General features: G+C 35.3%; 5 protein-coding genes across 8 annotated transcripts; 3 read left to right on the top strand and 2 right to left on the bottom strand.

Moving 5' to 3' along the window:
- Positions 1-14,308: 14,308 nt before the first annotated feature.
- On the bottom strand, positions 14,309-16,355 carry LOC128244682 (octopressin receptor-like). Its single transcript, XM_052962717.1, has one exon. The coding sequence runs from the start codon at positions 15,696-15,698 to the stop codon at positions 14,448-14,450; it is 1,251 nt and encodes a 416-aa protein (XP_052818677.1). The 5' UTR covers positions 15,699-16,355; the 3' UTR covers positions 14,309-14,447.
- A 5,071-nt stretch (positions 16,356-21,426) lies between these two features.
- Positions 21,427-33,778, bottom strand: LOC128243217 (zinc finger E-box-binding homeobox 1-like). 2 transcript variants are annotated; one of them, XM_052960826.1, is made up of 6 exons: positions 33,661-33,778; positions 31,333-31,464; positions 29,077-30,963; positions 28,380-28,463; positions 26,910-27,106; positions 21,427-24,502 (listed from the first exon to the last, which is right to left on the bottom strand). In XM_052960826.1, exons 2-6 carry the CDS (start codon positions 31,457-31,459, stop codon positions 24,227-24,229), a joined length of 2,571 nt encoding a protein of 856 aa, XP_052816786.1. In that variant the 5' UTR covers positions 31,460-31,464; positions 33,661-33,778; the 3' UTR covers positions 21,427-24,226. The 2 variants fall into 2 exon arrangements, with proteins under 2 accessions (XP_052816786.1, XP_052816787.1); XM_052960827.1 differs by lacking the exon at positions 33,661-33,778 and adding an exon at positions 33,394-33,497.
- A 131-nt stretch (positions 33,779-33,909) lies between these two features.
- Positions 33,910-42,097, top strand: LOC128243219 (solute carrier family 52, riboflavin transporter, member 3-B-like). Of its 2 annotated transcripts, XM_052960828.1 has the most exons (4): positions 33,940-34,047; positions 34,484-34,537; positions 38,592-39,765; positions 39,972-42,097. In XM_052960828.1, the coding sequence occupies exons 3-4, from the start codon at positions 38,611-38,613 to the stop codon at positions 40,167-40,169; spliced, it is 1,353 nt and encodes a 450-aa protein (XP_052816788.1). In that variant the 5' UTR covers positions 33,940-34,047; positions 34,484-34,537; positions 38,592-38,610; the 3' UTR covers positions 40,170-42,097. The 2 variants fall into 2 exon arrangements, with proteins under 2 accessions (XP_052816789.1, XP_052816788.1); XM_052960829.1 differs by lacking the exon at positions 34,484-34,537 and having other exon boundaries at positions 33,910-34,047.
- Positions 42,098-48,000: 5,903 nt separating this feature from the next.
- Positions 48,001-49,413, top strand: LOC128244491 (riboflavin transporter 2-like). Its single transcript, XM_052962492.1, has 2 exons — positions 48,001-49,155; positions 49,279-49,413. The coding sequence occupies exons 1-2, from the start codon at positions 48,001-48,003 to the stop codon at positions 49,411-49,413; spliced, it is 1,290 nt and encodes a 429-aa protein (XP_052818452.1).
- On the top strand, positions 49,096-59,874 carry LOC128245044 (solute carrier family 52, riboflavin transporter, member 3-B-like). 2 transcript variants are annotated; one of them, XM_052963254.1, is made up of 3 exons: positions 49,096-49,155; positions 58,151-59,324; positions 59,521-59,874. In XM_052963254.1, exons 2-3 carry the CDS (start codon positions 58,170-58,172, stop codon positions 59,716-59,718), a joined length of 1,353 nt encoding a protein of 450 aa, XP_052819214.1. In that variant the 5' UTR covers positions 49,096-49,155; positions 58,151-58,169; the 3' UTR covers positions 59,719-59,874. The 2 variants fall into 2 exon arrangements, with proteins under 2 accessions (XP_052819214.1, XP_052819213.1); XM_052963253.1 differs by lacking the exon at positions 49,096-49,155 and adding an exon at positions 57,483-57,738.
- The last annotated feature ends 1,074 nt before the right edge of the window (positions 59,875-60,948 follow it).

Below are 60,948 nucleotides of genomic sequence, written 5' to 3' on the forward strand. Positions count from 1 at the left end.
TGTAAAAGGTGATGTGAATGAGTTGTGGGTGTTGGCAACGACATCATTTATGCACAACATCAGTACGTCTCCTGCCCTCCATTTCTCTGTCTACAGCATGAAGCATAATGGTCACATCTACATTGTATACCTTGTCATTATGTGCTGAGCTTCAACCTGAATAGATAAAAGGAAATAAAAAAATAACCTGCGTAATTTACATTTACTGTTCAGAAAGCAGTATATGCAAAACTAAAAGAAGTTATGGTCATATGTACTTTATGGTGTTTGAAAGGGATGAAGGTACACATTTCCTTGGAACGGTTTAAGCTTCAAAATAAGGCGACATGGGTTCGATGCGAAGCCTGTGAGTTTTGTTGGTGGTCACATATCCAGACAAGAGTGCTACATGTATATTGAAGATAAAATGCCTTTTAAGAAATGTATGAAAGATTCCATACCTGAACGATGGTGCCGGAGACACACACCCTTGTTTTCTGTGGTGAATGGCGAGCCACCTGGAGGAGACAATGGCAGCCCCTGAACAATTGCTTGCCCGATGAGCTTTTGCATTTCATGCACACTCAAACAACTGTTACCAGGACTGTTATGTTTTGAGAATGTGAACTGTCTTGTCCTCAGTCTTCCAAATAATGTCTCTTGATGGTAGAGAGCATCCAACTTTTGATTTGCTGAAATTGGTGTCACGATAAACCTTGGCAAGATAAAACCATTGCTATCACCAAATGCCATCTGGGCTGCTGCAGTATACCGCAATATTTTGACTTTCAAATAACTTAGGTATGGCCCACTTGATTTTTTCAAAGGCTTCTTTGATGGAGGGCATCTGCAAATAAGTATTCTACATTTTAATGGTATGGTTTATTAAGGAATTTATTACAATTTATAAGCACATTATTTTTTTATGAAAAATGATGAAACTAAGGTTCATTTTCAGTACAACAACACTGAGCTACAGAAGCATTTACAGCCTCAACCAGTTCTTAAACAAGTAATAAAGTTTCAAGGTGGCAATTTAAAAGATGTTTATTAAAAATGATAGTGAAATAATTAAATTAAAAACCTTACTTTACGTTTATTAATGTTGAGGCGAGTGCTTTATCTAATCACTGGTACAATATGCACACAACCCATTTTGGTCTGGTAATTATAACATTTGGATGTTCACTAGCCCGAGAGAAAATCTTTTAGGTTTTTGTTTTCAGGGTAGTGCTAGTTTCGACCACTGTGTATCTTAATTTGTAATCAAAGTTCAGGCAAGCTTGTCTCCAAAATGTGTATCAAAGAAGTTGACAAAGGGATAGTTCATACAAAATTTTCATCCCTTACAGCCTACTCAAGGTTTTCCATATGTAATACGTCAAATTTATGCAAATAAGACGATGTGTTTTATTTCAGTATATGTACAAGTTTTGTACGAAAAGTGGGTAGTTATTCCGATCAGGATTCCTGGTTAAAGCATATTGCATCACAAAATATAATAAAAACAAGTAATATTACCAAATAATGTTATTTTATATTAGTTCTGTACACAAACAAATAAATATCCAACGAATAATTATAAGTTTGACGTGTTTTCTTTGTTTCATTCTGTCAAAACATGACGATATGATCATATGTACATGAAGGGCACCTGCATGGCTTCATGGCACAATTTTAAAACAATCGGAACATTTTGGCCATGGCCGAGTTGTTACGAATGTATTTATGAGGTCTGTCTCGAAAGCTTGTCGGAGGTGGCTGAGTTATTACGATTGGATCAAGTTGTTCCGTTTGGCATAATTGTTGTCTGTGTTAGTCAACTTTCATTTAATTGGAAAGGTAAAAAATGTGTTTAAATGCATTAAATGCTTGTTTTGTCAAAACATTTTTTTCACTTACATGGTTTAATATGAATATAAACCTTTATGATCAATTTAAACCATAAAATACTTCACTTATTTCAATTTTTATTTTTTTCAAACACACCCGTTTTTGCACAAACCCACCCGTTTTTGCACAAACCCGTTTAGACATTAGGGATTGGAAGAATCCCGTATGACGCACCAGTCAATTGTAACCACGCCACCCCACCCCCTTCCCCAGTCTGTTGATATACAGGGGATGGCCGGGGAAAAAGGCCGTGTTTTTACTTTCCAGGTGGCCCCGCACGGCAGGGTGACTGCGGTGGTTTTGTCTTAGTGCCAAATTAAGCGGAGATTGGGCCTTATATAGATTGTTTGGGGTGCGGGGGTATTTGGCCGGGGTTTTACCATAAGTTCGTCCCCGCAGGACAGGGCTTTTACCCGGGGTTGGCTATACCGAAAGTCCCCGCTATTCCCCGGACCTTGGGGGCCATGGTTACAATTGACTGGTGCATAACACGTCTATTATTTTAGACTAATGTACAAGTTAGCATATCTTACAAAGAACAAAACATTTACTCAATAGTACATAGCACATTCTTGACCTGCTTTCTTCACACGGCAACTTGCCTACTTCCTTTGTTATTGCAGTTAACGTATCTAAATCATGTAATACCGTGTTTAATGGTAATATAAACCGGTCGGCTACATATGTTTTACCAAAAAATGGGTTTATAATAAGCCACCTCATATAATGATACTTACTTTAGACTAAAATACGATTTCATCAGTCTGCTTTCTCAAACGGTTCACAAACATCATAACAATCTGGATGTACGAATACGATTACTACTGAACGAAAATCAAACGACGAACTTAAATTAATTTTGTACAAAATTAACTTTCCATAAACTAGAGCTGACAGATAGATTGAAGAATTATAATCATTTTATCAATTTTATACGATATGTATTCTTAATGACCGTGATAAAATAATAAATAACAAACCTTTTTCGTTCTGAAATTTCGGGGTTAGTTATTAAAGGTCATAAATGATCATGATCGAGGTGAGAAAAGAAGTGCGTATTCATTCATCTTTTTTGAATGCATATGTTACTCCCGAGTTTGAACAAAATTGAAACAGCAGTTGTATGACCAGTTTTCTATTCTGAATAAGATTTCGTCTTTCACTTTCATTACCTATACAATGCGTGTTCAGAATATCAGATATCTCGCTTCGCGTCTGGGACTATTAATAATAGTGTAATCTTACTCCCAGTTCGCGTACATAGAAAATATTTCTGAGTGATGTGACGGTGTATAATGCTGGGTTTAGTTTAGCTGTCGTATTCAGCTTTGAATGCGGGAACCAATTGATGTACGCCTGTCGAAAAGTAGCATGGTACCTATGAACGGTACTTGCAGTACCGTCCAAAACTCACAATCAAGAAACAAGGAAGAACAGCACAAAACTCCACAGACAACACATTGCATACATACTATATAAAAATAGATATGTTTATCAAAGATTGTTAATTATTTTTTGTATACTGCATTATAATAAGCTATGAATGTGCCGCAATAATGCATTTGTTTAAGTAATGTACTGATTCTTTTGAAAGTGTGACAAGTGGCTAGTTAGCCATCATAAAATATGTCTGTTTTTTATGTAAAATTGTATTGTATTTCGAACAGCCAAAACATATATAGGTCTATTTTCATCCGAAAATACTTAAGTTTGGTAACAATGTTCGAAGTTGCTCTCTACTCCACTGTATGAAAGGATTAACACATTGGACACAAGGAATTTTCCATGGACACATTTCTGAAACAATACTGACTCACTGCGAGATTATTATGTTAATCAGGTAAAATCCTTGAATCAATAAAATGCATATCTTTAACAACGTTTTCTGTGTATCTTTATGTGCCTGAGCAAACAAGCATGATAAGAAAAAACGTTGCAATAGACTCGTTGTTAATGAATTGAAATACAATTCAAAAACAAATCGGCTGATGTACGCTGTATAGTTGCATTATTATAATTCAAAACAATATCGAGATTATTATTTTAAAGAAGTCTGCCCTACCCCTTTCACTTCCTGTCACAACGCCACATAAATTATGAAACGGATTCTAATTTCAACAAAGTTGGTGGTTAACCAGCTTCCCCGTGCTCTTTAGAAAAAAGTAATATTACCATAAACGTGGGCTATTTGATTATGTTTTAATGCAGAATGTTCCATTAGATTACAATGTTAGAATGAAATATCACGACTAAATGGTAATGGTATTGTAATTTGCTTCAGCGTTTACATAAAAATTAGCACGATACGACTCGATCATTGAGTTGAACAAACAACACTGGCAATTTTCGAGTACATTGCAGATGAATATTTTTATCCTTTAGACTCACATTGTTCTGATCACTTCTTAACTACAGTAATCTTTGTTAGGTAAAAGGGTACTATTATGCTTCAATCCAACTGGTTACCTTCTCATCTAGACCATTGAATTGTAAAATCATTGAAACAATGAAATACATATCTTTAACAGCGTTTTCGTCGTATCTTTATGTGCCTGAGTTTTTCCCAAATGACTATTTACAACACTCTCGCACATCAAAGTCTGATTCGTCGTGGAACTACGCTGTGCCAACTACATATGCCTACATACCGGCTTCATTCAAGCATGAATAAAAAACGTTGCAATATACTCGTTGGTAATGAATTGAAATTAAAGTCAGAATAAAATCGGCTGATGTACGCTGGATATTTGCATAATTTTATATCAAAGCAATAACGTGATTTTTCTAAAGACCTCTACCCACCTCCCCTTTCAGTTCCTGTTACAACGCCACATGCATTAATAAACGGATTCTAATTTGTAGTGCTTCCGTCAAATCTTCATAATGTTCCGCTTAGATTGTAGTAAATCAACCCTTGCGACGCGTTCTCTTTAGAAAAAAGGTAATATTACCATTAAGGATGGATATTTGAATATGTTTTAAACAGCATGTTCCATTAGAGTACAAGAATAAGAATAAAATATCACACACTCCGAGTATCAAGCTTCAATCCTACTGGTTGCCTTTTAATCAATACCACTTACGTAATTGTTTCACTTATTGATAATGGCGTTTACTCAAGAGAAAGAATGTCATGCAGCATATTAGATGCTTCGGGCGTTTCGTTTTATGACAATGATGACCGATCAACTCCATGCTAAATGAGATATTTACATAAGAAAACAAGCCCAATAATTGTTTAAAGGCGCATCCATCTCGAACAAAGACTTACTAAAGAAGATACACAACGCTAAAAAGAAAACAACATTATACATTTATCAAGATATCGTCAGTTCGAAATAATGGGGCACGAAGTCACCGCCATACTTTTAAAGCGGGTAAGAATGTCATTTATCGTAACCAATGCACGTAGCCTATACCATCTTTATGCACACTACAGTTTCGTCCGGATATCTGCTATACTGTACATAAGTAAAATAGTACGTATTCATTATATTACTGAGTGTGTATTCCACGTGGTATATGATGTCACAAGTGCTAAGACGCGCAGCAGAATTTGGTTATGGTAAATATCTTTAAACCAAGGTAACTTTTTATTTTCTTCATGAAAGGTTTTACAAATCGGCCCTTTCTACGATGCTACGCATCTTAGAACTTGTGACGCATTCATACACCACGTGGTATTTACACTTTATTAGAAGATTTATAAATGATCTAGTATATTTGCATATATATTTATGTACTTTCGACACAGATTTGTAAATGTTAGATATTATATGATATTGACTGTCTTCCTTAATTATGGAAATAGAATTGCATACCACTTATATTTCTCATTTAATGTTTAACTGCATTTTAAAAGCATCATAATGTTTATGAAACGCCAGGGACAACCCACTAGCTAAATAATAAACTAGTCTTGTTTAGTCGCACAAAGATCAAAGGGAAAATAGCAGACAATTTAACAAAATTTGAAAAACTGCAGAGACAAGATAAGCACCACTAACTCGCTTATTTAGATATGTTATGCTAATTAATGCAGACAGCAGTCAATGAAACACTACTATATTGTAAATGGTAATTGGACTCTTAAATTTGTGGAATTAATGTTGTTGTTGTTGTTGTTGTTTTAATAATAGGATGAGCCTTTGGAAACCCCAACAATTGGCGTTATAGCAATCTACTGATTACATGTTTTTGAAACAGAACTAACTCGGAAGTCCCCTTGTTAACATTTCGCCCAAAAAGAGAAAATTCATATTTTTTTCTTAATAGGTAACGATATCAAGTTACAAAGTGGTAATACTTAATTGGCCGTCGTAACCTATTTAGCTTGGCTCGATAATGGGACAGTCATGTGGAAGGAATCTTTTTTTACATGAAACTATACCGTACCTGGGCGCAGGGTTTCATGTTTTTATACCCTATGCTTTATGTCAATTCAAGTACTTTTGGTTAAGAATATTTTCTTATAACTTAATCTTAATTTAGTTTTCAGGTACAAAACTTTGCAATTGAACAATTTTCATTTGAACGGGGTGTTAAGAGGTTGAGCATCTTTAACAAAGAATTAGATTATCAAAGATTTGTTGCAATTCCATTTGTACTTACAAAGAAAAGTATATCAACAATATGAATTTGCTTTTGAGCCTTAAGACTATTCCATCATAGTGAGGTTTGTTATCATATATTTTGGAATAAGATTCAATTCTGATTTTGATTACTTAAATACACTTTTTGGTTTAAAAATACGTATTTCTTGAAATAGGACCAATCACCAAAATTAAGTCACAATATGTTGTTGTTTCGAAACAGTTAAAAAATTGGCATCTTAAACTATTCCTATTCTTGTAGCACTTTAATGTTAAAAACAATTGCATTTAAAAGTAAAGTATATAAAAAAATCACACAATTTCCAAAGCTCTTAAAAGACCTGAAAGTATGAAGGAGTTAAAATCTGGAAAATACGACACATCTCCGGGGACACCTGTCTTATACATCCTAGTGACAAGTGCCTGTAAAATCCAATAGGATACATGTCTTAAACATCCATTAGGACATCTGACTGAAGCATTCCCGAAGACACCTGCCCGATGCATCCATGGCAATACCTATCAGAACCATCAATGAAGACAACCGTCTGAAACATCCATTTAGACACCTGTCTGAAAAATCCCAGGGGATATCTATCTGAAACATCCATTTAGACACCTATCGTCTGCAACATCCCCGGGAACACCTATCTAAAACATTCCCGAAGACACCTGTATGAAACAGTATTGATCATCCGTCGTAACATTCCATTATTGCAGCAGGTAGATGTAAATCGAGATCCCCTGTGCGCTCTCAAACGAGTGTGTAATATCACCATATCAGTGTGATATTTTAAGGCTTTAAAATAAAATTTGTCCCATTAGACTTCAATACTCAGATGGCAATATTTACAAAATTATGTAATAAATTACCAGATGTACTATTGTGGCTTGCCAAATAGGTCGGACAAACATTGTACGACCTTGCCTATGTCAACTATAGACTTGCACTAGATTTATAATGGATTTAGGGTATTACAGTTCGATATATATGTATTTGTGGACAAAAAAAGGAGTATCATGAAGTTTGTTAGAACAATAGAAGGTATGCTGTAAATGATAATACCCCAATATATTTTGATACCCTTTTCTTCGAAAAATCAACAAATGTGTCAAGTTAAGAAATGAATCAGAATAGTGATGAATAACATTTTTATATGACAAACATATTTAAAGGGCATGTTTTCGAAGGGGATTGGGGTCCTACATTAGAGTATAGAAACAACTTGCAACTTAGGATATTGTTAAATAAGTATATATCATAACTGTTTAAATTCAAAGAAGATGAACCATCCATGCCATTATTTAATACATTTTTCTACTAAGGTAGGTAATAAACTAATGCTGTCCGTTTGCAGTGTTGATTTTATTAATGTTGTATCCAGGCCAACACATAGATGGCCTCCTGTGAAAAAGAATCAGTTTGAAAAAAAAAAACAAAAACAAAAAACAATTAGTTTATAACAACAGATTAGGCGCACTTACACTTTGCTGGCTTATGTTTAATACATTTGAAGCAATATCTGAATAATTACCGACATTCACGTTCATTTACCATGTTTTAAAATCAGCACATATCTGGGATTAATCAAGTTATTGCTATTAATGTATACAGTTCCTATTTCATAATAAAGGCACATTTGGGGGGAATAAAGCTAATCAGTCCATGAACTCAACCTTATTAACTGTTAATATATCGTTTTTCAAATTGTGTTGGAATCTTTAAACAATGTATTCGAACACTTTCTCTTAAAGTATAGAAAACTGTTGTACAAACAACAGACATGATATACAGAAAAACACTCTTCAATAACACCTACATTAGAAAATGGAATAAGAAAACAACAAAAGATAAAGACGATGGTAACTTCTTCAAGGTTAACTTCGTTCTATAAAACATATTATTTGACTACAAATTTAAGTATTTAGATAAATAGGAAAAAAACAAAAAGCATTGTACATCATTTCTTCGACTAAACATTATGCATTTGTTCAGTTTGAAGAAGGATACACTTAAAGTTATTTCGAGCAGTGTAATATCATTTGATGGGAAATAATGTAGATAGTCGTACAGAAAGACGACGGTCATACAGCAGTATTGCTATTCCATTACTATAATATCCTCTTCCAACGTCGTTTGGATGACATCAGTGATAATATGTTTTGCTAGTACACATAGGTCTTTGAATCATTTTCATCTTGCTTAGTCTAGTCACTTAATCTAACATTAAAACATAGTATACGTCGATAATGATCTAGAGAGTTCATGCACCTCGAAATTTTATTTAACGAGAAGTGAATTTCAGTGTAGAAACCAGCCTGAATGTGCGTGAAATAAACAATACGCCATGATTGATTTATGATCAAAGATAAACGTATGTTTGTCTTGTTTCTATTCTGAGACTTATGTTGGCACCATCATATCTACGTTTTTGTTGCCGTTATTTCTGTCGTTTTACTAATAACGTGTTTATAATGTTGCACTCGTAGTTTGTTAACAAGTGAATGATTTATTGACATGATTGATTGTATTTTTGTTAATAGAAAACATGCATTGTGTTTCAGGATTCAAACGATAAATTGAATTTTAAATTTATATTGAAACGTAATTGTACTTCCATAGACCATACCAATTGTTATGTTAGTACAAAAACATATCTAGCAATCCTGAAAAAAACAAACGACTCCGAAAATAAAACGATTACTAAATCAGTTATATCCTATGTTTAATATAGACACTAGAGCTGCGTTAGTCCTTTCCTAACTATTCGCAATTGTAATATAGATTTCTATTGCAAAATGAGTTCAGAAAAAACTTGATTTAAGTGCCATTTAACGGAGTTTATGTTTAAACTTTTGGCTATTGAGCTTATTTCTGTAGTTTATCACATACATATTGAGCATGGGAATCACACAGAATGCATCATTTTCTGAAATCAAATACCAAGTATACAAATGCATAGTATGAAGTATGTTGTGTTCTGTGCAGCTTTTTTGAAATAAGAATGACCGGAACATGCTTAATAAAAAGGCACTGTGTCCGACTTTTACGGTAGCCAAACATTAAGACCAGGATAGCATTGAAGTATTTGTAAACCAGATTTATTGCGATAGACTATACGCGCTGTATCTTTGTTCCCATGGAAATTCTAAAAATAAAACAACTTTCAATTAAGGTTGAATTAGTTGGTCGAAATTGTTTACTTTGCAGAATTCATTTATGTTTTAAAGTTTGCTCATTTTCATTGTACAGAAACCAATGTCTGAACATATACAGAAATTGCATGTTGATAGTAACCAAAACTAAACATCATACATGTATAAAACATGTTATGTTGTTTAGTATGGTAGTTATATACCAATAATATGTAAGTTATTTTTCTGTCTAATCGAGAAATGCGTGCACATGATGAAGCCGGTAACTAGGCCTGCAGAGTAATCGGCAGCACTGCGTGCATAGGGTCGGGTTTTTTCTGTCCGGACCGTAAATACGGTGTGTGTTATTATTGCATACTTTATTTTACACATTTGTGTAAAAATAATTCATTTGTATACATTTCGCAAAAACGCGTAATAATTTGTTTACTGACGTTATGACGCGTTGTAATTTAGAATTTAGGTTCAATTCTGACATCAAACAGTTCCGCTAAAATCGCTTTTTCAATATTTATTTATTTGTATTTGTTATGACAATCTATCGAACTGTCAAAAATACTTTTAATGAACTATACAATGAAAGAAAAAAGTAATGGCTAATGCTGAGTTTTAAGTACTGATTTCTACCAAGGAAATGGGATCGAGTGCAAATCTATAAGCTGTTATCTTTCGTCGAAATCGCGCTGAAAGAAAATGGTATGAACTTAATGTATTATCGATCCTTGAAGGAAGGAGTTTTATAGTAGACTGTGTATGTTGATATAAGTCTATAGTTAGATAGAGTGTGAAGCTGGAATTGCGAATATGGTGTAAAGAACTAGTCTTCGGAGATGTTTACCATCTTAGACATCTCCAACTATGCCTTTATTATTCTGGCCTCTGGTTGACGAGCATGACGATGATTTTTATTTTTCAGTGGCCCTCGTAATATTTTATATGCATGTGTACTGAGTACTTACATTTCACAATCAACGCCAAGAAGATTTACTTTTCTCAATTAGTGATCATAGGACATTGCAACCTATCACTTAATTATCAATTTGGCATCGATATTCCTATCAAGACTGCGGAGGAAGCCATTCAAAGAGAACGTGGGAGGAATGTAACACTATAACAACAAAATCGCTACACATTAAGTTGTTACAGTAGACAGATTAAACATTACCGCGAATTCTACTTTGTCCGTAATGTGGGTAACTGTAAACGATCGAATTAATTTCTGAAAATTTTAATTGTTGTCTGAGATTTATTATTTTGTTATTGCAACTCTCTACTGAATGCAAGTGTTTTATGTTTAAATGAAAATGTGTATATCGTTGAAAATGGCGATACCATTTTACAGACATTGTTAAGTTCGTATTTGTATTAACGACAGTGACTGTCTTTTCTGAATGTGTCCAACTTTAAAGGAAAACACAACTAACAGTTAGGTACCACAACGGTAATGGCTGCACATGGTACATATACTCTTATTTTTGTACCTATTTTATAACATCAGGACTATCATAAATACGATTAAGCTTATAGGTATTCTCGTGCGAATATCTGTAATATATGCAGTGTACTTAAGCGCTAAATACCGGTATAGATTACATGATCAATTCTTCCATCGTTTTGTAATAAAAGGTTGATCCCTCCTTTCTTAGATACCTTCAGTAGGTCTTCTGTTTAAAGCTGATATTAATTTGTTTTATATGATATTATCAAGAGTTTTTTTTGCTGCTCACTATTCACATAAAATTGCAGGTTGCTACACTGAAGACATGCAAGCGCCTCTTGAATTAGCAAAGATATTGTTTGTCCATCAAGTTAAATAAGTAATAGTTAGACGACATGAAGTGAATTCTTAAAGGTTATGATTAATGATTAAAAATTGTCGGAGTTATGTTATCTAATTGACTTAGAATTCAACCTCATTGGCTGATATATTGTCATTGCAGAATCTGACGCAATGAGTGTTTGTCGGATGAGTGGCAGTAAACAGCCGCGAAAGGTAAAATCCTTAATGACTAAGTCTAGTACTTAATGATTGGCTATCTGCAAATTTATTGGCTGTAAATGTAGGTTGTATTCTAATAAGGGTAAGGTCATCAGACATGTCTCACAATGTAAGGCCATACCAAATCGTTTCTATGTTAAGCGTCCGCGGACTGATCGATGTTTGACTTCCCGATCGAAAAAGCAACAACATATTTTATATATGTAATTATCACTCTTGTCTAATTTCTTTTACTATAATTCTGACGACAGAACACAAGTGCAGATAAAATGGTTCATACGCTGTAATAATATACTTGGTATTTTATTTCAGAAAACATTGTATTCTGTATGATTCATATTATCAACACACTTAGATACAGTTATTAATGTATTTGAAACAAAATTGAAGTGTAAATCTATATTATAATTGAGAATGATCCAGATTGGGCGAAGGAGGCTCTGGAGTTTATATTCTACATAAGATACCACTCATTTAGTGATCGTTATTGTTCACGATAGCTAGATAGATCTTCGTACAACGGTGTATGCTAAACATAAAACACAATTTGGTATGGCTTATTGTTGTATATTCCATTGTTGTCTTATGTACACTTTGGCAAATTTTTAAGCTGCCCCTTACGAATTTGGTACTCAAGTGCAGGATTTCCTCAACACTTCATATGAAATTTATACATTTTATACATCCAACAACGACAAGCTTACTGCAGAAAAATATCAGAAGAAGAAGAGAGGATAATTCTAAAACTCCTGCATCACTTTAAAAAATTAAATTCGCGAAATGGCACCAATCTATATTCTTGCGCAAAAGCTTAAACTGTGACCATAACTCAAGAACCGTTTTAGATATTCATATGAAACTAGCAAATGACAAAACGTATAGGATAAGGGTTAGGGCTTAGGGTCCGGGCCCACTACAATGGCTGACACAAATCGTCGCGTTATGTCCAAGTCAACTGCGGCAAAAACAAAACAAGTGAAAAGTGTGTCCATCAATACTTAGATAGCATAAGGAGTTTGATAAATACTAATTTATAACTATGTTAGTGTTATCGAGTTCTTTTTAATCTCAATTATGTTTTGTTTAGAGTTGTGTTCAAAGTATGAAAACTTAGTGTTCTCCCACACTGGCCTAATGTTTCTCAGAGAACGTGTCGATCAAAAACTGTGGTCAACATTTCAAACAACAAAAGTTTAGAGCAATTATAATTTAAATCTAAAAATCTTTGAGGCCTATGTTACAGCTGAACTTGTTAAAGGGGCTGTCTCACGTATGATAAAATAGCGTAAAAAAAAAGAAAATTGTCGAAAACTGACATAAACTTGGCATCGATGTGTACAATGCATTGAAACTTACTAACTGAAGTACCACATAGTTTACAATTTATTTAAGTTTAGCAGTTATTTCGATTTTTCCATTAAAAAAGATTACTGGGTATGCCTACCAGGTAAAATTCATTCCTTATGCGTGATTGGCTAGTCGATGTTATCACGTGATATTACCGAGGTAGGTGTATAGCTTAAGTATGTCACCCGATTATAATAAGCCTTTGTAGCTCAGTGAGTAAAGCGCAGGACTTCGATTTGGGGGACTTGGGTTCGAACCCGGTCTCCGACACATTTATTTTTTATTTTATTATTTTGGTACTTTTTTACAATTATGAGATCAAAGCGTAACACATTCTATTAGATAATTGTCCTGAGATTCGTTACAGAAAAAACTTTTTTTGGTGCCAATCTGTGACACAGTCCCTTTAAAGACCAACGATCAATTTTATAACACTGGTTAATTCTTTGGTTTCGTAAATACTAGCCTAAATGGTTATTAATTGGTCTATTAAATAATTATTATGAACAAAAGAAATAATTTAAATGTGCAAAGTAGGCAAACGATAACATTTGGACAATATGGAAAGGATTTATACAATTGGATGCAGAAACAATTGTTTTGACCAAATTAAAATTTCAAATCCAATACTTCAAAGTGTTTCAGCTATTGTGTTCAAATGGGAATATAATGCAATATGATGTCACTTAGGCTAAAACTAGAAATCATTCGAGTTTCACATCATATTCACTTTTTATAAAACATCTTTTGAGATAGTAATTGGACCTAGTAAAAGATATAACAAAATTATCACTCAATTAAGAATTGATTTTTTTTTCGTTTGCATTCATGCGATTTTGAAGATCTTGAATGCCCAGATCAAAATGGCAATTCCTTAAGTCGCCATAGCGATTTTTGGAGGAATTGCAGGGCATACAAAATCTCATTTTGTGAATGCCCCCGAAATGAATTTCTATCCTCGTATGTACATGTTTCCTTATAAAATATTTTATTTTTATTTTACAATTGACGCTATTAAGTCGTTTAGGTAGAAGCGATGTATTAGGAATAGTAGTAGTATCCATTATTGGAGATCAAATGTTGAAATAATTTTTTATTAAAACAGTTTATGATGCTTTATATTTGTAAAACATTTCATGTGAAGCTATTAATATATACTCGTAAATAGCTGCAAAGGTTCCTTTTTGGCATCCGCCATTGTTGACGTTATATTTTCCCTACTTTTCTTGTTTTATATCTGTTTTCCATCTACCACAATTTATAACTATTAAATAGGGTTTTATCCACAATTATTTCAAAGAAAAAACAACAATTTTGTCTGTTAGCCTAGAAAGACGTAAGTTATTTATTTACACACATAAGATTTTCATCGTTATTACGAAGAAGATTTATTAGATTTCTAAAAAAAAGTTGAAAACATTATTAAATTAAAAAAGCAACTACATAATTTTCTCGTTGAAAGATGAAACTTAGATATCATATTACACATTTGTGCTCCTAGTATGAATATTGAAGCCACAGGTCAAAAGCTTTTTAAGCTCGTTTTTGAATTTCAAATCCATGGCAGCATAGATAAAAGGATTTACTAGATTGTTTATAAGAAACGAAAAAAACAAAACTTGGTAGAAATTGTCTGTTGGTAAGGTATTTTCTCTTTCCTTTGAAGTAAACATGCTCCACAGCTGCAGGCTAAGATGAGGTAAATAGCTGACGACGAATGCGACAGTAACAAATGTTAACATTTTAGTCACACGCAATGTCTTCCGTCCAGATTTTGACGACAAACGCCGAAATAATTTACTGGCCCACTTCGATGATCTGTCCCGCAAGTTATTTCTGATTCCAGTACCCCTTGCGACTTTAACACTGTCACGTGACGTCACACTTACTTGACCACGTGACATTCGGTGATTTCGCTCCTTGCTTAGGGAGTTGACATCCTGCTGATATGTGGAATCGGAATCGTTTACGTCGTCCTCGCTTTGAGGAACCGAATCTTCCGACTTCACATTGCACTTTTCAGATGCCCTCATTCGCTTTGCTATGCTATCTGTACCCATTCTGGATACGGTTCTTGCTATGCGAATATAACATACTGCCATAATGGCCGTTGACAAAAAGGCAAGAGCAAGCAGATATATGTTGAACGCTTTTGGCCAGAATGTTTCACTAAAATAGTCGGTAACAAAACACTTTGTGCCAGTGACATTTTTATATCCTGTCGGAATAGTTTTGTTCCCATAGAGCACTAATGCAGGGCTGGCGGAGATGGTTGAAATTACTAAAACCACAACATATATCGCCTTCTTTGCCATAGGGATACTGAACTGTGACTCTAGTGGCGTACATATCTTTCTACTTCGTTCAATTGCAATAAGAACCAACGTCAAGCTCGAGGCTACACACGTATAGTACAGTATGAATCTGAATATTTTACAGGTGGCAACGTCATGGTAATTAAATGCGAAGAATGACTCCGCGATTGCCCATGGTGCACCGACCGCACAAGCGAAAAAGTCATAGATGGCAAGAGTTATTATGAAACATCTATGCGTTGATGGATTGAATCTAAAGTAAAATATTAGCAAGACGAAGATGTTGCCTACCACTCCAACTACCATCAGAATGCACAGGTACACTATAGAGCCAACGAGGGTCGAAGCCTTCTCCAAACTAAGGTCGGCTTCCGTCCAGTTTCTAGCCTCGTCCACATGAGAGAGAGGTGAATACATCTCTGTCAGGTATAGTGAGCTATTGGCCGTCTGACAGACCTTCAGTTACATTCATTAAAACTTATTTCCTTCCTTGGTGCAACATATATCCACGTTGTCATATTGATAAACTTTACCACCTCATTCATGTCAAGGACAATCATATTTGATAAAACTAATTCATCCCATAAATTCCATGAGAAAAGATCATCTCCAGGAATGTTTTAAAACACTTTTCATTGATTTTAAACATTATTAATCTGATACAAAATCAAACGTCTGTTATTTCAGTTTAACGACAAGACTAACCTCACAGCGTTTCAGGGACATAATATGGCTTAGTAAAACAGGAAATAAACAGTCAAATAATTGACATTCGATCTCCCTACTTACTGCGATAGTCATCTAATATCCTTGCACGATTTGGTTTTATCATACTTATACTCCAACATAGTAGTTTTTGTTTTAAAATGTAAAATTTAGAATGCTGCACGAGTTCCATAAAATGATATTCAAATAGCTGCATTTACATTTATAATGAGAAAGTGTTCGATAATACACAAAGTCCGATTCAATTATCTAAATGAAATATTCATATACTGAATGTTGAACATCTGCACAATCCTTGAGCAGTATCGCCAATAATGACGTCGCCGTGCCACTATCTCACAGACGACTTGCCAGACTATCTGCGGCAGTGCCAGAGAAACTCCTATAAATACTCCTCAGCTTGAAACGTCTTGGAGGGTGGAGCTTGCAGCTAGTTTGGAACACGGTTGTTTAAAAAGGAAAATTGCCGAGTTTCTTCGAAAGAAATAATTGGTGATGATAAAGTCATCGACAAATTTTGGAACCGTTTTCACGTTGTACATACTAACATTTTAGCTATTTGTTTTAGTAGCATTAGTATAATTTATGGGAGCGATAGATTATTTCACGTCAATTCACGTACTCGCGTAAAGGCAGCTACGCTCCTGGCAAGACCTTAGGATGGAAATTAGAGGTTTTTAAACAAAACTATATTCTGATCTATAACCAGTCTGAAATCTTAGCACCCCCATTTTTGGTTAATCAGTAAACCAAGTCCAACTACTGAGATAGGAAATACCAGATTGTCCGTAAGGCAATATTCTACGGAAAAAAATGATAAGCAATTCTAGTTAACATTCATACATAACATTTATTCAGCATTAAACGTTTACATCATTCATAGCCAACATAAATTATATAACTTTGTCGTAAAAAGCAAAGACATGGTCAATAAAGAGATATTGCATTATTATAAACATATTTGTAACAATGGTTTTAGTTATCACATCTTATTAATTTTGTGATCGTAATATAACTGCAAAGTACATAAATTTACTAATATTTCGTAAAGTTATTTTTGAATCTAGTGACATCATAGTTATAAACTTTTGTTTTGTAGGCCAATGGCAAAAATAAGGTTTACAGTAGCATTTCCTTAAATTATTATATTATGGACAACTAGAAGAAAATGATATTCGTTTTCAATGACATTTATGTTGCAATAAGTACACATTCTATCTGCCCTCGGTATATTATGATGTCTACCCGTTTCAATCAATAAATCGTGATAGGAAACACAAAATGTTTTAAGTGCTATTCTAAATTTGTTCGTTTGTATTGCATCTAGGTAATTTTCTTGCTTAAGTTCATTTGTATACCAACAGTATGTTTCTAATCAATTGATTCGTTAATATATGTATTCCACGATTGTTTAAATATATCAATAATTATTTCCTTTATTAATTGGATGGGGATTTTTTTGTATATCTTGAGTGTACCTTATCTCAGACATTCCGAGTTCATCTAATATAGTTGTTACGAGGGAAGCCCAATTTAATCCGTTATAGTTATTATTGTTATCGATATCGTCCTTTAACATTGTATAAGTACGCTTGGAATAATAATAATCCTTATTTTACGTTCTACTATCATCGGATGTCAGCCTAATTCTCCATATGCAGATAAATTGATACTTATTCTGACATCAAGAATTTTCGTCATACATTTGCAATGATCAGTTAGTTTAAGGCTATTCGTATTTGCCTAAATAACACCACATTGTATTCAATATCATCAGAACACAATAACTGAACATCTTTTTCTTCATAATTGTATATATGTAGTAAAGACATGCGAAATACGACAATGTACCAATGACTAAGGAGTTTTCAATAAAAGTAAGTCTGCTCAAAATAAATCTATTATCCTAATAAGTATTAACGAGTGCACTTGTGTATCTTCCGCAATAGAACAATAGAACAATCATTCACCGTCATTCACCACAATATTAAATAGTCATACACTGTCGTAATGATGAAATGGCCAGCAACCTGTTATATACTTCAGGAAATCGACACCAACCCCGAAATAAGTTGTTCAAGTGTTGGTAATGTTTGAGATGCATTGAACTACAGTCATTATTAAAATCCAGGCTACACGAGTACTTGAACAGCCGGATGACCTTACAGTTATTATTACTGCCGTTTTAATTCAAAATCAAATAATAGCTGCTTAATTTGCAATTTCCTGTAAATATCGCGCTACAAAACCACCTCTTCAAAAAATAATTAAAAATCAACTTATATCTGCTTAAAGGAGCAGGCATGCCGTAAAAAGCTATTCTGAAAGTATTTTAGAAATGAGAGCTCAAGAAATGCAGGTTATTAAAAGACGATGAAAGAATTGATCATATAACATATAACGGCAATTCGGGGGGTTAAGTACACCCGCTGGTTCTAAAGATTTTCGGAGCTTCAGTGGCCGAAGTGCGACATATACCTTTGTTCTTAATCGCCATTTTGAGAATCTTGATGCAATGAAAGATGAATAAAACAAAGAAACATATATAAATTACACACATTGCCGTTGGTGTATGGCATGCACGACTGTTGTTTCTAAAGGTGCTGCGATTGCCTTTCATGTTTGACACATTTACAAATAGGTTGTAATTACCTTCAATGCAAACCAAATCCTATTGATGTCTCTGTGAAACAACCATTTAAGTGATGCATTTACTCTAATCGACTGACAAAACACTTGCATCCAGTAGCGGGTAAATGCAACAACAGAAGAATTAATCTCAGACCACAATAACATTAATCAATCACAGTGCTGAAAGCACTGATGGACTAGGGCTTCACTAAGGGACAAGCTGACAAGTAGTAGAACCTTGAATGGTGTTTGTCTCATTAGCAATGGTGGTATACTTCATATGCTGGTATATGGCTAGAAAACGGGGGCCACAGGCCCCCAAAATCGACAGGTACGTACGACGGTCGTAGAGGATCTGCGTTTGCCGCAGGGTTACCCAAGGGCGTATCACTTTCGTTTATAGGCTGTAGGTTACGCCATAGGTTTGAGGTGCGGAGATATAACTTTATTTTCCACGTTCGCCGTAGCCATGGTAACACAAGGGTCGCGCACGGCTCCCGTACGCCATCCGCAAGCTCATCGCACGCCATTCGTATGACACCCGTGGCAAGGCGTGAAGCAAATATATTTGTATCTTGCGTCTGCCTTAAAATTGGTCACAAACCTACGTCATCACTTCAAAGGCCGTACGGCAACGGTATTTTTTCTGTCTCTACACATTAAAGGTACGCCGTGCGGCTGTCCTAACTGTGACTGCTACAGTATGCTACTGCAACTAATACTGTTGCGGCCCTATAATTGCTATTTGCCGTAGACATTTAGAACATACGGCCGCCGCGGCAAATGTGACTGAGGTATAAGGAACCCAGAGAGAAAACTCAGTCCAATAGAGTATATTACATGTACCCGGAAGCGGAAAGGTATTGACCGAAATTGTTGAAGTGGTCTGAAAAGTGCAGTTTCCAGGCGTAAGAAATTTAAAATGAAATGCATTATTTTTGCTTGATATTTTTATTCATTCAAAAAAATTTTTTGGGACAAATGCAACATTAATGGTGCTTAATTCCGCCCATTTTGGCAGTATTACCGGATATTTCATTTGTCCAAGACACCGATATGGTTTGTATTAGCGAGGTTTGAGCATATTGGTGAATAGAGACGAGAGAGCAATTTGATACATATTGCAACACAATTGTCAACAACATGGAGATAGCACCTGAAAACGAAATGGAAATACAAAAGCATACTTTTATGTTATTCCTATAACTATGGGTATCACAAACTCATCAATCAGTCATGTCAATGATTACAGTGCCAAACAGACAGTCATGTCAATGATTACAGTGCCAAACAGACAGTCATGTCAATGATTACAGTGCCAAACAGACAGTCATGTCAATGGTTACAGTACCAAACAGACAGTCATGTCAATGGTTACAGTACCAAACAGACAGTCATGTCAATGATTACAGTGCCAAACAGACAGTCATGTCAATGATTACAGTGCCAAACAGACAGTCATGTCAATGATTACAGTGCCAAACAGACAGTCATGTCAATGGTTACAGTACCAAACAGACAGTCATGTCAATGATTACAGTGCCAAACAGACAGTCATGTCAATGATTACAGTGCCAAACAGACAGTCATGTCAATGATTACAGTGCCAAACAGACAGTCATGTCAATGATTACAGTGCCAAACAGACTCATACTAATATCATAGATAACATGTATTCTGATTTTTTTCAAGCCAAGTTATTTCCAGATATGAATGTAACGAATCGACTATCTTTAAATGAGAAAATCAATCAACATTCCCAAGAATTCGGGCTACGAAGGAATACCCAGGAGCATAACAAATGGGTGTTTTTGGTAAACCATGATTGGATTTCTGTCACTGCAATGCTCTTCATAATGACGTACGGTACGCGGATATAACGCCTTGTTATCTAAACAGTTCAACACATGCTACCAATAAAGCCATGGTCCGTCTGGTATATTTCAGTCCCCTTAGGCAGGAAGTGCAAATGGTGATCCTTGTACAACTTTGACCTGATGCCCGCCTTTCGTTGTTCATTATTTTATTTTTTCAATGACTTCTCCTCTAAAACGGCATGGCATTTTCACCGATTCATTGCATGAGACTTCCTTGATTTGAGCTTTCGCAACTTTATTAATATGGGTCCGATTTAATCAAATCATGGCCACCAGAACTAAATAATCGGATGTAAGCCTTAGAACATGCATTAATTTCGCCTTAGACCCCGTGTTCAATGTACCTTTTAATTATTTTAGTTATAGTCAAATATAAAGTACGCAAAAAGGTATGTGTTTGGTCGTGTCTGTTTCTGTGAGTTTTTTTTAAAGGAGACGATGAGCTGCGTAAGACTTAATTACAAATGAGGGCAAATAGCAGGTATGTGTCTAAAATGCGAATGATGAGTATAGCTGTTTCACGGTGTATTATTTAGTCACGCATGGTAGAATTTGCAAGAACTTGGTACATATGTATTCCTCACCGGCGGGACGTGTCGCGTGCAAGACCAAGACCTCTAGCTGGAAAGACAATGTCACACCTTGATTTTATAGCATCCAGTTTATCTGCATTTGTTCTACCTGTAACCTCTTCATTGTTGAGTGAATTTTGAAAACAGGCTCAAATGTCCATCACATTGAGACATTGTGCATTGGATCCAGGTCCCTCCATGTCGTTTCCTGAACACATGTACAGTTTATGTATTGCAGTATGAACATTTGGCAACGAAAGCCAGGTTCTACTTACATGGTCGAAATCACTTACAGGCGAGCCTACAAGTTTTTGTTTGCAAGTATAAAAAGAAAACGGAAACAGTAACCAATGTATTTAATGATGAATCACGTGATTTATTTCTACAGCATAATGACGCAGATTTGGCACCGACACACATTCATTTGTCAATATTTAAAACACCAAACAATAAATTAACAATTCATGATATTATGTTGTGAAAATGTGAAATATATGTTGTCAATGAAGAGAAAGCATTGACATGTCATGTAGGCATGTGGGAAAGATAATAACATGTAATGTAAGAATTACTATGGAAACAGGATGAAAGAAATTTGGTTTTTATAATCTCAAATAAGATTAAGAAGATTTATGGTCGAATTACCATCATTGTTTTTAATAAATAGTAAATCAAGTGACACGATTGAAATATGTTTAAAGCCCACCTAAAATTTATTATAAAAAATATGAAATACAAGATTTTCTCTGATCTTAAAAGGTAACATTTTACTGAAAAACGTGAAAAGCAAGTTTAAGGCGAATTCACCTTTAACCTGATACTGAACATAATTAAAAATTATCCTCTTCTAGAATTACGCTTTTTTATTACCATAAGAGTCAGATAACGATTTAAATGGGAGATTGCCAATTATCATCACCAAACATCAAAGGAACCTCTTTAGGTTCAAGTTAATTTAATTAACAAACGCTGGACTGAACTTTGAGGCAACACAACATTTCCCAGAACATCAAATTAAGAAACTATTTTCAAACAAAAAGGCAGTCACTGAGAATTTGCCCACAAATTTCCATCATGATTGAGCAATCAATACTCAAGATATCTTCTACACAAGATATATATACCAACTGGGTGTTTTTAATGTTGAAGAAACCTGACTCTGAAGTAACAGCTAGCTGTGGCCATTTATCCAAATATAAAACTTGACCGAGAAGTTATGCCTTTGTCACCAAGTTTCATAATAATTTATTAATCAATACTTAAATTATTCTCTGCACAAGACCACTAAATGTAAAAGGGGCATAACTCTTGTGGCGTCTCTTTAACGTGGTGTTGCTGATACCACAACCGTGGCTAAATAAGCTATATTTATATCGCCTTTTAAGTAACAAAAGATCTGCAAATTGGAAAAGACATCTTTTGGAAACTTGCATCATTTTTTCTTGTATAGATTACCATGATCTTGACCAACTATGTCATCAATGTATATTATATATTAAAGGTTATCTGCTGATGGTGACTAATGTGCATACTAAGTTTGAAGACTACAACAATACATTCAAAAGTTATTGAAAAGAAACGATTTTAACGATCAAAATTTAAACAATACTTATTAAGTTGATCAAGACCAAAATTTGCATTAGAAAAATATCGAGTTATGCAACCTAATTGAGTGATGGCCATGAACAAACCTATGAAGTATTAAGTCCTTTGAATGAATGGTAAAACTCATAGGTGCCCTTAAATTTAAACCAAACTTTCCTACTTGAACAAGGACCATAACGTTTTAGGTTAACATGAAGTTATGTAACCTACATGTATATTGTAATTGTATGATGGCCGTCAACAAGTGTGTGAAGTACTGAATGAAGGTTATTAATGAATCCCAAAGTGCCATAAAAATTTGATCAGACACAATGTCCCCTAAAACTTTAACCTAGGCTCCAAAGTCAATCAGGGGCCATAATTTGTAATTAGGAGTTATGCTACCTAATAGTGTGATGGGCCTGAACAATTGATTGAAGTATGAAGGTTATTGGAATTATAAGTGAAAATGCCAACATGCCCTAAAACATTAACCAAATGAGAAGTATAGACCTCCTTATTCATCAAAAAGTCAAGATAAAAAGTAATTACAGTATTAATATGCAGCTAGTAAAAGTATATCCTTTTTCCAATGATTGTGAACAAATGTCCATTAAACAGGCTCGAAAATAAAAGTTACTCAATCAGCAAAACTTTACCAATGCAAATGACAAATACAAAGGACTGATTTAAATAATACAATGAAAACTACAGGGACATGCAAAGTAGTCAAAAACCAAAAAATAAACCGATTACCCTGTTTGGGGGCACAAGGCAAGAACCCAAAGAACAATGAATTAATACATGCCTTTAAATAATGTTCTCAAAAGAGGAAACGGACTACAGTTGATAATACATATAAAAGACTTAACAAAGGTAAAAAATATTATTCGTAAGCAAAATAAAGTAAGTTACGTTTGCATAAGTAGGAGATCAAATTCATACAATTAACCACAACCAACAATCATCGGCAGTTTAAGTCAGACGTACCTCTATCAGATAAAACAAGGGTAACATAGTGATTTGAAATGTTGTTATGTTTAATCTCTTATAGACCAATAATAATAATCCACTTACATGGATATTGAATAACAAAGTATACAGAAGCATAAGTTTCTTAATATATAATTATATCTTATGTATGAATTTAAGTGAGTAGTCATAAATCTGGCCCCAACATCTCGAAAAATCTCGAAGAGCATAACATGTTGAATTATCTCATTTCATTTAGCTGAATCCCTTATTTAATCTTGATTTTACTTATAAAAATAAGTTTAACATGATTTTCATGATTATAATTTTCCTTTCGTCAAACAACTCTTAAGAATGTAAATATTACACAAATCATCCCAAAGCAAAGCTTATGAGGATAGTTTAATTCTTTAATGTTTAGCACAATTTGGGCCTGAAGTGTGCCAAAAAAACACAAGTCATCAACCCATAAAACAATAATAAATTAAAAAGACAATGCACCAATACCTACCGTAAATAAAAATAATAAATAATAACAAATCTGTCAAGAACAAACTTAATATCTTAAATTTGCATTCTGTTATCAACTGGTTAAATTTTGACTGTCAGAATCGGATGTTTCTGGTATAGATATCACATATCCAATATCAGCATTCTCATCAGTCTTCTTTGATGTCATTTCCTCCTGAATCTCATCTTCACTGTGATTGGCTGCCAGGTCCTCCAATGTAGGCATGTGACACAAAATTTGTCTCTGATTGGTTGGTTTATTAGAAAAGCAGTCTAGCTGAGACGCAGGTAAGGTGACATTGGGTTGGTTTGGGCTGGTCTGTATGCTTGGAGCAGATTTTGATGGGGCCTGCAATATTAATCTTCATATACAACTTTTGGTATACAAAAAATAATACATATATAAAAAATATCAATTGTCAACAGCAAGCACCAATTGACATGCAAATTGCAAGAAACATGGATAAAATGCTTTTTCCGAGCACGATTATTGGGATTTATAATATTAACCTAAACAATGAGGAGAGGACAGTTCTTTTTTGCAGCAGATAGACCTTGAGCTATGAAGCAGAGAGACTTCCAAAAAGAACATTTATTAAACTTACAGTCATAATGATTCTATATATAAAATTCTGCAAAGGAGAAACGAAAAATGTCCATTTTATGCCTTTTTTAGTGAAATGCAAAATCAGGTCAGAATTATATTAGTTAAGCATGAATTTTCATGAATAGCAACCACTACCATAACAGCTGACAATTCAAAGATTTCTTGATGTATTATAATCCAAACGTGGAATCATATTTGAATCATTAATTATAAATAAAAACAAGAGGCCCATGAGGGCCTATGCTCTACTGGCATGGCTCTTGTGGTCATTTTCAATTCAGAGCATGTATGTATGGGTAATAGGCAACAAATATATATAGTTCATGTTTTGTGTTTGGGTTGGCTGAAAGCGTTGCGTGTTCAACATCTGAGGACAGAAAGTGTTGTAAGAAGATTAGTTGTATGAACTATTTTAATATGTGCCAAGTAAAGGTCATCTGAGGAAAAAAAAAATTTGCTTTCAAAACTGAACTCATGGTCAAAATTTAACTGCTGTAGCTTCAAAATTAAGAAAGCAGGTCAAAAGGTCACAGCCGAGGTCATCCCAGGACAACATTGATATTTGTTTGCAAAACTCAACACATGGTACAAATTTTATTGCTGTAGCTTCAAAAATAAGAAAGTAGGTCAAGAGGTCACACACAAGGTCAACAAAGTACAAAATAATTACTTGTTCACAAAACAGTGCACATGGTCCAAATTTCATTGCTGTAGCTTCAACAATAAAAAAAGTAGGTCAAAATGTCACAGTCGTCATCTGAGGACAACATTGGTGCTCATTTGCACAACTGTACATGTGGTCCAAATTTCATTGTTGTAGCTTCAAAAATAAGAAAGTAGGTCAAAAAGTCACAGTCAAGGTCATCCGAGGACCACATTGATGCTGGTTTGAAATACTGTACACATGGTCCAATTTTCATTGCTGCAGTTTTAAAAATAAGAAAGAAGGTCAAAAAGTCACAGTCAAGGTCATCCAAGGACAACCTTGATGCTCGTTTGCAAAACTGTACTCATGGTCCAAATTTCATTGCTGCAGTTTTAAAAATAAGAAAGTAGGTCAAAAGGTCACAGGCAAGGTCATCGGAGGACAACATTGATGCTGGTTTGCAAAACTGTACACATGGTCCAAATTTCATTGCTGTAGCTGTAAAAATAAAAAAGTAGGTCAAAAGGTCAAAGTTAAGGTCATCTGAGGACAACATTGATGCTCGTTTGCAAAACTGTACACATGGTCCAAATTTCATTGCTGTACCTTTAAAATAAAAAAGTAGGTAAAAAGGTGTTGGACTAGCTTTGGCCCCAAGGGCATAATTTCAACTGTTTTGCTTGACAGTCATCATATGCTGCTCCATAACAAATATCAGAGGTATGAGCCTTGTGGTTTGAAACATGGAGATTTTGAAATTATATCTTAAATAAGTCTCTAGGAAACTTTTGACCCTCGGGGCAGGGCCAGTTTTGACCCCAGGGGCATAATTTGAACCATGGTAGCGTACCACTAAATTATGCCATATTCAAAATAGCAAGGGTCTACCTAGGTGTTTCAGACAAAAAGATTTTCAAACATTTCCCAATTTAAGTATACCAAACCTGTGAACTCGAAGGTGTGGCCAGTAATGACCCCAGGGGCAAAATTTGAACATACATTCACAAGCAATTGTTTACATGGATGCACGAATGACAGACACTTCTGGTCTTTGGCCAATAGAGCTAAAAATGGCCTTTGGCCAATAGAGCTAAAAATCAACCAACCCCTTTAAACTGTAATTTTGATCTCTTTCAACAAGGGCAAGGGAGAGTATGACACAAAACCAACTTTACAGCCAAAAAAACAAGTTGTCTCCCTTTAATCCGAGACTTGACTTTACATGTAGACTTGGCTAAAAATAGCACTTTTTTTAATACTTTCAAGGGCCATAATCTAGGCATGCATGTCCGGATCTGGCTGGTTTTCGAAAGGAACAGAGCTCTGATGGATATCTAAATACTGTACGAGTTTCATCAAGATAAAATCAAAACTGAAGACTGTATCATGACACAAGCAATTGTTTACAGAAGCACTGACGCACAGACGCACATATAACGTACACATTACCATCACATAAGCTCTTCTGGCCTTTGGCCAGTAGAGCTAAGAACAGCTACTTGCCTTGCCAGCAGAGGAAGCCACTGATTGGTCAGAATGTTCAGTCACATGACCTCGAAGCTGCTGCTCCTGGGTAAACTGTTTGTGGCAGGAGGTACACGAGAACATGCGGCCGCCATGGTGACGCTTCAGGTGGATCTTCAGGGTAGAGTTCTGGGCCGTTGCGTACTCACAGTATGTGCACTTGAATGGTTTCTCACCTGGAGGCAGAAATATAAGCATGTACCACTCGTTGATCCAGGGGGTGCATCTGGTGCGTGCCCCCTAAATCCTCATATGCCCCCTCTAACATCAAATCTTAGATCCGTCCAAGTGTACTGGGTAAATAATATTCTGAATCAGTAGTTTCACTATGCATTTTTTCCAGTGATTTTTATTATTCCTCAGTTTGATCTACTTATGTTGTTTTCCCACTAATAAATATTCTTTGAACACAGAATGTTCAATGTCAGGAAACTATGTGCAAAGTTTCATGAAAATTAATAAACTGTTTTCAGAGGAGCCATCATTAAAAGGTTTCCTTTAATTTGAAACAAGAGCCATAAATTGCATAAAAGTATAACCTATATTAACAGCCAATGCTTAATGATAAGAATTGCAGACACAACTAAACAGACATTATGCCATAATTTAGTCCCCTCCATCCTGAAAATACATTCTAATTCAAGTTATATAGAATATATAGACTAAAATTTGAATGACTTATAAGGGCTCACTCTGCCCTTCTTATTAAATAAGGCCATACCTGATATGTTTTTAATAATTCAACAAAATATGCAAGAATGAACCAACTTGCTTTTATAAGCAGGTATGTTGACTGTGAAGGGATATTTTAAGTTCCAGTATGATATGGCTTACTGGTACTTTCTAAGTCAAACAAGGGCCCGTGTTTCATAAAATCATGCAAGAGTTATGCAACACGATGAATTTAGTAGGTATGTTGACTGTGATGTTTTGTTTTAAATTTCAATTAAGACATTGAGGGGGTGGTGAGATAGGGATCCAATGCTACATGCATGTACAAATGAAACAAGCATTTCTTAGACAAGCAAGGGTTATGATTTGCATCATATGCAAGGTAAAGATGACTAACTTGATTTTTAGTTGGTTGGATGACAGGAAGCTTTGATAATCAATCAAATACATGATATGGAGACATATACACTCACTTGCAAACATCAACCAAAATCTATAGGACAAATAAGACAAAGAGGCCATTATTTGCATTATATTCAACCGAGAGCTGTATTTCAATACACTAATCAGTCTGATAAGATATGACCTTCATAGTAAATTGCACGCAAAACTTTGACCAAGATGTGAAGCCAACAATGATGCCGACGCAAGGGTGAGGAGATTAGGTCTCCTTTTTCTAGTCGAGCAAAAAACTGATGGTTCTCACTAAGTGATCCCAATATGTACTCTCTACCATACTTGTTTCAATGTATGTTACTCGTGTTGTGTTACACATACCAGTATGTATCCTGATGTGGACTTTGAGGTGAGATCTCTCCACAGTGGAATAGCTACACTCCCCACACTTGAATGGCTTGATACCTGAAACAGGAACAGCACAATCTATAGTAACTCATGCTTCGCAGTGTCTTAAATATCTCATCCAAGTTACTATCTTAAATTTTGTATTTGAACAAGGAAGAACCCCACTTTCAAGTAGCTGAACAGATAACAGTGGCATAGCTAGAGCCAACTAATTAGGTAGGCCTGTATAATTGTTACAAAGTTTCAACTGAATGTCTTGAGTTATCACCTAAGTACATGAAATAACTTTACATTTTTGTAATTGAACAAGAGCGAACCCCATATACATGTAGCTGAGCAAATAGCAGTAGCATAGCTAGATCAAACTAAATGGGTATGCCAGAGTGCTTGTAACATGTGTGTACAAGTTTCAACTGAATGTCTTGAGTTATGGCAAAGCTGCCAACAAATCTAAGACATTGGCAGTACATATACCTCAATATTTTTTTCTCAAAATGAGACAAACAAAAAATAAACAGTAGGGGAGATTGTGAACATGCCTGGTCTTAGTGTGCTGAAGTGGATGATTGTCAAGCTTATACCTAAGAATTTATTATGCTATAATATACTGATCACCAGTGATTACACATTGTTTTTTTTGTTCTTATGTTTCCTTGAGCCCCGTACTGACCTGTGTGTTTACTCATGTGTTTCTTAAGGTGTATGCGCTGGTTGAAGCCCATGGTACATTTTTCACACTTGAATGGCTTCAAGACCTCTGTATTGTCACTCTTTTCATTTTCTGCCTTTAACCTCTGTGCCTTCCTGGCCAAAATTGTGGAACGAATCATTTCTCTAGTGCCTGGCTTTGTCCCATGACTGGTGGTAACATTTGTGTAGATATTTGATGCATCTGTGATTACAATTTGAGAACCAGCAGACTGGTCCTTGACAAATCGCTGGGTTGGGAGTGTAGAACTATAGTTGACCCTTTTAAATGGCAGTGTGGAAGTAGGTTGAGAGACTAGTGTGGGTATCTTGTAGGTGAAAGGTATAGAAAATACTGACCCAGGCTTTAACATCAATGACCTTGGTTTATTGGTCCCTGATGAATTTGTCTGAAGAGTCGAACTTTCGACACAGCTTGTTGAACAAGTCACAGACTGAGGGTAATTACTGGAGCTGACATCTGTGTTACTTTGACTGTCACTAGTAATGAAATTGTCAGGCTTTAAATCTATATAGATTGTGCTGCTTGACTGTTGTGGTCGATTCATCATAGAAGCAGAAGCTCTGGCGGCATTGCAAGCCTTACTCCTGTACAGCAGTTTCCTACTGGCATAGCGGCTCGAGCCCCAGGCAAACGGCATGTGCTTCTGTTCCATGTGGAGCTTACGTTTCTTTGGCACAACTGCATTACAACACTTCTGAAGATTCTCATGCGAGCCAGGAATGATCGTTACTCCACATCCTTGGTTACTACAGCACCCCTGGTCAGACCTTGCATCCATTTGCTCATCAGTTTCGTCACTTTCAGCTGACACAGAGGAGTTTATCTCAGAAGGACCAGCACCACTGTCAAAATGAGTTGATGCATTCTTGGCATCATCATGCAGTTTAAGCTCCATGTTTGTTTTAAATGTTGGGCTAGTTTCAGTGGATAGCAGTGGCTCAGTTGTGGCAAGTTTAAATGGTACCTGAAGACTACTTAGCTGAATTTTTGGTGTACTAAATGAGGGTTTTGGCTGAATTGGAACAAGTTGTGATTTCTGTACTTCTTTTGTGGCTAGATCTTTGGACAGACACACTTTCTTGGAAAGAAAGGTATTTATCACGTTTGAGGTGTTTAATGTTGTTGGCTGACTTAAATTTCCTGCCTGACTCATCAAGTTTGAGGACTTGAACAGGGTTGGTTGATTTTTATATCCCATCTGACTAACCAGGTAAGTCTTATTATCTAAAGATGATGATGTTTGACTCAACTTTGGCACAATTGTTATTTGCTGCAATGACAATTTCTGTGAATTTGAGTCAGTAAATGTTTGAATAGAAGAAGTGTGTGAAGAACATGATATTACCAATGTTGGTTTGCTTTGTGTAACAGCCATATCATTGTGTGGCACAATATTTTCAACAGAGGTGTCTGACATGGGTGTCGCAGACTTGATCACCATTGATGGTATTTCAGTGGAGATTTTTCTCAGTGTGGAATTATCTACCAATACTAAATTTAATTTTGAGCATTTCACCTCAGTTACATTCTTCGGCACCACAGCAGATGTTTCATTGCTGGAAGATGGGAATAGCACCTGTGTTTCAGTAGAATTCCCAGTCACTGGAACGTTGTCTAAAACAGCACTGTCACAAATCTTGAGTTTAAGTTTATCTCTTTCAAGAACACCTGTGTCCGTCTCAATGTCCTCTATAGCCCTACGATTTGAATTCACATCTCTAGTGGCTGTGAATATTGACTTAGAGGCATTTTCCAGAAAGATTTTTAGATTGTGAGTGATCTGAGCATGAACCAGCAAAGCCCAGGCTGTCATGAAACCCTGTGGGCAGTAGTTACACTGCAGTTCTGAAGAAGAAAAAAACAACACATACACAAAAATAAAAATAAAGCACAATTTGTATATTTTTTATTCTTATCATCATTCCCACTGTCAATAACCAATATTCATCAAAATGGAATTAAAAGAAGGGTAAGAGAAATATTAAGTAGAATAATTGTGTATTGATAACTACAAATATCACATATCACCATTATACAAATTAAAATTATCCATTTTATTAAAATTAAAGTGGAGCTATTTATCAATGAAAAATAGCCTTTTCTCAAATAATGTTCCTTCAAGTTCGGCACATCATATTTATTTGCAAAACATACATGTATACCATCTTTAAAGTTTAGGCACTCAGTTGCTTATACTTAGTAATAAACCAGTACCTGACTGGCCGTTTTCCTGGTCAACTTCATCATCACAGTCAAGTTTCTTGTGCTGGATGAAAGTTGTGATTTGTTGCAGTGGAAACTCCCGTAAACATGAGCCACATGTCAAATAATCTGTAGCCATTTTTCCTGAAAAAGATGTTAACAACACATTTAAAAAAATAATATGAAGTTTCAAATTTTATAGGTAACAGGTTAACACTATGGCCTTTCAGATTAATGCAACAAACTTATTTTTCTAAGCAAATTGACCAGCTCAGAGATTGTAAGAAATTTAAAAGTAGAAAGTACTTGAGAGATAGATCTCAGCAGTGTACCCACACATATATACAGTACAAAATACAATCCTTATCTTTATGGTTAGGACATGTATATAATTAAATTATATCATTATAAAGGTGTGATTTTAATAGATAGATAGATTAAGTTATATATTTTATAATACAAAATATATAATTTGATTAATTTGAATATAGAATTAACTTAACATGAACATTATGAACTTATGATCAATACTCTGGGATCGAATTTAACTTATTTTGCCACTAACAATTTTTTGCTAGTGCCATTTTTTTCAACTAGCAAAATGGTGGCTTCCAGACCACTAGTAGTTATTTAAAGGCTGTTTTACTTGCTGTAAGTTGCCAAATTAATCAGTTGTTTTGTTGTTGCATTATGTACAACTGTTTACCAAGTGCACTGAGATAAGAAATAATTATAAACCTTTACAGTTTGTTTTCAAATCGTACATAGACTGTTTTCAAATCGTACATAGACTAAGTCATATACCCAGCTGGGCTAACTAAGCTTCTGGTTACTCAAGTCTTGAATCCTTTGTAGTAAGTGACTACACGCCTCCCCATCTAAGATTATACTTTCAAAATGTAAAGTGGGGAGGAGTGTTACAGTCACTATTAGCCATTCAAGGCGTCTGAGTAACCAGGTAAGTCCAGTTGGGTAGAGGACCAGACTTGCAAGCAGGGATTCATAGGCTCAAATCCTACACAGAGATGATGTGTTTCTTTTGAAAGTAACTATGTACATTATTTTTTATTTTGTATTCTTTTGTGTTCAGGCTTTAATATCAATGACCTTGGTTTATTGGTCCCTGAAGAACTTAATTGTCTGAAGAGTCAAACTTCCAACACAGCTTGTTGAACAAGTCACAGACTGAGGGTAATTACTGGAGCTGAAATCTGTGTTTAATACTTTGACTATAACTAGAAATGAAATTGTCAGGCTTTAAATTTATAAAGATTGTGCTGCTTGACTGTTGTGGTTGATTCATCATAGAAGCAGAAGCTCTGGCGGCATTGCAAGCCTTACTCCTGTACAGCAGTTAAAAAAAAAAATCAAAATTGTGTTTAGTGTAGTATTTAACATTTGAAGTGCAAAGTTATTTTGCACAAAACAAGCATTAAATGCATTAAAACGCATGATTTACCTTTCCAATAAAAGTAAACTTGACTGACACAGACAACAATTATGCCAAGCCGAACAACTAGACCCAATAGCTCTGCCGCCTCAGACATTAGCTTGGAGATTGACCTCGTAAATACAATTGTAACAACTCGGTCATGGCCGAAGTGTTCCAATTATTGTAAAACTGTGAACTGCAGCCTTGCAGGTGCCCTTCATGTATATATCATTACGTTTTGACAAAATGAAATGAAGAAAAACCAATCAAACTCCTAATTATTCTTTTCATATTTATTTTTTTATGTACAGAACTAATATAAAATAGCATTATCTGGTAATATAGACGCAATTTGCTTTAACCCAGAATCCCGATCGGAATATCTACCCAATTTTGGTACAAAACATGTTGTACGTGAAGGATTTGCCACGTCAAAAATCTTCAAAAAAATCTGTCAACATACAAAATTAAGTGGACTAGTGACCGTTAAATTTGATCCCTATTATTTCATAGAAAGATAAATTTATATATTTTAAAGTACATCCATTTCAAAACCCAAATGCCCATGCAGCTTGCTTTCTGGCTTAAATCAATTCAACTTAAATGAAAAGAAGAAAAAAAATGAGACTTAAATTACATACATAAATAGTTTTTAAGCCCTGGTGTAAGTCATATATACTCCATTGTCGTCTGAATGCATACATGTAATAAGCCGCAATATGTTTGCCAAGTCGTCACTAATGAGTGCAAATGGCACAATTTCTGTGAGTTGTGCCGAGTGCAAAATCATGCAAGACGAAACTGATCGTTTAAAAACAAATTGCGTCAGCAACCATTTTACTATGCGATAATAATATTTTCTTTATGAAATTAAAGAGGGGTATATGAGGTTACATTCAGAAACTTACTTCACAAATACACTCGGTGATATTGTTATTTTTGTCTGAAATTCATACATTTGTTTATCCGGAAGTGAGCGATATGTCAGAGACGATTTTATTTCTAGTTGTCATAACAGCAAAATGAGCAGGAAATAGATAATATAGCACACTCTGTTAAAATCATTGATTATTTGGGGCTATATTCATTCAAAATAGATTGTAGATTTGATAAAGAAACACTCAATTCGATTTATAAAGAGAATCGATATTTTAAAATATTTTTTTTATAAATTTGACACAAACTACCGGCGGTGTCGATGTAAACATTGCAATAGACAAATAACCCTATCAACATGTGAGAAGGGCAAATCTCATTTCATAAGACCATCAATGTTATTAAACATTTGTTAACTGGTAAGTCGTTGAAGGTGTTCAAAATTAGTTTTCATGAATACTTTGATTGATGGATTGATTGATTGATTAATAAGCCATGTCAGAGTACAATTTATTATTTGTATAGTTAATCTGTTAATCCCTAGAGCCCAGAAACATTGTTGATTAAAGTTTCATTGTTACTATAAACGTTGTTTTATAAGTAACTTTCATTTATCTTTGCATAGATATATGCAACTACTCTATTATATTCTCTATTATAATTATATATACATGTATATATATATATATATATATATATATATATATATATATATATATATATATATATATATATATATATATATATATACATATATATATATATATATATATATATATATATATATAACCATATAGTTCATATGATAAACATGCATGCTAAAATGATTTTATATTTACAAATGCACTACTGCAGGTGCGGTCATCGGAAACCATTACTTTCGGTGTATAATTATATTTTAATGTACAGGTATGTTTTTAATTGATGAAGTGTTCCACTGTTAAAGACTAATAAGTTCATGTTCTACATTGCACCACAGACCTATCCATGATTGCACTACTCTATGCATGGCAGCTTTATTTAATGTGATATTCATGTATCTACTTCTCATCATCATGTAGTTGTTTTGTTATTTCTATGTCTACCTTTATAAAAGTTGACTAATTAATGATGACTTCAAGTCAATTATAGCAAAGACCTTTTTTTACAAGAACAAAAATTAGTTTCCTTTTTTATATATTTGTTTTGTTTTTAAGCTTCACTATTTGAAGAATAAGGAGTTTGAACTATACTTCACAACTCACAAGCTTGGTTAAGGTTTTGTATGTAAGCACACTTAACTCAATATCTCTGCAAATATATCATATCATGTATTGCATAAGGAAAGTATTCCCTACCGTGGAAATTATGGCCCTGTATTATTCAACTTTCAGATTTTGCATGTGAGCCTGCATAAGTCAATATTTACAGCAAGTTGTATTTCACTTCTTACTGAATGTTTTGGATTGCAATTTTACACAAATGCATGCATGTGTACGTGGGTGGGTGCCTATGTGTGTGACATGATTCATAGTAATGCTTGGATATTATTAATTTGTTAATGAACTGTTAAAGGGGTTTAAGACTTAACAACACATACCCAGCAACTTCTCAAAAAGTCTTACGAGTTCCAGGAACTCAATTCCTTATCACAGATTTTTCATTAAGAAAGGGAGGATGCTTACAAGTATGTTTGTTGCTAAATACAACCTTTTTAATTTATTCAAAAAGTAAGTTATATAATAAAACATATATATACAAAACATGCAAAGTAACATTTAGAGGTCATAAAAGTTTTAATATGTATTGAAAAAAAGAGAAAGAAAATAGACATGCAAGTATATCAAATATTGTCAAGGTAAACGTAATATTAAAGTAGTGTTTTAATATCATTTTTTTAAAAAATGTAGTTACAGTAGTAAAAAGGTTCTAAAATTGTCCAGTGACACTTTTTCTATCTGATAAGTTTGTGTTATTATAAATGACCAGAGCCAGTCTAAGGCTATTATTATAAACCCTGGCACTGTTGGAACTAGTGTTTTTCTTTTACAAAGAAAAGTGTTGTTGTTGTTGTTTATTTAATTCTAGGAACAATACTTTAAACCACAAATTATTATTTCCAGACCCTAGCAAAACAAACATACTATCTATGACAATATTTGGATCAATGGAATACACTTTTTGTAAAATATGCTGTAGCAAATGATTTTGTTGGTAGTATTCTGTGAACTATTTTTGTTTGTAACCATTGAATATATGAGTTCCTTGTGCAAAATAAACATGTTCAACTGTTGTATATAAATCCGTGAAGGTCATGTTTTACCAAAATGGGATATAAATAACAACATGGATTATAACAAAAAGCAAAGTCAACGTCTCTTTAACACAATGATCTTTTTCTTCATATATGAATATATTGCAGAATTAAGTCCATTGTAATGTAAAAAGTTCATTTTTTTGCCAACAATCATTTCTAAAGCACCCAGACCATACATGTTACCATTAAAATTGAATAAGTCTTTTACACAGTTAACCCCTTATTAAATGAGGCATGTGTCAATACTTAATTCCATTTATAAAGTTATGGTTATAGAATAAAGCCATACGCAAGTTTCCATTTATAAAGTTAAGGTTATGGAATAAAGGCATATGCAATTTTCCATTTTTAAAGTTATGGTTATAGAGTAAAGGCATATGCAAAAACTGTTTTACCTGGTCTTTACATATCTTAATTATATATATATAGCATATATACTGTTATATTTCCAAAAGATATTTGACAATTTTTGGCAAATATTTTCACCAAATATTTTACCACAATTAAACATTTTAACCACATAAAATAAGCTAGCCATCAATTTGAAACATTTACTTTCATTATGTATTATATAATTTTTTAATCAATTTTATTTCCAAACTATACATATAACTCGTAACATCTATCATATTTATACCACCTTCTGTAGAGTATCTCACAAATACTGTACTTTTTATTTTAGGTTTTCTATTCAATACAAAGTCAGAGAATTAATCATAGAGTTGTTTCATAAAAGCATTTGATGAATTAGGTAGGCTAATAAATAAGTGTGTAAACAGTGGTAATAAAATTAACTTTACGAAAGTAAGCCTTCCAATAGGTCTTGATTTTGTTTTTTTTCCAATATAGAATGCTATTCTTCACTTTCAACAGTTCTCCTCGAAGTTCTATTCACACATTTTGAAAAGATCTACATCAAAATGTACACCAAGTCGTTTTATTCTAGTATCACTCAATGACAATTTGAAATTTGATTTAATGGATCTGGCAGAATATTTAAAGTTACAATCCAAACTAACTTCGTCTTATCAAAATTTACTTTTAGACCTGATAGTTGTGGAAATCTATGTAACTCCTTTATGACATTTTCACTGTTTTCTCTATTCCATCTGTACCATAAAGATGTATCGTCTGCAAATTGTGAAATCTTGTATCTCCCCCATAGATACATATATCTTTTATATCTCTACAATGTCTCATATTAATATCAAGGATTTATGCACATACTATAAATAAATATAGAGAAATTGGATCTCCCTGTCTACAACCTCTACCTATCTTAAACAAATCTGACAAGTATCCATTTAATTGAACAGCAATTTAAGTATTATATAGAAAACTTCTAATCCAACTTTTAAACGTATCACCAAACTTAAACAATGCCAAAGTTTTCTTAATTAAATCAAACGATATAGAATCAAACGCCTTTTCAAAGTCAATCAACGTAATAAGTAAAGGAATTTTTTATCATCACACCAACTCATTACATCATTAAAATAATCTAATATTTCACTTATTTTCCGATCATTAACAAATTCAGTGTGGTCTTTAGAAACTTAAAACATCTTAAACAGTTTTCAACTTAATTTGCTTTGCTACCTGATGCCATCTTTTAAATCACGTAAAGCAAAGTAATAGGTCTCCAATTTTGAAGAAATGTTAAGGTTTATTTTCCTTTGGTATACACACAATCGTACCTAACTGTTTATTTCTAGAAAATTAATTACACTTAAAGGCATGGTTTATTGCTCTTACAACAAAATTGCCAATATTCTTCAAAATTCTGTAAATCACGGAACTTTACCATTTTCAGATATTTTAGGGTACATGATACTCCATCATATGCCAGAACGCTCTCTAAGGATCATATCAGATAAAAAAAAATATATTACAAACACAATTAACTAGTTCTTCTTGCAGATCAGAATCAGCAGATTTCCTTTCACTATAAAGATTTTCATAAAATTTGTAATGCTCTCACAATTTCATCTTGTTCGTTTATAAGTGAACCATCACCTCTTTCAATATATGGTATATGTTTATCATTAATAGTTTCCTTTTCTAAATTGCAAAACTATGCGAGGTAGCCTTCTCGCCATTTTCTATCCAGTCTGCTCCTGATTTAATTGAAAAGTCTTTAAGCTTATTGCTTCTAAATTCATTTAACTCCGTCTCTAAATCTGCTTATTGTTCTTTACTTTCTTCCGCCAAATTACTTTGTAATTTTAAAATTACATTTAGCAATAGTTCTTCTTTATTTCTCTTTTAGACATGTAACGAGTAAAATACAACCTGCAGTGCTGGACTCGTTATAACTATCTCAATGATTATTTCGTTAAATGCAACTCAAGTCATGAAACACACTAACATCTAAAAATCATCGAAAAAAGATACTCTGATATAAGCGAGAACTATGGAACAATGTTAGAGAGAAGTGTCATTTTAATAAAATAAGAAGCATGTGTTTATGAACTAAAAGGGATGTATACAGTTCATTTAATGTGACAATAATAAGGACGGATTATTTCGGAACAAGTGACATTAACAGCATTTATTTTCTAGTACATAATATATATACAATGTATATGTATTTCGTCGGGATACGTGATTGTTTATCTTGATGACTGTGTATTGTGTCCTCTTAAACTGATTTCTTTCTGTTTCCAGTACCAGTTGATCGTAGGAAATGGCTTCCAAATGTTGTGATAACGTGTCTCTGCTGGTCTGCATCATCATTATCCTTTTTGGTATGGGCTCTTGGATCGCCATAAACGGGATCTGGGTGGAGCTGCCCCTCCTCGTGGACCAACTTCCAGAAGGCTGGAACCTCCCCTCTTACATGGCCGTCGTCATCCAGATCGCCAACATCGGGCCCATAACCTACACACTCACTAAACTCTGCTGCCCGAACAGAAATTTTCAGAGACCCGTCGTGTACGCGATGGTGATTATTGGATCTGCTGCGTCTTTATTGCTGGCGTTCTTTTGGACGCGGACGTCCGTCGTTGGCGGCGTGGAGCACAGCACGGCCCTGCTTGTGTTGATGTTCTTTCTATCCCTGGTTGACTGTACGTCGTCAGTTGTGTTTTTACCCTTCATGAATGTATTCAAACCGGAGTATATGACGTCATATTATGTTGGAGAGGGATTTAGCGGGCTCATTCCAAGTTTGGTGGCATTAGGACAAGGTGTTGGTGCCGTTGAATGTGTAAACCAGAGCTTAACAAATACGACTACAAATATCACAGAATTTAGCACAGTTGCAGTTTATTTAGAGCCAAATTTTCCAGTGAAAGATTTCTTTCTGTTTGTATTTTCAATGATGGTGACGTGTGGAATAGCTTTTGTGTTATTAAACTATTTGCCTTTCTGCAAAAGTGAATATACAGATCGAACATTCAATAGTTCACATTCATATGATCTCTGTGATGAATTAAAAATGTCAAGTACCCAGAAGTTCGTTAGTGAAACACACGAAGACGAAGAACCAGAACAAAGTGTTGAGCACCATGCAACGGTCATAAAGTTATCAAAGTGTTCTTACCTTTACCTTCTAATTGTTATTGCGTGGACGAATGCACTAACGAACGGGGTTCTTCCATCCATCCAAACATACGCCTGCTTGCCGTACGGTTCAGAATCATACCACCTTGCAGTCACACTCTCCCAGATCGCCAACCCTGCCTCCTGCTGTCTTGCCTTTTTCCTCCCCGTGACGTCCGGTACAGTTCTGAGCGCGGTCACACTTACCGGAAGTGCGGTGTCCGCCTACATTCTCGCCCTCGCTGTGTACAGTCCAATTCCGCCGCTCGTCGATTCAGCTGCAGGACCAGTGTTAGCGGTAGGTATATATGATAAATTCACTTACATGTATAAAGATAGATAGTTGTGTCGTACTTATTGATGATGTACTGTTTAATAAAAATGAAAACTGTCTAGATAATGATAATTCATTACCATCATACAAATAGACTTAGTATCAAATATTTCATTATTGGCGTACGTATATTTCAGAGAAATAATAACGAGTTTTTGTCGTGTTTCCAGGTTGCATCATTTGTGGTTGTGTTCTTCCTGTTCACGTTCGCCAAAGTCTCCATAGCGACGATATTCCGTCACGCGGGCGGGCGCGGGCTGCTGTGGTGCGGGGCCGTCACTCAACTAGGGTCTGCCCTTGGGGCCGCCGCCATGTTTGTTGTTGTGAACGTCTACCAAGCGTTTGTGCAGAAATACCCATGTACGTGACAGTGACATAAGCTCAAACATTCCGACTACTTAGTTAGATTATGATCAAAATGTGTACAATTACTTCATGCTACACGCCAGCTAGTTAAAAAAGCGTGCATTTTATGTTAACCGGTCCGCAATCGTGTGTGCATTATGTTAACTAGTCTGATAATTTAATTGTTATTTACATTTAAATCATAGATAAGTGGTATGCTTCCTAATTCAATATGTCATTGTCTTTGCTTTCACCACTCTGTTTTTAGTTATATACATACATTAATATTTATAATGCTAAACTTATCAATATTGCTACCATCTTAATTTACCATCTACAAATAGTATTGTTAAAGTACATGAAGTGGAATTGGCAATTAAAATCCTATGAAATTTGACCTACATCTGAAATTCTCTGATATCATATTGGTAATAAATCATAATATGTTTTACTTGTATCACTGACGGTTTCTTTATTAATTGCAATGAAAGTTTCATATTTATTTTACAAGTGTTAGGCATTATAGCTGAGATGAAAATATGATAATAGTCACTTGTGTTTGCTGTACTGGACTTTATATTTCTTCCAGAAGTGATGTCAGAAATCCTACAACGCTTTATATCCTGTTTGCGTTTGCAATAAACTATATATATATTTTAGAATACCAATAATTAATATCCGATGAAGGTCAATATCTTATGTCAGAAATCTTATTTTTGGAATTCTGTCTATTAAGTTACAAGATATCATTACTGTTTATTGCATAATATTTGCTGTTGTTTTTTATAGTTGTACTTTTGTTTCACGTTTAAAGCTTATTTGTTTAGGTAATGTTCATTTTTTTAGATCTGTATTTAACGAATCTCACTGTGTGTTCGCCTCGTTTAAGGATCTCCCTTACAGATATGTTTTTGGCGACTAGGGAGTTATTTGAATTACTTTTATGATGAAAAACAAGCAGCAACTAGCAGAAACTCATTATAGCTACAATAATGAGCGGTCAGGGATACTTTTTTTTTTTTTATTATTTTGACATTTATCACGCATCGCTGTAACCGAATCTACCATAGTCATAAACTCGCCAAAGGACTCGTTGATGGGCATTTAGGTGGACAAATACTAAAACGACCATACTAAAATGTAAATAGCAGCCTTAAATAGTTCGATTTCCATTAGCTACTGGCGCTTTTCGGCAAAATAGCGCATTGTTCTGTCACTAAACGATTCTCATCAATTGAGCTTTACTTTGATATTATGTTATTGAAACAAGCATTATGTTCACATTTCATGTTTTGTCACATTTCTAAACAATTAATATCATTTGAGCTTTACTTTGATGTTATGTTATTGAAACAAGCATTACGTTCACTTTTCATGTTTTGTCACATTTCTTAGCAATTCTCATCAATTGAGCTTTACTTTGATGTTATGTTATTGATACAAGCATTATTTGCACATTTCATGTTTTGTCACATTTCTAAGCAATTCTCATCAATTGAGCTTGACTTTGATGTTGTGTTAATGAAACAAGGATTATGTTCACATTTCATATTCTGCAAGAAGTGTCAAAATCTGTGAAGGTGTTAATAATGTTGATGTTGTTGAGTTTATAAAGGTCTGCCCATAATGGCAGCATTTTGGCTTGACCGTGATAATGTATTCAGTTTTTTGTCTGATATATTGTAACAGTTTCGTGGTCATCGTGACCAGTGCAAGATAGTTTTAAATATTATTGTATGTGAATGATAGTTTAGTTTCCAATGCAAACTCTGTCAGATATAAGTAGCCCGGTTCTATATTATTAGTTTTTTTAAATGAAACTTTGTTGTTTTCGTGTATGCAAGGTTTAATATTTACTTAAATTGTAATACAGATGCTATAGTTACTTTACGTGTAATTCATATTTATTTTCAAATGTTAGCTATCTTTGCGAATAAAAATAGTAGATGTTTATCTTTCTTGTTTAGTGCTTCAGCCATGATTTGAAAAGGGCAGGGTCCTAGGTCAGAAAGGACAATATTGATGTGCATTAAATGAGCCTAAAGTGTCAATGTTCAGTTCATATTATGAATGTGTTGTAATCTTCAATACTTACAGTTTGTTATGAGATCTTTAGCTGTTATCGTTACTTTAGTGTCAAAATTATGCATATTTATTAATCTTTATACTTTTCTGAAAATTTCTCGACAATATCTCCAATAACTATCAAATATAGCTCTAAATTGTTAGAGAAATCAGGGTGTATGAACTTGATAAAATCATCATCATAGGCGGCTATGTCAAACAAAAGGGCACAGCAGGGTATGGTAAAAAGGTGGCAGGGTGGCGGAAAAGGGCAACAGGGCACGCCTCCCTGGTATTTAGACCTTGCTGTAGCACTTCTTGTTGTTGTTTTCCTCATTGAGTAAATAACTACTTATTGAACTTAAGGTACGCGTTCATGACTTAACCTCAACCTCCTTTCAAACCGGAAGCACAGTAAGGAATTATTTACTGTTGACTGTCTACAAAGTGTTCTCAATACCTCCGCCGTAAGGCTCCCACCTTTACAAGTGAATACGGTGTCGTGTCGTTTTTCGGACGTAAACGTTTAGAAATTCGCGGACCGTTTAACCGAAACGATCATGTGATTGAATAGCGCGCGAATTATTTCCAGTATTCTCCGTGTCGTGTGAAGTTACATTTGGAGCAATGACGGATTCGTCAGGCAAACGATTGACCGTACTTCCAGCTTATTTCTGCACATGTTCTATAGCTGTTTCGATTTTTCTGGTGTTTGAAAATTATCATTTAGTTATGTTATTTTAAGTAAGATTCACTTATTATTTTTTTCTAAATTCAGTTGAAGCAAAATGACAGTGGAACAAAAATTGAATTCACACCTATTACTGAGAAAAATTTGCCGCCCTTCAAATCCCTGGTTCACAGAAAATCTTCTCCGTCTGGAAAAAACGACAGGCAAAGCAGAACGCTTGTGAAAGAAACATTAACAGCCACATCTCTATGAAACATTCAAACTAGCTCGGAAAAAATACGATGATGAACTGAAACATGAGAAAAGATTACCTCTAAGTGAGAAAGTTTTAAATGCGGTGATTCAAAAAAGCTCTATAAGTTCGTATCTGAGATAACGGGCACAAAATCTGAAAACCCGATGCCAATTGGAGATATTGATAGTGTAGTAGCAGAATGGTTTGCTGACCATTTTATGTTTAGACTAAGTGTTCATGTTAATGAAAATGACTTCTTCCAAAAAATTAATCTGCAAATAGACGTCATCATCCGTGTGAGTCAGCTTTGTTAAGTCTTGTGAATGACTTGTTGGATGCTATGGAGAAACAAGAAGTAACGGCACTGATTGCAATCGATCTCAGCGCCGCCTTTGATACTGTGGACCATGACATTCTCCCTGATGTGTTAAACAAGCAGTATGGTGTTTGTGGGTCAGCACTGGAATGGATCAACTCCTATTTACGACCTAGGAGTTGCCGTGTTAGTGTAAATACAACCCTGTAATCAACACGCCATCTACATTGTAGCGTTCCACAAGGCAGCTGTTTAGGACCGCTCTACCTAATTTTTGCTGGGACATTGTTTGATGTAATTCCACCATCTATTTCACTCTATGGCTTTGCAGATGACCACACTGCGAACAAACGTTTTAAACCAACATTTTCAATATCTGAAACTCAAGCAATACATGAACTAGAAAAGTGTGTTGTTACAATCAACAATTGCATGAACGAAATTAACTTAAAATGAATACATCAAAAACTGTTCGGTAGTAGGCAACACCTTCATAAGTGTAACACAAAATCAATTTGCATAACAGGAGATGAAGTCAAATCAGGAAGCTGTATCAGATATCTTGGAGCATTTCTTGACGAAACATTAAAATTTAAAGAACATGTAAAACAAAAAAAGTCGAACTGCCATGCTTAATTATTTCAGAATCAAAAGTATTCGTAAATATCTCACCAGAGAAGCTGCAGACATTTTTGTGTTGTCAGTAGTCATTTCTCATCTTGACTATTATATTAATGCATTTCTCTATGGAATCTCACCTACCAAATTGCAGCGTATTCAAAATATGTGTGCCAAACTAGTTTATAATCGCAAGAAATGTGACAGCTCCTAACAAGCTCTCTGTGACCTGCATTTGGTTCCAATCAAAGTCAGAATTACATTCAAAGTATACAACTGCTCTGTTGGTAATTCTCCAGACTACCTTTCTAACAAAACAGACCCCAACACGTAACTTACGATCGTCCCATCCTGTTAGCGGGTGTTATGTAGTGCCATTCAATAAGAGGAGAACTTTTAGTGACAGAAGGTTTCATAACCGTAGGACCAAAATTGTGGAATGAGTTGCCTCTAAGTATCAGAAACTGTAGGAACTTTTAAGAAGAACTTGAAAACATATTACTTTCGAGACTTTTATGCATTATTTTAGAGATTGTAGTGGCTGTGATAATAACGAAAGTGAATCAAAGAACTGAATTTAATTTTACCTTGTATCACAGTAAGTGCATCATTTGTCTTAAATAATGTTTACATGTTCTTAAGTCATAAATGCAATATTTTATAACGTACCTGCACCATTATGAATTTTATAAAATGATTTTTTAGGACTTAGAAATTTATTGGAATTTATTCAGATTGCTTCTTACCTTTTAACTGATAACAGATTTTAAGCAGTATAATGTACATTGTTTCTATTAATTTGCTTTTACATTTTGTACAACGCCATTGGATATGTATTTATGTAAAAGTAGGCGTTTTATCAAAGTAAAATGTTTCATGTTTCAAAGGGAATGAACAGTTTTGATTGGTATATAGTTAAGTCAGTGAGCCTTCGAGGTGCACTTATAAGAAGTTATATAAATACAAAATTCTGGATACTGACATCTAAAAGCTTTCCTTAAAAATAACTGTCTGTGAAAACACATGAAATGTGATAGCTAAGTGCAAACTATAGAACAAGTTGTAACATGATATGTGTTCAGTTATTTATATTGTCAATATAGAGATTTGTATCCCTCTTGTAAGCCCCTCGTAATATCCAGTTATATGTCGTATATGCTTCTAACGGCAGTCTTTAGTAAACTTTTGATAGAAAACAAGCGAAGGACTCTGTCTTTTCCCCAAAAATTAGTTTCTAAATTTACCAACCTTCAGAATAAAACCCTACAAAAAGCAATTCAAATTTACAAAATCAAAAAATATTATAATAATTTCAACTCATCTTTGCTCGTATTTTTAGGCAAAGAGAAGAAAGGTCGACCAATAATCGCTTAATCGCAGCCTCGCTCTAGGATTGGCCTTAATTAAATATACAATATTAAGTACTACTACAGGAAACTCATTTATCATCATTTCTCAAAACTTTAAATAGGGATTTATTGACTGAGTTTCAAAAAACAACTTATAACATAATTGTTATTCAAATGACAATTTATGCGCATGTTATGTCTACTGCTTTCCTACATACACTCATGGCCTTGTTTGATTGAGTGTCTGATTACCTCGCGATATTGTCAGCGTGTTCGATGGTGTTTTCAAGGGTGGAAAATTTTGTGAAATATTCGCCAAGATAAAATCATAATTCATTACCAAGTAAGTGTCTTAATTGTTCTATTAATTTGTTTATCATGGACATATTGCATCATCGATTTTCTTTTATAATTCAAACTTTGTTGGGAAAGTAGATTGGGTAACGTGGTACTAATAAGCACGTGGCAAAGTGCCATACCCATATGGCAACGCTCTCTCATCAATTATCAAATAGGCAAAAATATACCCAGGCTTCAAAACAATGATAGGTGAACAGTAAAAAGTACTATTATTCTAAAACGTTTTTAAAGGGAAGTTGCCACTGTATACCATTTATCTGTCGAGATGTCCATTTTCAACAGTCCATAACTTCGCCCAATAAATTTGGACATTTATCAAAAAAATGAACACCTTAACCCAGCATTTATGCCACTCTTAACCTGATATGCATAAAACATGCAATTCCACAAAATTCGTATCTGTACGAATATGTTTCATTGGATTGCACTCCTCCAAAGTTGGACTTCACCTCAATTTCCGTCTATTTTTCAATAAGTTGTTTATAACTGCGTCAATTTTTAATCAATTTGACAATAAGAGGATAAACTCTCCATCATGCATAATCCTATATGTGAACAAAAAAAGTTGTCAAAAATGAATGAGTTATAAGTGGACTTCCACTGAATTCCTGGTTTAGCACGCACCGAAATTTTGCAAATGTTTTAAACATGAAAAGCTCCATGACGCATGTGTTGGTGTCCTGCTCTATAAATGGCGATATAATTGCATTGCGTGGCTATATTATATTTTTATATTATATATATGCCACTAATTGCCACAATAGAGAACAAGGAAGCGCTACCGTTTTGCACATTGATCACACATTCACAGTAGTTTGATGGTAATGAACATCTCCTTTGATGTCATAGGATCTGTAAAAATAGTGACATTTAACCAAGAGTATTTACTTTTCTCTCCAGAAACACCAATTGTTCATCTATGGATATTATTGTTTGTTATGAACTTTTGAAGGGGTTTAAGATGACACTCTTATTCAAAATCAATACATACACATGTATACCAGACACGATTTTTGACTGGTAAACCTCTAACTACTTACTAAATAATGTTTTTAAGAAAACTATTGATTTCTGATAACAAGATTGTAACCGTGTATTTAATAGGTGAAATCGCAAAACAATAATGGATTGGTGAGTGCTTAAGGATCCGCACCCTTCTTTCAAATCAAACTCTATCCGCTATAAGAACCATTGTTTTTGATATTTATCCATCCTTTTTGGTATAGTTGAATAATCGTATTAATTGTGGAAAATCATTTTGGGAGTAAGAGTGCATCAGACTAGTCAACACTTACCCAGCAGCTACTCAAGAAGTCTTACGAACTCCTAATCACAGAATTGTCTTTAAAAATGGAGGATTCTTACTAGCATAGTTCATTGCTAAATAAACATGCAGTGCTAGAGTGGGTAGTATTAACTCGATGGATATTTCGTTAAATGCAATACACACGTGTTCAAAACAAGTCATGAAACATACTAGCATCTAAAAATCATTGAAACACATATTCTGATAAAAGCGAGAACTGTGGATCAGCTTTTGCAAGTCTAATTTAAAAAAGACGAATACAATATATGTTAATGAACTAAAAGGAATGTATAAAGTTCTGTAACGCGGAAGTGCGTTCGTAGTACGTTGATGTACAATGTACTAGCTTATATGCTAATTGGCATATGCAGGTCTCCGTGTGGCTGAAGAATATACTGTATATTAAGATTGGTGGACCCCTTAAGCGTTGAGCATGCTTTTCTCTGAAGGGATCTGTTGGCCTTGTTGATAATGTACAGAGCAAATGGTGGCAGCGGTGAGACGAAGATAACTGCCGGAGTTGCATTACCCACGAGTTTCCCAGGCCTAGTCTTCTCGCAGGGGAAAGTTATATAACGTTCCGCTGTAGGCTGTGCAGTCATAGTACGTTGATGTACTTGGTTGGTAATATGCAAATTAGCATGACCCAGTCTCCGTGTAGATGGAGAATAAACTATAAATAAAGAACAGTCGGGGGTTGAGCACGCCTTTCTCTCGGGATCGATTGGCCTTGTTGGCCTAGCACGTTACATTTCAGTTAATGTGACACTAATAAGGACGACTGGTTTGGCACAAGTAAAATGGACAGTAATTTATTTGTTTCACGTTTGATATATATGTAATTGCTTATCTAGAAGACTATGTATTGAGTCATCTTGAATTCTTTCTATTTTTAGTTCCCGTTGATTGACGAAAATGGCTTCCAAGTGTTGTGATAACGTGTCCCTGCTGGTCTGCCTAATCATTATCATGTTTGGTATGGGCTCCTTGATCGCTCTCAATGGGATCTGGGTGGAGCTGCCCCTCCTCGTGGACCAACTTCCGGAGGGCTGGAACCTCCCCTCGTACATGGCCGCAGTCATCCAGATCTCCAATACCGGGCCCTTAACCTACACACTCACTAAAGCCTGCTGCCCGAGCAGAAATTTTCAGAGACCGGTCGTGTACGCGATGATGATTATTGGATCTACTGCGTCTTTATTGCTGGCGTTCTTTTGGACGCGGACGTCCGTCATTGGTGGCTTGGAGCACAGCACGGCCCTGCTTGTGTTGATGTTCTTTCTATCTTTCGTTGACTGTACGTCGTCAGTCGTGTTTTTACCCTTCATGAATGTATTCAAACCGGAGTATATGGCGTCATATTATGTCGGAGAAGGGTTTAGCGGGCTCATTCCAAGTTTGGTGGCATTAGGACAAGGTGTTGGTGACGTTGAATGTGTAAACCAGAGCTTCACAAATACGACTACAAATGTCACAAAATTTAGCACAGGCGCAGTATATTTGGAACCAAATTTTCTAGTGAAATATTTCTTTCTGTTTGTATTTTCAAAGATGGTGACGTGTGGAATAGCGTTCGTGTTACTAAACAACTTGCCTCTCTGCAAAAGGGAATATGCAGATCGAGAATCCAAAAGTTCACATTCATATGATCTCTATGAAGAAATAAACATGGTAAGGACTCAGAAGTTCGTTAGTGAAACATACGAAAACGAAGAACCAGAACCAAGTGTTGAGCACCATGCAACGGTCATAAAGTTATCAAAGTGTTCTTACCTTACACTTCTAATTGTTATTGCGTGGACGAATGCACTGACGAACGGGGTTCTTCCGTCCATCCAAACATACGCCTGCTTGCCGTACGGTTCAGAATCATACCACCTAGCGGTTACACTCTCCCAGATCGCCAACCCTGCCGCCTGCTTTCTTGCCTTGTTTATCCTTGTCGTTTCCGGTACAGTCCTAGGCGCGGTCACACTTACCGAAAGTGCGGTGTCCACCTACATTCTCGCCCTCGCTGTGTACAGTCCAGCTCCGCCGCTCGTCGATTCAGCTGCAGGACCAGTATTAGCGGTATGTGTATATAAAATTTATCTCAAATACATGTATAAAATAGATACATGTAGTTGTGTCGTGCATAATAATGATGCACTGTTTAATAAAAAAGTAATTAATTTTTATAATGAAAACTGTAAGATAACGACGGTATTCCGTCACGCGGGCGGTCGCGGGCTGCTGTGGTGCGAAGCCGTCACTCAACTAGGGTCTGTACTCGGGGCCGCCGCCATGTTTGTTGTTGTGAACATCTACCAAGGGTTTATGCAGAAGTAGCGATGCACGTGACAGTGGCATAAGCTCAACCATTCCAACCACGCAGTTATGTTTATATGATCAAAAAGTGTACAATTACTTCATGCTATTTACCGGCTAGTTGAAAAGCGTGCGTATTATGTAAACGAGTCCGCAATCGTATGTGCATTATGACTTATTGTAAACTAGTCTGATATTTTAAACGTTATTTACATTTAACAGGTAAGTGGTATGCTTTTTAATTCAATATGTTATGTCGTAACATCCATCTGTCTGTTTTTAGTTATAAACATACATTAATATCTAAAATGCTTAACATATTGCTACCATCTTAATTTACCATTTACAAATATTATTGTTAAAAAACATGAAGTGCAATAGGTAATTTAAGTCCTTATGAAATTTGACCTACAGGTTAATTCTCCGATTTGTTTAACTTTGAAATTCGCTGATATCATGTTGGTTATATCATGTTGGTAATAATTTATCATTGACGATTTCTTTTAATTATAATATTAGAAAAGTTTCGTATTTATCTATCTTTTTTACCAGAAAAAATGTCAGAAATTGTTCAGTGCTCCAGCCAGGATTTGAAAGGGCATGGTGCTAGGTTAGAAGGGGCAGTTTTGATCCGCATTGAATGAGCCAATTGGACATTTGCAATTCATTTTGTGCATGTGTTGTAGCTTTTAATATCTATAGTTTGTTATGAATTCCTTAGCTGTAATAGTTACTTATAGTGTCAAAATTAGGTATATTTATGTGTTTACTTTTCTGAATATTTTCTTTACAATATGTCCAATAACTATCAAATACGATAGCTCCAAATTGTTAGAGAAACCAGGTTGTATGCACTTGATAAAATAATCATCATAGGCGGTTATATGTCAAAGAAAAGGGCACAGCAGGGCATAGTTAATATGAAGGACATATAAAAAAATAGATAGAAGGGTGCCGGAAAAGGGCAGCAGGGCACTTCCTACCCCGCCCCACTGTTTATACCCACCTGAAGCACTGCTTGTTTTTGTTTTTCCTCAATGAGTAAATAACTACATGATTGATTTCAAGGTACGCGTACTTTAACATAACATCAACCTCGCTTCAAATCGGAAGCACAGTAAGGATATATTTACCGCCGACTGTCTACAAATTGTCCTCAAAACATCCTGCAAGGCTCCCACGTTTACACGGGTAAACGGCGTCGTGTAGCTTTTCGGCCGTAAGCCTTTAGAAATTCGTAGACCGTATAACAGAAACGATCAGAAATATTGAAGGCACATTCTGCTAATTTCTGCGCACGTTCTGTAGCTGTTATTCTAGTGTTTGAAGATAAACATTTAGTTACGTTATTTTAAGTTAGATTGTGTGTAAATTCCGTTTGTAACATGCTGATTTATGATAATTTGCTTTGTTACAGAAATTAGATAGCAAATTCATATTTTTACAATTGTTTAACATTATTCCATTGAGACGACACCCTGATAGAAACAGAAAATCATGACGTCACAACATGTGTGCATACGGCATAAACATGAATGAACAATCAGGGTATTAATTTGTTTTCGGCGATTGCTGTTTAACCACAGTTTTGACCAAAATGTTTAAAACAAATTATTTAGAATATTGTATATTATGAATAATGCTCAGAAAATAAAGGAAATAAACCGTTTTGATTGGTTTATAATTAAGTCGGTGAGCCTACGAGAGGCACTAATAAGATAAAGTTTTGAATTTATTTTTTTCTGGATACTGACTTCTATTGGCTTTCCTTAAGAAATATCTGTCTGTAAACTCACATGAAATGTTATGTTTAACTGCAAACTTTTAAATTATTTTTAAAACATCATACAGTTATTTATCGCCAATAGAGACTTATAACCCTTTGCGAGCCATTCGTTATCTCCAGTTATGTGAGGTATGCTTCTAAATCTTTGATTTGTTATCAATAGGAAAAAGCGACGGACCTTGTTTTTTTTCACCCCAAAATTAGGCTCTACAATTTTCAGAAGAATTTACCAACAAAAAGCAATATATTTTTACCAAATCCGAAACAAAATCAAACAATTTCAACTCCACTGTGTTCTTTTTTGAAAACAAAAATAAGATAGATCGGTCAATAACAAACTACCTCGCAGCCTCGTTCTTAGGATTGACCCTATACCTAAATACCACACTGGAAAAACCAGACCAGTTCAGGACCTCTTCGTTCAGGTTCAACTGTGAATCAATAGTGTCTACATTTAAACAGAAGAAGGGGGATATGAAACTGTAAATTCACTCAAAAACAAAATTAAATGAATCTTATAATCATGACACAATATAGTTTATAGATTTATTTCAACATAGATAATGGATAAATGAAAGAAATATGTCACTGATAAGTATTCACTTTTCTCACATTAATGAGCATTTATCCATTATTTTCATGTGTACAAGGTTGTTCAAATATTTGCTTTAACTACAAAAGGTACTATATATTGAGATGAAAATTGGAATATACCATGCCATCGTAATTACGCACATGTTTAGCAAAAAAAGAATGACTATGCCATTCACATTATTGAGGAATACAAACTGTAAAATATATTTCTTTTTCGACCTCAGCAATACTTAAAACATGTTTGATACATTATATTCAAATGACACTAAATGCACATGTTAAGTTCATACTGCTTTCTCACACACTTTTCATGACCTTGTTTGAAATTGATCGCATTTTATCTGTTTTAAAGATATTTCTTGTTAATGGATTAAATAGCGCAGATTTATGAGATACTGTTAAACAGAATCAAATGGGTGCCTGTTACCTCGCAATATTGTCAGCGTGTTCTATGGTATTTTTAAAAGTGAATAATTTTGTGAAATATTCACCAAGATGAATTCATAATACCAAGTAAGTGTCTTAATTGTTATATTCATATGTTTATCAGTGACATATTGCACAGTTGATGTTCTTTTATCATTTAAACTTCGTTAGTTGATCGGGTTGAATGTACTATTATTCTAAAACGTTTTTAAATGAAGCCAACTTGCCTTTCCTATATCTGCCGAAACTACCTTATTTCAAGAGCCCAAAGCTTTGTCCAATCTCAACCAAACTCAACAATTTTGGACTTTTATTGGAGAATATCAATTTATAAGAAAATGTACACCTTTACCAAACAGTAATGCCACTTAAAACCCGAGATGCATAAAACATGCAAATCCAAACCTTCTATATCTGTCTGATTATGTTTAAGTGGGTTTCACTTCTCCAAAATTGGATTTCAATTCGATTTCCGTCTATTTTTCGTCATTTTTTCATCAATTTGAAAACTTTAAATAAACTCTACATGAAGCATATTTAAATATGTGTACAGTAAAAAAACATAGTTGTCAAAGATAAATGATTTATGAGTGGATTTCACCTCTCATGTTGGTTTCACGTGAAATCCACTGAATTTCTGTTTCGCCATGCACCAAAATTTTGCAAATGTTTTGAACCTGAAAAGCTTCACGGCAAATGCGTAGGTGTCCTGCCCTTGCAGTGGCGATACAACAGCATTGCGTGGCTATATCATATCATATACTTAAGAAAGATCAATTCATTTATTTTAAAGTACATCCATCTATTAACCAAAATACCCAGATGGCTTTCTGGTCTATATCATGTCACGAGTTACAAAAAAGCGCCACTGTTTACATATGGATTCCTCATCCACAGTCGCTTGATGGAAATGGACACCTGCGTTGGTGCCCTATGACGTAAAAAATACTGGCATTTAACCTAAAATGTTTTAAAACAGTCTCTTCAGATTTATTAAAGAGGTCACTCCTACCAACGCTCTAGCGTAAAATAACTATGAATTACTGCAATTAAACAATGTCAGGAAATTTCGAAATGCTTAGATATCAGATATTTAATAAATAGATTTTAATGAATTCTGGTGTCGCATATTCTGCCATCAAAGATAAGTAAACTTCGTGTGAAAAAACACACACTTGTGTTTTTGGATGTATTTAACATAGAACAATTAATTGAATATTTTGATGATTGATTTAATTGTTTTGATAAAAACCTAAGAAAACAGTATGTTTGTTCTTTTAATTGAATTTAATCAAGACTATCCTCATCCTGGGTACTAAATGAAGACAATGAACTTCCCCAGTTCTGAAGCTTTTTATTTTGTTGTGTGCAACTATAGCAAGTTTTAGTCTCCTCAGAAACTCTTATAGACGCAATCACAGAGACTTGAATGTATGTTTCAGATCCCAGCAGCTACCCCTGGCTTACTTTAAATAGTTGCCTGTGACCTCAGCATGGTAAAATCTGTCTTGATCCTGAAAATGAAAACATACAACATTTTTTGGGGCTGCTTATCACATCATACAACTATTTACCATGATTTGTCGACGATATTTCAACTTTTTATAAAATAAAAAAATCCAATTATATAACCCTAGTGGATTTTTTGACTGCTCCCAACAGGCAACCTGGAAGAGCAGTAGAGAAGTCGTGTTATAAGTGCACAGATACAAATCATAGACCAAATGAATGTCCATATAAGGACTGTGTTTGCTACAATTGTTCAAAAACAGGACATGTGAAAAAAAAACTTTGTGGAGGACGATGACGATGATGAAGTGTACACCATGTATAACATTGGTTATCAGACAAAGCCATATAAGGTTAAATCGAACCTTAACTCTACAACTGTGTCATTTGAGCTAGACACAGGTGCTTTAGCAACGACAGTTAATCGGAAGACCTGGGAAAGGTTGAAAGGATCTTCATCTATTAAAAAATACTCTGAGAAGTATTTAACAATCCTGGGGAAATGCGACGTCAACGTAAAATACAAGGACAAGAACGTCGTATTGCCGACCATTGTGGTGAATAATGGTTGGCCAAATCTTCTTGGAAAAAACTGGCTTGAAAAAATAAAGCTTGACTGGGGAGAAAATAATATTGGTAAAAGTCAGTGGGGCAACTGATGACAATAATTTGAATGCGATTTTGAACAAATAAGGTAACGTATTCAATGAAGGATTAGGAAAAATAACTGGCGCGAAGGCAAAAAAACTACAGTGACGTGGATGCCAAACCAAAGTACTTCAAAGCACGACCAGTACCGTATGCTATCAAAGAAGGCTTGTAGAAATAGCTTGAACGTAAAAAAACAACGAAGAAATAATAACCACTGTAGAGTTTTCTGAATGGGCAGCGCCGATTGTACCGATTGTCAAAGGTGGCAAATCAGTCAAGATATGTGGTTATTATAAAGTAACAATAAATCAGTTTTCAAAGTCGGTTAATTATCCATTTCCCAAAATTACAGATTTGTATGCTACGTTGAATGGCGGAAAACAGTTTTTAAAATTGGACATGTCCCAAGCGTACATGCAATTGGAACTTGAAGAAGAATCTAAGAAATATGTCTCCATTAATACGCACACAGGCTTATTTGTGTACATTCAACGTACCATGGAAAATATGCTACAGGGACTGCCGCATGTTATTGTTAGAGTTGATGACATTTTAGTCACAGGACGTACACGCAGAGAACATTAACAAAATTTGGAATGTGTGTAAGAACGGTTACAGAGGCATGGTTTCAAGCTGAACCGAAACAATTGTGTCTGCTTAGCAAACGAGGTTATATATCTGAGACACAAGCTCCCATAAAAAGGGAATTGCACCACTACCAGAACGGGTAAAGGCTTTACAGGAAATGCCAGCAACCAACAACAAGAAGCAGCTACAAAGTTATCTAAAAATTAACTTTTATCATATGTTTCTCAAGAACATATCACATATTTTGACGCCGTTACATGCGTTACTCGTGAAAGGGACAGCATGGCATTGGGGTGAGAACGAAAATCAGGCATTTCTACAATCAAAGAAGCTCTTGGCATCTTCAGATTTGTTACTTCATTTTGACCCTGAACAGCTACAGTTTGCCTGTGACGCATCGCCGTATGGAATTGCAGCGGTTTTGTGACACAATATAGAAGACGGTTCCGAAAGGCCGATTGTCTATGATTCTAGAACTCTATCAGGTGCAGAGAAAGACTATTTAGTTCTTAAAAAGGAGGCATTAGCATTGGTTTTTGGAGTGAAAAGGTTTCACCAATATTTGTATGCTTTTGGACCGTAAAACACTACTGGGTTTACTGAAGGAAAACAAACAAATTCCAACAACGACAGCCGCAAGAATACAGCGATGGGCATTGACATTGGCAGGTTACGAGTATGTTTTGCAATACAAGGCGGGACCAAGCATTGGAAATGTTGATGGTCTAAGTCGATTACCGAGACCTACAGAGGTTTCCGAACCGCCAATTCAAACGGAAATTGTGTTTAACTTAGCCATTGAACAATTGGATGAAACGCCGGTTACATCACAACAGGTCAGGCTATGGACGCCACAAGATCCGGTTATGTCAAAAATTGCTGTGTTTCTGCAAATGGATAGCCGAAGAAATGTCCAAATAAGAAATTTAGACCTTATTTTGCTGTTAGAAATGATTTGAGCATGCATGATGGATGCAGTCTTAGGGGAAATCGTGTAATTATACATCCACGTGAACGTGAAACGATGTTGGACACGTTGCACTTAGGAAATCCAGGCGCAAACCTGATGAAATCCTTAGCCAGAATGTATGTATGGTGGCCTTTAATGGACACTGAAATTAAAAATCATGTGAAACACTGTCAACTATGTCAGACAAACAGAAACATGCCCGCACCGCAGAAGCGAAATTGTATCCGTGGGAATGGCCGCAACGACCTTGGGTGAGACTATGCAGGTCCATTAATGTGGAAAATGTTTTTGGTCATAATCGATGCTCATTCGAAGTGGATCGAAGCATTCGATACGAACGAAGCGACTTTAACAGTGACAATTGAACTATTTCAAAGGGCATTTGCTACATATGGACTATGCCAGCAACTGGTCACAGTCGATGGAAGTGCTTTCACTAGTTCAGAACATGACGAGTTTATGAAAAAGAATGGCAGAAAGCATATTCGAGTTACGAGTTAACACGAAGCGAGAAATGGTCTGGAAGAGCGAGCTTTAGGTATAATCAAAAGTGGGTTAAAGAAGCAATGTCATGGGACTATTCGGCAAAAGTTGGTAAAGGTGTTACATTTAAATTATATGCGTGACCGAGACGGTGTTGTTACCACAGGCGAGCCTGAATTGGAGGATGTTAAAACTCCAATTCTAAATCAAGCTACGCTCATGTAGCAGCAGGATACATTCGAGAGTTTGCCAGAATTGCAGGATTCGTCAATCATCGCCGATACTTCAATAGCAGCGGAACAACCCCAGCAACCACCAAATCAACAGCTACAACAACAGCAGTATCAAAGACCAGAACGCCGAAATTGTTGTCTGCTACGCTTCTCTATACATAAATTATGTCGTCATATTTTACAGATAAATTCACAAAAACGGGAAAAGCTGCTAAAATATTTATTAAAGTGTGTGTGGGGTCTCTTTAAGTCTGGTAAGGAACGACAAACATGCATTTATTTTCTTTCTTTACGGCAATCTTCTTGTCGTGTTTCAAAATATCATATTAAAGACTTTAACAAAAACAATGTACGAATAATTAAAAAATGATTTTATACAAACGTTATTAATTATTCATCCTCCCATGTCCAACCCGAAAAATGCGTTTTATAAAGCCCACGCTCCTCCATGAATATGGGACTAGAATGGCCTTCTAGCGACCGCACTTGGCGTGCTGCGATACATTCTATTATAAGTCCATCAGATAGTTATCCCTATGCATGTGTTTCTTTCAATTAGGTGTGCGGCGATACATTTTATAATTTATTGACTGAAGCTTTCCATCAGATATTAATTCATATGCTCTGTGTGTGTGTGTGTGTGTGTGTGTGTGTGTGCGTGTGTGCGTGCGTGCGTGCGTGACTGTGTGTGTTTGTGCACGGATACGAGCGTGTGTGCGATTGTTGGTAATGACAACATAAATTATGTTCATAATAAAATAATATTATTCTCTTTAGGCTATGATTATATATGTATACAGTATTTTTTATTACAATACAATACATTAGAAGTTCTGGTTAAAGTTATGCATGTAAACCTTCAGTCAATTTGTTTAGGATTGAAATTATACATATACGTTTTTGCGGTCGTGTGTTTGACTTGATTCATAGTAATGCTTTTGTAAACACCAATTGTTCTTACATGGATATTATTGTTTATGATGAACTGTTCAAGGGGTTTAAGACTAGTCAACATGTACCCAGCAACTGCTCAGAATTGTCTTTAGGAAATAGAGGAAGCTTACTAGTGCAGTTTATTGCTAAACACAACCTGCAATGCTAGACTCGTAAGTATAAACTCAGTGGTTATTTCGTTAAATGCAACACGCATATTTTCAAAACACGTCATGAAACAAACCAACATAAAAAAACTCATCGAAAAAGATATTCTGATATAGGAGAGAACTATGGACCAGTGTTAGTACTTTTGCAAGAGAAGTGTCATTTAAACTGAACGAAGAAGAAAATACATGCTGATGAACTAAAAGGGGTGTATAAAGTTCATTTAATGTGACATTAATAAGAACGACTGGTTTCGGCACAAGTGACATGAACATCATTTGTTTTAGTTTTACATTATGTATTTCGTCAGGATACGTAATTGTTTATCTTTATAACAATGTATTGTCAGGGAGAAGGATTGTTATTGGTCCCAGGTATTGACTCATCTTCATCACAACTCTTTTTCTCTGTTTTAAGTACCAGTTGATCGTCGGAAATGGCCTCCAAGTGTTGTGAAAACGTGTCCCTGCTAGTCTGCCTCATCATAATCATGTTTGGTATGGGCTCCTGGATCGCTATCAACGGGATCTGGGTGGAGCTGCCCCTCCTCGTTGACCAACTTCCGGAGGGCTGGAACCTCCCCTCGTACATGGCCGTCGTCACCCAGATCGCCAATATCGGGCCCTTAACCTACATACTCACTAATGTCTCCTGCCCGAGCAGAAATCTTCAGAGACCCGTCGTGTACGCGATGGTGATTATTGGATCTGCTGCGTCTTTTTTGCTGGCGTTCTATTGGACGCGGACGTCCGTCGTTGGCGGCGTGGAGCACAGCACGGCCCTGCTTGTGTTGATGTTCTTTCTATCTTTCGTTGACTGTACGTCGTCAGTGGTGTTTTTACCCTTCATGAATGTGTTCAAACCGGAGTATATGACGTCATATTATGTCGGAGAAGGATTTAGCGGGCTCATTCCGAGTTTGGTGGCATTAGGACAAGGTGTTGGTGCCGTTGAATGTGTAAACCAGAGCTTCACAAATACCACTACAAATGTGACAGAATTTAGCACAGGTGCAGTTTATTTGGAGCCACATTTTCCAGTGAAATATTTCTTTCTGTTTGTATTTTCAATGATGGTGACGTGTGGAATAGCGTTCGTGTTACTTAACAACTTGCCTCTCTGCAAAAGGGAATATGCAGATCGAGAATCCAAAATTACACATTCATATGATCTCTGTGAAGAAATAAACATGGTAAGGACCCAGAAGATCGTTAGTGAAACACATGGAGACGAAGAACCAGAACAAAGTGTTGAGCACCATGCAACGGTCATAAAGTTATCAAAGTGTTCTTACCTTTACCTTCTAATTGTTATTGCGTGGACGAATGCACTAACGAACGGGGTTCTTCCATCCATCCAAACATACGCCTGCCTGCCATACGGTTCAGAATCATACCACCTTGCAGTCACACTCTCCCAGATCGCCAACCCTGGCGCCTGCTTCCTTGCCTTTTTCATCCCGGGCACGTCCGGTACAGTCCTGGGTGCGGTCACACTTACCGGAAGTGCGGTGTCCGCCTACATTCTCGCCCTCGCTGTGTACAGTCCAACTCCGCCGCTCGTCGGTTCAGCTACAGGACCAGTATTAGCGGTAGGTATATATCATAAAATAATTACAAATACATCAAGATAGATAGTTGTGTCGTAGGTAATAATGATGTGCTATTTAATAAAAAGTCATTTGATTTTTAGCATGAAACCTGTATAGATATTCTATTAACATTATTGAAAAATATCAAATATTTCATGTTTGAAAGAAAAAATCACGAGTGTTTTCTGGTATTCAGGTTGCGTCATTTGTGCTCGTCTTCTTCCTGTTCACGTTCGCCAAGGTCAACATAGCGACGGTACTCCGTCACGCGGGCGGTCGCGGGCTGCTGTGGTGCGGGGCCGTCACTCAACTGGGGTCTGCCCTCGGGGTCGCCGCCATATTTGTTGTTGTGAACGTCTACCAAGCGTTTGTGCAAAAGTACCCATGTACGTGACAGTGACATAAGCTCAAACATACCGACCACTTAGTTATATTAATAAGATCAAAAGGTCTGCAATTATTTTATGCTACTTACCGGCCAATTAAAAAGCGTGCGTATTATGTAAACGAGTCCGCAATAGTGTGTGCATTATGTAAACTAGCTTTAAACGTAATTTACATTTAAATGGTATGGCTATTCATTAATATTCAAAATGCTAAACAGCTTGCATATTGCTACAATCTTAATGTATCATCTACATGAAAGTATTGTTGAAAACAAATGAAGTTCAATTGACAATTAACGTGGATTTCGGTGTCGAGGTGGACGCCCAGAACAACCCGTAAGTCAGGCACGCCTACGACTGTCTCAAGTTTAGCTGCAAAAACTTCCTCAACCAATCATATTGTACGTTATCTGGTCATGACTGGTCCTTTTATTTAATAAATTTTCTAAAGTCCGACCTAGAATGGACCTAAATACATATTATTTCTGTCGGGTATACTTATGTATCTCGGTCTCCATGCTTTATCGCAATTTAGATCTGATAGCTAACCTCATTCCAGTTATAACCATGTTAACCCTCATATCTAGCTGTCTAATAATGCCAAGTTTGTCACTTTAAGGTTTTGCAAACCTATTACTGGTACCCTGTAACAAGACACACTGCATTGTTAGCAGGGGTGGCTCCAGGATTCGACGTCAGAGGGGTTTTAGTTAAGGTAGGTAGGTAGGTTTATTCGGTAAAAAGACATGAACATTACATGGCACGTCATAATGCAGACAAATTATAACATATCATTATCAATGCATAGACAATAGAAACCATGAAATGCACACACAATACCAAGGATGACACAAAAAAGAGAAAAATGATTTTCACTTATTTCCTTTGTGGTCCTTGAAAAATTGGTGGCAGTAACCATGGAATAGTCATGTAGTTTAGCAAAATTGTTAAGTACAAGGATAATAAATCTAGACAAGTTATAATCTTATATCACAGATAATTAATTGCATAAATTATATCACAGAACTCATTAACATTATTACTCTGTATTCATAGCCTATTACACTGCATTCATGGCCTATGTATTGTAACAGATGACTTGAGATCATAATGTATGGAATAAAAAAAATGCCATTCAAAATGGCAATACTGTAAAGCAATATTAATATCACAATGAGATATGATAAGATATAAGGAAATACGTGTGAATAAGAACCCTACATGCTAATAAAAATGAA

This window comes from Mya arenaria, chromosome 8, assembly GCF_026914265.1.
Source record: "Mya arenaria isolate MELC-2E11 chromosome 8, ASM2691426v1".
Classification (NCBI taxonomy): Eukaryota; Metazoa; Mollusca; class Bivalvia; order Myida; family Myidae; genus Mya; species Mya arenaria.

Coding starts and splice junctions, on each gene's coding strand:
- LOC128244682 (XM_052962717.1), bottom strand. CDS start 15,698: ATGTATTCACCTCTCTCTCATGTGGACGAGGCTAGAAACTGGACGGAA.
- LOC128244491 (XM_052962492.1), top strand. CDS start 48,001: ATGGCTTCCAAGTGTTGTGATAACGTGTCCCTGCTGGTCTGCCTAATC. Junction 49,156..49,278: donor CTGCAGGACCAGTATTAGCG/GTATGTGTATAT, acceptor GAAAACTGTAAG/ATAACGACGGTATTCCGTCA.
- LOC128245044 (XM_052963254.1), top strand. CDS start 58,170: ATGGCCTCCAAGTGTTGTGAAAACGTGTCCCTGCTAGTCTGCCTCATC. Junction 59,325..59,520: donor CTACAGGACCAGTATTAGCG/GTAGGTATATAT, acceptor TCTGGTATTCAG/GTTGCGTCATTTGTGCTCGT.
- LOC128243217 (XM_052960826.1), bottom strand. CDS start 31,459: ATGGCTACAGATTATTTGACATGTGGCTCATGTTTACGGGAGTTTCCA. Junction 30,964..31,332: donor CCAGGAAAACGGCCAGTCAG/GTACTGGTTTAT, acceptor TTTCTTCTTCAG/AACTGCAGTGTAACTACTGC. Junction 27,107..28,379: donor CCACATCAGGATACATACTG/GTATGTGTAACA, acceptor TTCTGCCTCCAG/GTGAGAAACCATTCAAGTGC.
- LOC128243219 (XM_052960829.1), top strand. CDS start 38,611: ATGGCTTCCAAATGTTGTGATAACGTGTCTCTGCTGGTCTGCATCATC. Junction 39,766..39,971: donor CTGCAGGACCAGTGTTAGCG/GTAGGTATATAT, acceptor TCGTGTTTCCAG/GTTGCATCATTTGTGGTTGT.